The sequence below is a fragment of the Pyrus communis genome, chromosome 2 (assembly GCF_963583255.1).
Source record: "Pyrus communis chromosome 2, drPyrComm1.1, whole genome shotgun sequence".
NCBI lineage: Eukaryota > Viridiplantae > Streptophyta > Magnoliopsida > Rosales > Rosaceae > Pyrus > Pyrus communis.
Genome location: NC_084804.1, coordinates 17,197,792 through 17,258,739, shown reverse-complemented (window position 1 = coordinate 17,258,739; position 60,948 = coordinate 17,197,792). Strand labels below are relative to the sequence as shown.

The window sequence follows — 60,948 nt, the reverse complement described above, 5'->3', positions numbered from 1 at the left end:
AAAAAGAGGCCAAGGGAGCCTTAGCCAAGGGACACCGCACTTGAATAGCACCGAAGACCAAATACCATCGGTAAAAGGACATTCAAATAAGAGGTGGCAATGGAACTTCATAGCAATAGAGCAGAGTACGCAAATGACAGGAATCAACGTAGCAAAAGTCAAAATTCTATCCATAGTAGAAAGCTTGCAATCTATCCATAGTATACCCGTCATTATTTCCGGCCATTGCGTGTGGCTTCTTAATTAATTATATAGTGAATACGATTGTAAATAAAAAGAGATGTGAGATGCTAAAATAAGTATAAAAACCAACTCCCTTACCTGAAAGTTTAAACTAACCATAATAAAGTCAAAGCATTGTAAATGACATCTGACAATGATTTTCATCTCTGAAAACAAAAAACATAGTTCCTACGGTGGCTTTTGACTAAAACGAACAAAAAATAACAAAGCAAAAACAAAATATTTCTCATCACGTAGTTTATTATTTTCATCTTGTTCATGGTAAAATTTGTCGTCTTCTAACTCCAAACATGTGTATGTAATGATATTGGCTATAGCAGATGTGATACTTATACACTTTCGATTAAATTAGATTAAAATGAAATTATTCTTTGAAAAAATGTCATGACTCCACCTACCAAACCATTTCCAATTAGCTAGTTATGGAACTCATTTTCGAATGGCTTAATCTAAAAAATAGACCACTAATTAATGAAAAGTCAAACACCCCAATTTACAACTAATTCATTGACATAACCAAGCTTAATTAAGGTTAGGACCAACCCTAATTATATAAAACTCTTCAAATAAATATGCCAAAATTAATTTCGTCCAAAAGTTTGATTTGACAATTTATTCATCATGCACCATGAGTTCAATTTTATTTTATTGCTAAAGTGTTTCATTTATTTATTTTGATTTTTTTTTGTCGAATTTATTTAGTTTGAGAACCAATTCAAATAAATTGAATGAAACATAAATGGCACGGCCACGGCCGTCTACAGCCCTCCTGTACTTGTTCGTTAATCCGCAAAAAGCTGGTGGAAGTCCGTCTGCCCTCTTTCGTCGCATTTCTGGGATTTCCCGCGAAAACTGCCGGTTTTTAACGTCCTCAAATTACCTTCATCCTCTCTGCTCTCACTTTATACAAGAACCCAAAAAACAGCACAGGAAACAAAAAAAATTAAAAATTAAAAACCCCAAAAAATAAAGAGGCTTTGTCCACTTTTGGCGGGAATTCACTCTCTCGCCGACGGAATTCCCAAAACCCACCATTTTTGAGACATTTTTTCTTTGAATAACAACCATCTGTGTATGTAAGCTTTTTTTGTCAGATTAGAACTCTTTTCTGTAAATATTTATTTATTTGAATTTCTGGTGGTGTCTTCCTTGTGACTATCCATTTTCCACCTGATTATCCTTTCAAACCTCCAAAGGTATGCAACAAGAAAATTCCACAAAACTCTGTTCTTGCATAAGTTTGTCACCTTTCAGTGAAATGTTTTCTTGCCAGACTTTCTAGTAACATAAGGCGTTTATGTTTCAAAATGGATGTTGAGCTCAGACATTTATATTGTCATTGTCAGATTGTCTAGCAACCTAAGAAATTTATGTTTCAAACTGTATGTTAAGCTAAGACGTTTATATTGTCATTGTCAGATTGTCTAGCAACATAAGACGTTTATGTTTCCAATTGTATGTTAAGCTAAGACGTTTATATTGTCAAGCTGTGGATATGAAAGGTTGATTATATTGTTGTTACTGCTTAAACGTCTTACTTGGATTTACAATATGACAATATAAGACCGGCAACAGAAAATACCCAAGATCTTAGTCTTTCTACCGGCTAATTTAGTGAGAATCTGCAGGTTGCCTTCAAAACTAAAGTGTTCCATCCAAATGTAAACAGCAACGGCAGTATCTGCTTGGACATTCTCAAGGAGCAATGGAGACCAGCACTCACCATTTCCAAGGTAACACACACAATTAATTTGAGTTTTCTGTTGATTCATATTTGAGCTAACTTAGAATCTTAATTTTTTGAGACAAGTTGAAAACTTTCGTGTCAAGTGTCACATATAAGTTAGACGATAGTCGGGATCGTTCGTCTTAAATTATTGTTTTGATTGAAATCAAATTACTAATAATTACTTGATTAATGCAGGTTTTACTGCTGACCGATCCAAACCCTGATGACCCTCTTGTGCCTAAGATTGCTCATATGTGCAAGAGTGACAAAGTCAAATATGAGTCAACGGCTCGGAGTTGGACCCAGAAGTATGCCACTTGTTAATTAAAACCCTAATCTTGTTTAAGTGATTTACCTCCTCTTTTTACTGTCAATAATTACTGTTTGTGTTATGAATGTTGAGGTCCCAACTTGTAATCTGAGCTCCTTTGCTTGAAAAGAATATATATAGCTGCCAACTTCTTGTACTCTTCGTCACAATCAATAAATCCAACTAATGAAATTAATAATCAAGGTAATTTCTATTAGTAACTCTTGCTCGAACGTTAATGATGACACGTGTACATTTTAATGTTTGTGTGGAGTTGTGAGTTACAGTAATAATAATGTGTTGAAAATTGAAATCAGCACATAAGAAAATAATATCGATTGTTAAAAAAAAAAATAAAAAAATAACCAAAAAATAAGGATATGAAGATTGTGGGATCATGATTTTTCAGGATAGGAGTAAGGCGATTGGAAAACGTATGCTTTAGAAGTCCGATCACGGACTCAACAACTCTGATTGAATAGAGCTACTCAAATGGATGTGATGATGCCATCACATCCAGCTGTGCTCCAAAAGGGTTGGCGAAGTTCACTAACTTTGCTGAGATTGACCATTCTTGTTCCACAAGACACGAAAACCTAATCCAATTAGGATCAAATGATCGTAATGGTTTTCTTTTGATGAAAAGCATACAAAAACTTCATGCACTAACTATTTCACCAAATATACATCTTACAATCTATCACTCGGATATCAATTACCTTTGCTTATTTCTGCATTAAAAAAATTCTTAACTCCCCATGACGTAACTGTATGATTTCCAAGGTAAAAGAGCCCCTGAACAATTCAAAACAAAAATAAATAGTGACATAGTTCCAATAAAGGGAACCCATGGACCAATAATTCTCCAATCTGAGTTTTGCTCACGTCCCGAATGAATTCAAGGACATATTCAAAGAAATTCTGACTGCCAGTAGGAATGAATGATACCTTATAGCTTCACAGTTATAAGTCATCTTCTCATTACATTGGGTCTCTCATTTTCTATTTTTATTGGATTACTATAGTGGGATTTCAAAGAAATGAGCTTCATTTTTTAAGCTTCTCATTACCCGTAAGAGTCCCACTGCCGTTAGCATAAGATTAGATGACTGATTAGATTACTAGTTTGTTTAACTGAGGTTCCCCGCCTAAGTCCAAGACTATAACTTAACAGCAAACTGCCTTTACTTGGCTTCAAGTCCAACTGAACTAAAAGCACTTTATTATCACAATAAATATTTTGTAACCCCAATTTATCTTGTAACTAATCCCTACCCCTCCCTTCTTTTTTTTTCTTTGTTTTTTCTTTTTTTTTTCTTCTTTTTTTACTTATTCTTTCTAAGAAAGCTTTAGAATATTATTGTCGGACACTAGAGCGAAACCCATTCTTACCACAAGCTTTTACTAATATGGCCATGATCTGTCATTACGTGCGACTATCTCCACTATAGAAATAAACCTATTACCCGGATCTTACCATTTGCCTTCTTGTTGAGTTAGGAAACAAAAAAAGGATTGAACTAAAAATATTTTCTAGAGATATCCATTTTCTTGGAGAGATGGATAAGATATTCCGACACAACGACATCTTGGTACCACCAGGAATGGTAAAAAAATTCTAAGGAATCAAAAAATTGAAAAATTGGATTTATGTCCAATTGATCACACCCACCAAGAAAAAGTATTTTATTTTGGTTCGACCTATAGTCATATATGAAATGGCGGACGATATAAATTTAGCTACACTTTCCCTCCAGGATCCATTGCGGGAAAGGGATAATCTAGAACTTAGAGTTGTAAATTATATACTTTATGGAAATGGTAAACCAATTCGGGGAATTTCTAGCACAAGTATTCAATTAGTTCAAACCTGTTTACTATTGAACTGGGACAAGATAAAATTTAAAAAAAAATATATATATATATATATATATATATTCTATCGAGGAGGTCCGCTCTTCCTTTATTGAAGTAAGTGTAAATGGTCTTATTCAAGATTTCCTAAGAATCAACTTAATTTGGTTGCTCAACACATGTACTCTTTACCTACTTATGCGTTCATAGCACAAGACTTTACTACTCAAGCTGCATTATATACTCATCACCAATACATCGCAGGATTCATCATGACAGGGGCTTTTGGTCGTATCTTGCTCAAACCGAAAAAAGGTTATAGTTTACCGGATAAATTGATAAGTCGGACATTCCCGGCCCACCAAGTGAAACCATTGGTTTATTGGTCACGACCGACTGAAGCTAAAGTTCTTTTCTATATCATCAATTCAATATAGATCGCATAACATATATATTATAATAATATATATATTTATTATACTTATATATGCCCCTATTTCTACTGTTTTTAACGTGCAATTTAAAATACTTGAACGATTGATTCCAACCCAATACATTTCATGAATAAAATATGACCAATTAATCATAAGGCAGCAAAGACCAATGCACCAATTGTAGTATAATAGAGTTGTAATTCACTAGTTATTCAACTCGATGAATTTAGTAGATATTTTGAGGAGGCTCAAATGACTATAGATATAACCTATCCAATTTTTACAGTTCGATGGTTAGCTGTTCATAGACTAGATGTACCTATCGTTCCTTTTTTAGGGTCAATATCAACAATGGGGGCGAGACATGACCGTGACTTAAGATTCAAGTACCATTGAAAAGACTAAAGGAACGGGAGAGTTTATAATCTATCATGGACAAAATGTGTTAAGTTATGCTACCCATAGATCATTTTGTCTTATTCAACCATATTTCTCTATTGCAAACCCGCTTATTAATTATGGACTAGAAAAGTGTTGAGTCCCACATTGGCCATAGAAAAAGAAAAATAATAGTTTGAATATCTTAATTCCACTTCAACTAATATTAAGGCATTTTGTGATAAAACTTCATACCTAACGGATTATGCAAGTGAGACCAGTGGCGAAGCTACGTGAGGGAAAGGAGTGGCGGCCGCCCCTCCCCTCACCGGAAAAGACACCTAGGAGCTCTCGTTCAGCCCCTCCACTCTAGTCAGAAATGAGAATTCCCACTTCAGTGATCTGGTTTATGCTGCTGCGCAGGAGATCGTCTTCAGCAATTGTTGTCGTTCAAGAGAAGGACGACTAGTCGGTCTTCTTGTAGAAGAAAGTGAGAGGAGGTGGGTCGCCACCAGAGTAGAGTAGGATTGGGTGGTGGGTTGCCGGAGGAGATAAGGATTTGTGGCGGGTCACAATGAAATTTGGTTGTTTGTCCAGATTTGAAAAAAAAAATAGGGTTTTCAAATGGGTAAATTATCACTGGATTATTGTTTGTGTTTGTGCTTATGTTTGAAACGGAGTGGTGATGATGAGAGCAATGGCAACCATGGCACACAAACGTGCGGAGATGTTGGGGACAAAAGGAATAAACGAGATGTTTGGATGTGTGTCTTCCCTAAACACGAGGGTGTTTGGTTGCTAGTTTTAATAAGGAAAGTGGGACATGTGTTTTAACTTTACGAGCCACATTGTAGTCAATGAATTATCTTTCTGCGCCACTTGTTTGTTTATCCATTTCCTCCCTTTTTTTTCTCTTCTGGCCCCACCTTTTTTGTGGTTTATTAACTCATTTCTTTCCTTCTTTTTTTAATTTTTTGTTCTTGTATGTATTTTTATTTTCTCTTTTAAGACTCCCACAATATTTATCTTAAACTCTCACATTATCTATAAATATTGTATTACTTTTTAAAAATAATGTAAATGTTGTTTAATGCTTATTTTACGATAATTTAAATTCATCCAGGCTCCTGCCTAGATCTCGCCTAGGCCTGCTAGATCCTAGTCCGCTGTTTGACTAGCGCCTAACATTTTTTAGGATCTAACTCTAGCCAATTTAAGCTTCTTATATTGGTTTTGATATTATTGCTTATAATCGCTTTGGTGGACAGAATATTTTCTGCTATGAATATTGACTCGAAACTTCGCACTCTCCAATGCGAAAGCAACCGCTTCGATTAAACTTTGCACTCCTTTGAATTTCGTCCATCTCCTCGGCAAATCCTAGCTTCGCCACCAGTGGCAAAGCTACGTGAGGGCAAGGAGTGGCGGCCGCTCCTCCCCTAGCTAGAAAAGACACCTAGGAGTGCTCGTTCAGCCCCTCCATTCTGGTAATGAGAATTCCCACTCCGATGATCTGGTTTCTGATGTTGCTCAGGAGATCGTCTTCAGCAATCGCCACCGTTCAAGAGAATGACAACGAGTCAGTCTTCCTGTAGAAGAGAGTGAGAGGAGATGGGTTACCGCCAGAGTAGAGTAGGATTGGTGGTAGGTCGCCAGAGGAGATATGGATTGGTGACGGGTCACAGTGAAATTTGGTTGTTTGTCCAGATTTGAAAAAAAAAACAAAAAATTGGGTTTTCAAATGGGTAAATTGTAGCTGGATTATTGTTTGTGTTTGTGCTTATGTTTGAAACGGAGTGGTGATGATGAGAGCAATGGCAACCATGGCACACAAACGTGCAGAGATGTTGGGGACGAAAGGAATAAACAAGATGTTTCGGTGCGTGTCTTCCCTAAACACGAGGGTGTTTGGTTGCTAGTTTTAATAAGAAAAGTGGGACACGTGTTTTAACTTTACTGAGCCACATTGTAGTCGATGAATTGTCTTTCTACGCGACTTGTTTGTTTACCCATTTCCTCCCTTTTTTTTCTCTTCTGACCGCACTTTTTTTGTGGTTTATTAACTCATTTCTTTCCTTTTTTTTCTTTCTTTTTTTTATTTTTTATTCTTGTATGTATTTTTATTTTTTCTTTGAAGACTCCCACCGTATTTATCTTAAACTCTCACATTATCTATAAATATTGTATTACTTTTTAAAAACAATGTAAATATTGTTTAATGCTTATTTTACGATAATTTAAATCCATCTAGGCTCCTGCCTAGATCTCGCCTAGGCCTGCTAGGTCCCAGTCTGTTGTTTGACTAATACCTAACATTTTTTAGGATCTAATCCTAGCCAATTTAAGCTTCTTACATTGGTTTTGATATTATTGCTTATAACCACTTTGGTGGAGAGACTATTTTCTGTTATCAATATTGACTCAAAACTTCGCACTCTCCAATGTGAAAGCAACCGTTTCGATTGAACTTTGCACTCCTTTGAATTTCGCCCATCCCCTCAGCAAATCCTGGCTTCGCCACTGGGTGGGACAATATCGGCAGATTGTACACTTGATAATTATCAAGTTTGGGACAATACTTGCACAGTCCGTCAGATTGTGCACTTGGTAATTATCAAGTTAGGGACAATATGGGTGTTCTTGAAAATAGGTATTTAACCTGCCTCTCTAATAATTCTACAAAATAGAAATATAAAATATACTAAACTACAAATGCATTCACTCAAAAATATTCCCTACAAACTCTCTATGCCTTTCTCGCAAATCTGTGCCCCTTGTGGTTTGGTGTGGGGTGTTCCCTCTTTCTACGTACTTCCGTTGGAAGTTTTGTGCACTCAACCTTGTCACTAATGTAAGGACATGAATTTTTTTTCACATGTCCTTGTGTTATTAACACAGAACGCTCTTATGGCGGCAAATCTGTACTATACAAGTTGTTTCCCAGAAGTAGGTTTAATGTCTCAATATTTTATGTAACAAGTATAGAGCTTGGTTGGATGTGCTTTTAAAACGACTGAAAACGCTTTTGGTAAAAATATTTTTGGAAACAATCCTTATTAAAAATGCTAGTAAATCCTTGAAAAGCACTTAAAGTGATTCCTGGAAGAAGTACATAACTGGTACTTCTTGTAGAAAACACTTAAAAGTGCTTCTGGAATCCAAAAGCATTTTATCTAAAAACGTTTTCAGCCATTTTAAAAGTATATCCAAATGAGCTCATAGAATATATAAATAATGCTACAAGTAACGCATAATATTACTAATTGCGTATTTATTTCTTTTTATCCCATTATTCACTTTTTATAAATGGTGTATTGCCTTGATGCTTAGGATTTTCCTATTCCACTCAGTCTCAAAATCATTTCACTTCCATTAGCATACGTAAATTAGAATAATAATGTTGTTTGTACTGAAAAAAAAAAAAAAAAAAATTTCATAAAATATAGGGTGGTGCTATTTACACATCTATTTTTATCTTTCACGCACCCTTCTCAATTTACAGTCGCCTAATTATGTGAATTGAAGGAGATCAATGGACAAAAATTAACAAATGAGTGTGAGAGTAAAATGGGGTATATGAATATATAGCACTACTCAAAATATATTATCTAGGTTAGGCGTGCTTGAATCATTTATGCATGCATGCCTTTCTATTATTTTCTATGACTTTCAAACAAATTATAGTTCAATAATAAAATCAAATAATGTCATTGATATCATTGATGGCAAATAATATTTGGAGAGATATTGATGGCAAATAATATTTGGAGAGATATTGATTATGTATGTGCGTACGTGATCACCATATGTGTCGTTAATTTATTTCGTTTATATGACATTATTATCGAAAAGAAGGGTTTAGTAGGGCATGTCTTGATACTCTTTGACCTACCATCTATTCTCCTAACAAATAACGTGTACGCAATGGACTGCTCCAAAAAATGGTGATGGAGCAACATGGTCCATTAATTGGAAGAGCAGTTAGCTCCCTTTGCTAGACTTATAAAACGTCGGTGGAATCTGGAAAGTGGAAAACCCTACTTTAATTTATTAATTAGGAGATTCTTAGTTGTTGCTAATGCCAGAATAATTTGTATTCAGCTACTATATTTACATACTCACGTGTTATGTGGCAGTGCTCTCTTCTCATTCAAGTTTTTCTTGTCACAAAGAGAGATCGAGGAGCTTAGGCTAAACTCGAATTTTGGGTTATGAGTGTAAAGGTAAATGCTCTATTACCGAATCTAAGTAGAGAAACGATTTTCTCGACTTGAATATCATTTCACTGATGGTTGTGTTTTGTTGTCATCTTAATTTCAATCACAAATGATTTCTGTGCTGGGCAACAAAAAGAGTCGTAGGGGAGTTACATATGTAATTAATCGTTTATCCCATGCAAAAGTAAATAAGGAAACACATCAACATTTGGACCACGTAAATGTTTATTTTTTGAAAAATTGAAAAAACATGATTAACATTTGAGAAGAGAAATACTGAAAAGACTAAACACCAACCAACTTGCAGAATTAGTTGGTATTAGAGTGATTTTTTTTTTTTTATCAAACCATAGATTTGTTAGATTATGGAGCAGATAAGGTTTGAACTCACGTTGTGGCGCAAGAGCAACACTATTCTCAACCACCGTAGCAGAGGGCAACTTGTAGTACTAGAGTGATTGATATATATGATTTGACTAAAGAAAGTTTTAAGCAGACCGAACGCATAATTTCATCAAGCTAAGGTGGTAAAACGGTTGTATTTTAAAGTTAGTACATGTTTATTAATGGGAAAGTGATTTTCACACATTTTGTTCTCTTCATTTTTTTGTACACCCATCATTATTTCCGGCCATTGTGTGTGGCTTCTTAATTAATTATAGGGGTGTGATATCCACACACCTCATTTTACTTCTCACACACCTTTTTACTTTTCAGCCTTTGGATTGGATGAATTGAAGAAGATCAACGAATAAAAATTAAGAAGGGATGTGTGAGAAGTAACTTGAGATGTGTGGATAGCACACCTCTAATTATATAGTGAATACGACTGTAAATAAAAAGAGATGCGAGATGCTAAAATAAGTACAAAAACCAACTCCATTACCTGAAAGTTTAAACTAACCATAATAAAGTCAAAGCATTGTAAATGACATCTGACAATGATTTTCATCTGTGAAAACAAAAAACATAGTTCCTATGGTGGCTTTTGACTAAAACGAACAAAAAATAACAAAGTAAACACAAAATATTTATCACGTAGTTTATTATTTTCATCTTATTCATGGTAAAATTTGTCGTTTTCGAACTCCAAACATGTGTATGTAACGATATTAGCTATAGCAGATGTGATACTATCCACTTTCGATTAAATTAGATTAAAATAAAATTATTTTTTGAAAAAACGTCATGACTCCACCTACCAAATCATTTCCAATTAGCTAGTTATGGAACTCATTTTTTAATGGCTTAATCTAAAAAATAGACCACTAATTAATGAAAAGTGAAACTCCCCAATTTACAACTAATTCATTCACGTAACCAAGCTACATTAAGGTTAGGACCAACCCTAATTATAAAACTCTTCAAATAAATATGCCAAAATTAATTTCGTCCAAAAGTTTGATTTGACAATTTATTCATCGTGCAGCATGAGTTCACAATTTATTCATCGTGCAGCATGAGTTCAATTTTATTTTATTGCTAAAGTGTTTAATTTATTTATTTTGATTTATTTTGTCGAATTTATTTAGTTTGATTAACCAATTCAAATAAATTGAATGAAACATAAATGGTACGGCCACGGCCGTCTACAGCCCTCCTGTTGTTCGTTAATCCGCAAAAAGCTGGTGGGAGTCCGTCTGCCCTCTTTCGTCGCATTTCTGGGATTTCCCGAGAAAACTGCCGGTTTTTAACGTCCTCAAATTACCGTCTTCGTCTCTGCTCTCACTTTATACAAGAACCAAAAAAACAGCACAGGAAACAAAAAAATTAAAAAATTAAAAACCCCAAAAAATAAAGAGGCTTTGTCCACTTTTGGCGGGAATTCACTCTCTCGCCGACGGAATTCCCAAAACCCACCATTTTTCAGACATTTTTTCTTTGAATAACAACCATTTGTGTATGTAAGCTTTTTTTGTCAGATTAGAACTCGTTTCTGTAAATATTTATTTATTTGAATTTCTGGGTGTTGAATTTAGCTGCAGTCGGTGAGGCTGATGATGCTTACTTGGCAGCATTGGCTTTTAAACAACGTGTTTGGATTGAGCCACGAGTTGGTACAAGATTTAGGTACATGTTTCTTTCTTTCTTTTTTTCGTTCTTTTTATGTTTTTGTCGGATCACGTTTATCTTCTTCTTTATTCTGCTTACTTTTCTTCCTTTGTTGATGTCAGACGATGTTTTTTTCTTTTATTTTCAAATGGGATTTCTTGGAATTTTATAAATCTGCAATCTTTTGATGGGATATTTGGGTTTTCCTAATTTTATGAAGCTTTTGCTCCGGGGGTTGAAATGTTAAATTCAAGAAGTGGGAAGATTGAGAAACAGAAAGAGTTTGTAGAAATTGTGAGATTGTGAGAAGAGAGAGAGAGAGAGAGAGAGAGAGAATCAGAGGCATAAAAACATATAAAGAAAATGATACTTGAGGAGGCATTGAGGGACTTGATAAAGAAGAAGAATAAGAAGAAGAATGTTGTGTTGGTTGGGATTCCAATTGATAGCCAGAGCAGAGAGCTTCTCGGATGGGCTCTCGTTAAAGTCGCCCAGCCTGGAGATTGCGTGATTGCAGCTCATGTCTGTCGAAGTTCTGGTAAATGCCTGCAGATTTAGTTTCAGTTTGATATATTTTGAATAATGTTATGTGTAATTTGATTGATATTAGCTATTCGGATTGTCTGGCAACGTAAGACTATTTGGTGACGTAACGTTTAATATGTACAGATTATGTCTCGAAAGCCAAGACGATGTTGGATGGTTACGTAGAGGATTATGAGGGGCTATGTGACATGAAAAAGGTTCATACTCCTTAATCTTCACTACTCTATCACTGCTTCAATTGTTCCAAAACTTGAGACTGGCTGTGGATTTTTACGCTTAAAATTTCAGGTGGAGCTCATCAGTCAGGTCTTGACGGGAAGGTCAATCCGAAAAGCTCTAGTTAGAGAGGCGAAAAAACATTCTACCGTGGCCATAGTTGTAGGCATAAGCAATCCAAACACTCTTGGGTAGGGCACAAAAACTTTGATCTCAGAAAGAAACTTGCATTATTTTTAAGTTTTTTTTTTTTTCTCATTACTCTAAGCAGAGTTCATTTGCAGCAGTTGGGATTCTACGGCGAAATTCTGCGGTAAGAAATTGCGACCAACCACTGATGTTGTGGGCATCCACAACGGGAAAATTGTGTTCAGAAGGTGCACCAGCAACCAACTACCAGGTTGGTGTTTTAAGTCCTGGAAAATGCTGAGAATTATAAATTATTTATTTATTTAGTAACTAAAAATGCACTAACAATACTAAGTTCTTTTCTTCAGCTTTGGTAGGTCTCACAGAAGACCCAAGACCAAGTCTTTGCTTCGAGAGTCTCACTCCCAAAGGATACTCATCTGAATTTGGTGACTTTGAGGCGGATACGGAAACCCCGAAATCTTCTGATATGGCAGAGAGCTCCCTAGATGGTTCGAAGCACAGTAGTGAAGGCACGATGTATGAACAAAAGAGAGTGCCTTGGAGATCAACTTCACTTGGTGCAGCAGAACATGTGGTTAAGAACCTTGGCTGGCCCCTACTTCGAAGAGTGAGTTCTGCCAATCCTCAATTTCCCGCCACCAGGGACATGTCTGTGGTGCAATGGGTGATGAGCTTGCCTGACCGCTCTCCACAGCTGTCTCCTCAGTGTACAACTATCAAAGAAAATCCATTCGAACGAAGTATAGGTGACATTGTTGATGAGAGTATGAAGGATGGTTTTTCTGCTTTTGATGAGCTTCCTGAAAGGTTAAAGCATCTGCTTCAAACAAAATCATCTGGTTGCAGATGGTTCAGTCATGAGCTTCTAAAAGCTTCAACTTCTCAATTTTCTTCAGGTTTGATATATATCCTTTTCCTTCCTTCTCTCTGTTTGGATTCTTTTAAGTACTTCTGTTTCGAATAACTTCTTTATCTTTTAACAGAAAATCTTATCGGGAAAGGAGGATGCAACCTCGTCTACAAGGGAACTCTTTCAGATGGGAAGCCAGTGGCAGTGAAGATTATGAAATCATCCAAAGAAGCATGGAAGGATTTCACTGATGAAGTCGAGATCATGTCCTCGCTGAAGCACAAAAACATTTTGCCTCTGCTCGGGTTCTGCATCGAAGACAACGTTCTAATCTCTGTGTATGATTTCTTACCTAAGGGAAGCTTAGAGGCAAATTTACATGGTAAATATCAAGTACTTTTCCCATTTTTTTACTTTCTTGGTAAAGATTGTTCAAACCATGTTGATTTCAAAATTGTAAGTGATGCAGGCAAGAACAACTACAAATCTGTATTGTCATGGGAGGTGAGATTTAATGTTGCTGTTGGCATTGCTAAAGCCCTCAGTTATCTGAACAATGAATGTCCTCAACCGGTTATTCATAGAGATGTAAAGTCCTCAAACATTCTTCTCACCAAAGATTTTGAACCGCAGGTACTGCTTAATCAGAGTAACACAAATGGTGTTTTAAACACGATCACAGTCTTATGACATTAATTAAATGCTTCCATCTACGTGACAGTTATCTGATTTTGGCCTTGCAATCTGGGGACCAACAGCTACATCTTTTAAGACCGAATGTGATGTGGTGGGAACATTTGGTTATCTTGCTCCCGAATATTTCATGTATGGAAAAATCAGTGACAAGATTGATGTCTATGCCTTCGGCGTGGTCCTGCTAGAATTATTATCAGGAAGAAAACCAATTGGCTCCGAGACACCAGAAGAACAAGAAAGCTTGGTCATGTGGGTATGATCCACCTCCCTAATTTGAATTTTTGTTCTTATTTTGTTTACTTCTTTTGCGTGTTTTGGATAAATGACACTGAATTACATCTCAGGCAAAGCCGAAAATAGAGAAAGGTGATGTAAAAGAAATACTGGATCCAAATTTGGATGGAAAGTTTGATGAGGTTCAGGTGCTGAGAATGGTTCATGCAGCAAAACTTTGCATCACACGCTCAGCCCGCCTTCGTCCTAAGATGACTGAGGTATGAAAATGTCATATCCAGAGTAGGATTCTGTTAGTATTAGTGTAACAAAAGAATTCCAAATTTCATCATGCTCTTTCTTTCCACCCTCAGATACTGAAGCTTCTGAAAGGGGATTCAGATGTCGAAAATCAAGCAAACTCTCAATCTTTTGACATAAAGGAATCAGAAAACTGGGATGATAATGACGATGAAGTTTATCCAAATTCGAGGGCAGAGTTGCATTTGGGTCTTGCGCTGCTTGATGTGGATGATGAAACAACAACAACATCGTCAAGTAGCGTGGAGCGGAGCAACAACCTTTCATGGGAAGAATATTTGAAAGGGAGATGGAGCAGATCATCAAGCTTTGATTAGCTTCTTTTTCTACTCTCTTGTTTTGTAAGTTTGCAGCATACTTATGCAGCAAGGAAATTGGCATCTGTACAGTACAAGAAACAAAAAAAAAAAAAAAAAAAAAAAGGAGTGCACCCAATGGTTGGGGTGGATTGTAGATAAACATGTATAAATAAATTGTAGAAGTGATCGTGTGAAAGGATGAACATCTGTAGCTTGTTTCATTAGCTTGTCAGAAACTGATCAGTTTTTCCAGCATAATCACAGAATGAGAGATTGAGATTTTGTAGATTTTGGGATAATAAAATTTGTTGCTCATGTAGCAGTCAGCCTATGGGGCTCAGATGCAAAAGTTACAGAAAGATCTTTGGTTACTACTAGTTTTATATTTATGTGATGCTCGTGTAGTTTATGCTCTGGCAAACACATAAATGCATTAAAAATTGAGTGTAAATAATGTAGAACAAATGACTGAAATGATCGTAAAACAGTTGGAAAAGCATAAAATCTATAGCAAAGCCCAAGTACTTCAAATTTGGGCCATGACCTCCTTTTTGAAGTGAACGGTGTCACGAACAAGACGCAAAGCTTTGCCCTTACATATGGGCACTTCCAGATTTCGGCCGAATTTTATTGTTTACTAGCCCAAAACGGTATTTTAAGTTTCGAAGATATTTTGTTATTTTCCCATTTTTCATTCCCATAGAATTCCTAGCAAACCTTATCTTATTATCTTTAGATCAATAAGTTTGGGTTTTCTCAAATACCTAGTGATATCTAAATTGCTTGTAGATTCTAATTTATGGTATTTCATTCAATATTCGTGTTTAACTTATCACGCTAAACTAAAACGGAAGTTCTGTAACAAAATTTGCAGAATAAATCAGATAACTGAAAAGTGGAATAAGTTTTATACTGGAATCTGATAACAACAAAACAAACCTACGTACACAAACTTAAGGCACGAGTTTCTCGCACTAATGCCTAAAATATTGTTGTATATGGATAATAGTATAAACTATCAATGCTAGCACTAGCTTTTGGATTCCTTAGCAGCGCGGCAGCGCCTTATCAAAGAGCCACTGTCGATCGTCACACTCGGTAGTGTTTTGAGTCTTCAAGGGAGGAGGAACCCAATTCGAAGTTAGCTCTAGAAATTGCGACTAGATCTGCATAAAACTGCTTTCCGTTAGTCTGCTAGAGAGCTCTCGATTGGCACACGGTTTTTTTTAGTTGAAGAAGACATGGCAAGAGAAGATCAATGTCTGCATTGTTTTCCCTTGTCTTCCTCTTGCTCGTCTTTTGGTTCTTTCTTTCGCTTTCGGCCTTCTCCTTTCGTGTGTCCATCATCTGCAGAGTAGTACACGATGCGGACATCATTGTCAAACCTTTGAACCGAGGAACTAGATGGAAGAAGCAAGAAAATAATCGGGTCTTGATTTCTACTCTATGGTTGTTTTGGTTTTTGGCTTCGGAGTTATATATACTTTCCTATTTCTATTTGGATTAGGATTGATTAGTTTGTCCAATTTTTATTTGGATTATGATTTATGAGAAACAAATTTGTAGTTGTGCAACACAAACTGGCAGTGTTAAATACCATGAGAAAATTTTGAAAAAAAACATGAGAAAAACAAATTTCTTAATTAATTAAATAAATAAAACAAACCTAACTTAGTCAGTTGTATTAGGGTTTGTCCATTGAAGCAATTCATATGGAACGGTTTCATGCCGTATTAGTGAATTCCCATGAGATTTAGGAAAAGAGATGATAAGATTTTTTTCGTGATTCTAAAAAAGTGGGTCGTGTTATTCTCATATTTTTTTTTTATCTTTCAAACATTCTTTTTAATATTTGATCGTCGGATCGAATTTAATGATGATCAAATGACATAAATTAATAGATGTTGGGTAGGAGGTAAAAAAAAGTTTTTGACTAGCATCACCCAAAAAAATTAGGAGTTCTTAAAGCATAATCTTAAAGTTAAATTATGCCCTTCTGCTAGTAGTACCCATAATAATATAAAACAAAAAAAAAACAGTAAACTTTGCATTAAAAGTACAGTAAACATTGTTTGCCCTTCTAAGCCCTGTTTATTAAAAATTACATTTTATATAAAAACTTAAAGGAGCATCTAGATCATGAAAGCATTTTGTAGACTAGGTGCTTTTCGAAAAAGCACTTTCAATGACTTTTTTAGAATGCATTTACAATTTTAATGCAAGTTTCAATATATTTATAATAAACACATTTCCAACATAAGTATTTTTCATGGAAACGATTTAAACGAGTCCGAGCAATGCAGAAGATACATTTTCTTATTGTAAAAACGACCGAACATGCAATAAAATGATTGTTAATTGTGTTTTGGAACAAGAACTTGTCTCTGTTGGTTTCATATATAACACAAATTTGAAGAATGTGGAAGGATAATGTTGGTTTCACAGCTTCTTGGGTCCTTTCCCCGCTCTCCACATAAAACCTAGTAAGGTCAAACAAGCTTAATCTCCAAAACAATTGGAGATCAAATCATAATTTGCCTCCATTCAGCAGTATCATCAGTTCCAGCCTTGTCTTTACTTTTGATCAAGGAGTATGATTCCCTCCCTCCTATTCATTTCCTTCTCTTTTCACCTATTTAAACAGTTACGATTGAGCCACGTCAATCAGGATCGGCCCTGAGGGTAGTCCCTGTAGGTGCCCGCCTAGGGCCTCCACTTCGGAGAGGCCCCAAAATTTTTATACATCTTATAAATAACATATAAATAAAGAAAAAGTAAGAAATACCATAATTTGTTTGTTAGTTGAGTGGAAATGTTCGACTTCCATTTTCTTTGAGGTGTTGAGTTTGAAACATGGAGCTGTTTTTTTAGTCACTAGTTTTTTCTTGTTTTTCAAATTTACTCATAATTCATCTATTCAAATGCATATTTTTTTAGTCACTAGTTTTTTCTTGTTTTTCAAATTTACTCATAATTCATCTATTCAAATGCATATAGAGTTATAAAACACAAGTCCCCTTGCAATCTTTTTTTCTTTCAACTTCCCATCTCTTCATTTCTAGTAAATGTTTAAATCAACTGTCACATGATCTTGAAAATTGTACTTTAAGGTTATAAAAATTTTGAATTTATATTTTACTTTTCAATGGTTTATTATTCAATGAATTATTTTAATATTCGATTTGTTAGCGTGATGTTGATTTTAGCAAAAACATAAGACAAACAATTGACATTGAATTTATTATACTTTTAAATTTTTATTGTTCTTTACTGTCAATCTTAGGGTATTGACTGTAAACATTTAATACATTTGCGTCTAAAAATGTGAAATGTGTGATATTTAAGTAATGTTTGTATATTTATCTTCTTATAATGTTAATTTAATAATATTTGGTGTATAAATATAATTTATTTATTAAATTCTTTTCTTACATATCAATGTACAAAAAACCAAGATTCAAAGAACTTTAAAGCTCGACTTCAAAAGCTTACCTAGGAAGCTAGGACCCAAATTCTCGAACCAGCCCGTCAATACGTTCCAGTATTGCGGTGACTTGGAAATATCTCTTCTCCAGGACCACAGGTAAACAGAACGACTTACACAGCACGGTTGCTTTGCTCTAACATATTCACCGTATGATATCGCCAACGGACGGCCACGATCAACCTTCAGAAAACATATTCACAAATGGACCCCATATTTCACGGTAGCCTAGAACTAAGGCGATGATTGTCCCAATAAATATAATTTTTAATTTTTAATATTTACCCCATTACTGTGTCAATAAATACGTATATATTGAGAGCCAAGACGTTCCGACTGACTGTCGAAAGAGAGAGGTGGGCGGAATCTCTGAGCCACTGGTCAATCCCAATCCATGGTATGTTCATCTTTCTGGTATTTTCTTCGCGTTGAATGCTCCCATGTTTTCATCTCTGGGGTATTCTCTTCCTCTTTCCCACCGCCTCTCTGTTCCCTAGGGTTCCTCCACTATTTTCTATCTGCCACTGGACTTTAATCGCCTTGAATGGTTGTACAATTTCATCATTTTACCCTTTTGAATTGGCCCTACTGTTAATCGTCCGCGCTGGGAATCTTTCGATTTCAGCCAATTCTAATCGATTTTAGATTTTGGGTTGTTGAATTCCTTTCTGGGTCGTGATTGATTCGGTGGATTTCGCTCTGTTCGTGCAGAACAGGACTCAAGAACCTCAATTTTTCATCTGGGTTTCTCTGATTTCAGTCTGTTAAGAGTATCGCGCTCGAAATTTGGTCTGGGTCGAGGCCAAGTTTTGAAATTTTGGTGCTTTTTCACTCGATTGGAGCTTATTCCTCTTTGGTCTTCGTGTTATTCACCCTAATGGACGACCAGGAGGTGTTTCCGGGTGCAAACATGGGCGGTGAACTTGCGAGCAGTTGCTCAATGGACAGCTTCTTCGATGACCTGCTTAAGGACACTCATGCTTGCACTCACGCCCACACTTGCAACCCACCGGGCCCTGATTACTCCCACACACACACTTGCTTTCATGTGCACACTAAAATTCTGTCTTCAGCGAGTGAAGACAAGGCCGGAACTGATGATACTGCTGAATCTGGGGAAAAGAAATCAAAGAAGCAGCCTTTGGGTAATAAGGTAGCAGTTCGTAAGTACCGCGAGAAGGAGAAGGCGCGGGTTAAGTTGTTGGAGGATGAAGTTTTGAATTTGAGAGCTGAAAATCGGCGGTTGGTGATGAGGTTGCAGGGTCAGCCTGCATTGGAGGCTGAGATTGCTAGGCTCAAGTGTTTGCTTGTTGACATTCGAGGAAGGATTGAAGGAGAAATTGGATCTTTTCCATATCAGAAATCAGTGAATCCGAGCCTGCCCAACCCAAATATGCCCGGTGCCATTTTTATGAATCCGTGTAATGTCCAATGTGATGATCAGCTTTACTGCCTTCATCCAGGGATGGATGGGAAATGTGGAGATGGTGCAGTGATGAATGGGCAGGATTTTAACGGCTGTGGTTTTGAGAGTCTTCAGTGTTTTGCTAATCAGGATGGAGGAGCCAAGGAGCTTCCTGATTGTGGAGTTGGAAATGGGGTGTCGAATGTCAATTCTTCCGGCACAAGTAAGAGGAAAAGTAAGACATAAGATCCCTTAACCTTGTAACCTGTATGAACGTATGGTTATGACTATTTTGCATTTGTTAGTCGGCTAAACGGAGTTATTTTTCTGATTTTACCTTTCTATTTGTTTTCTGATATTTGTTGCCGGTTCTGCTGTTTTAGTTGTGTTCTCTGTAAGCATTTTGGTTGGGTTTTAACCATGAGAGATTTTGAAATGTTGATATATACAGAACTTGTCTCTTGAGTCTTTTGTGCATTGTATAGATGGTTCTTGGGGGCGCTACATCTAGTTACAAAGGATTAATTTCATTGAGCAATGATGGACGATCATTGTTTATATGACCAAGTCATCTATAATAATTCGGTAATTGCAAAATTTGGCATGCATGAGCCCTTTATTACCTAACATAATATGAGCCAAAGTAGTGGTATTTACATTATTAATTGTCTACCTCCGGTGCGAGTTGCTGAAGATTATTCTTTTTTTGTCCTTATCCATGAAATTAATGGACCTGAACACAGCTGTTGCAATTTTTAACTGATTATTATGTTCTGCCCAATTAGGAGGGACTCGAGCCGCAGCAGCAAACTGAAGTGCTCAGGAAGGAAGCATTGACATTGTCCTGAAGAGTACATATATCGTCATGCAATAAGTAGTTCTTCGAACTGCAGCATGAGCTTTCATTCAGGTCATTTTGTGTTTATGGTTATGTTTCCAAATTTTATATTACTTTTAACATGTTTGGTTCTTGGAACAAGTATGGTTTATCAATGTCAAGCTGAAGTTTTACTGGATTTGCTGCTAGTATTCTTCAAATTTTGATTTAAGTTTGCATGTCCTTTAGTGCTGTAAACTTAGATGATGTATAGCCAGCCAGTGAAACTTATGGCAAAGCAACTTAATGGTTTTCTATGAAACTCATATTCTCTTGACTCTTAGCCTTCTAATACTTTTAGGCTACTGATATATCAGTCAAACTACCTCTGGCTCATGTTGTTTTTCTGAGTTTCATTTAATCTGCTTTAAGTAGTTCTCGTTTAGTCATTCCTTCTCTTTCTAAGACGCATAAATTCTTGATTGCTGAATTACAGAACTTAGGGAAGGTGGCATGTGATTTCTTTGATGTTTCAGTACTATGAGCTGCGAGCAGGTGAGTGTTAATGTAAAGTTTCTCTGCATGATATAACTTAAAGAGCGGGTTTTGGTAAAAAGGAACAAAATATACATTTATGTCGGGAAAGAAGCTTCTTGTTCTAGCGCTAAGTTTTCTTTTCAAAGGATTCATGTCATCCACAATTGGTGACTGACTAGTGGACAAATTTCACAGTATATTCCCCTTTGAGTGATGCATCTGGCCATTGTGAAGGTCAATGGAAACCCTATTTCCACCATTGGCGTGAAAAATGACGAGGATGTCTGTAGGTTCATTGCCTGCCCTTCGAAGGTCAGTCAGATGATGTGAAGAATGTGCTTCTGCTAACCAACCCACCCATTGAACTGACAGGGACAGGAACGGCCTTCAGGCTTACCAACTCTTGTGCTGGGGGTGGTGGTGGTGGTGGTGGATCTATAACCTAATTTTTACTTCTTCCGCTTATACCAACCCTCTTTTGGAATTAAAATTAAGTTTCCTCTTTGTTCTACCTCCTATTCCCCTTCTTTGCTTCTTTCTTGATCCAATATAAACCCGACATTTTTGTTAAAACAGTAGACCCGCCTCCCGTTGATCTAAGCTTATCAAGACTGTTTATTTTCGGGTAATATTGTTATAGAATCTGCTATATTTTGGAATAGTTTATGTTTGTTTTCTGGTAATATTGTCATAGAATCTGCTGCTATATTATGGATTAGCTTTGTATGATTTCACATTTCTTACACAAGTGGGGTTAGATAGTCCAAGAAAACTCATGTCGGATGAGTGTCGAATTTTACTGTGAAGATATGCATCTTTGTCGGTAGGTGAAAGGATAATTGCTTTTGTTTTCAATACCATGTCCTTTGTTTGTCTTTTTGACGAGGGACCATGGATTATAAAGTAGGTGCTTCAATTTTATGTGGAGTCCAAGAATAACGTCGGATTCGGAAATTTACCAGCGATACTGCATCACTCGAATGCGTAGCCTTGAGATGAGGCCCAGTTTGGTATTGCTGATTTTCATCAAAAATGTTTTCACGTTAAAATTCAGCAGTAAAAAAGTATTTGTTAAAAATAAAATATACTAGTTTTTAAATGCAATGGTCTTCTAACAGCAGCTTTTAAGAACATCTTGTAAGTTGCTTTTGAAAGCTGTTCTAATAAAAAATGGAGTTGAGCTTTTATAATTTTTTTAATTCTTGTAATAAGCTTTTTAATTTTAAACAATGACATTATTTATCATTCTATACACATTTTACACTACTTTTCAAACCCACAACATTTTTAAAAATAAAGTTTATCAAATGCTTAATTGTTTTATTTTGTAATTAATTATTTTTAAAGCACATCAGAAACAATTTATCAAAAAAGCATAACAATCTCAAACTAGCCCTTTGTGTCCCCTAGAGGTAAGAATTTATGCCTTGCAATCATTAGCCAATATGCTTTCATCCTAGGCATGGTGGAAATGCGCAAATCCATCCTGAAGTGTACACGAGTGAATGGTCTTATCCAACCGAACTATGAGCTCCAAGAAGTAAAATACGTAACGTTTCTCGATTATGGATGCATAAAGAAAATGAAACTAGTTGAAGGTTTAACGTCATTAAAATCATAAGAGATTAACCAAGTAGGAGAAAATCAAAGTTTGGCAAACCGATTATCCAACAGCAGTTTCTGAGAAGCTACATGCTCTTCTACTCTCATAATCTATCTCTAGAAAGTCTAAACACTAGCCAAAGAGGTACGAAAAATATCTTCAAGTTCACGGTCGAGATTTTCCGATTACACACAGGAAGGTTGGGCTTGCACGTCATCATCGTCGTCGCCAAATATGCTGTCAGCAATCTGCCAAACCTGAAGAGTGTTGTCTTCAGAAACGCTTGAAATGACCCATGGCTCATTTTTGTTCCAAGAGAAATCAGATATCTTTGCTTTGTGACCGCCATGTACAAAGAGAAGTTCTGGTGGTCCGTCATCGCCGTCTCCCTCTGCCTGCTCATCCCCAATCCTAAAAACGCATCGACCATATAAGTTCATAACTTATTACGATAATGATTTGAATTTTTAGTCCCAAGATATAATCCCAATAATGCTCTTGCAATCAAATGAAACAGAAATGGACTTTGACCCAGAAGATAAACGGAAACAGAAGCATTTCTAACAGAACCAGTCCGAGAAATGGAGTACCTGTTGAGGTCCCAAACCATCAACCTTCTGTCGTCAGCGTACGATGCCAACACAGTTTCGTGATTAGGATCCCATTCAACCTGGAATACTTCCTCCCTACAAGAACAAATAGAGGATTAGGAATCTCAGTTTAACGACTGTGGCCTGCAAACGCTAATATATGAGAAACGATGAAGACTCCAACAATATGTTTTCTTGACATGAGAAAATTATGCCCAAATGCATAATACGAGTAGCCACTGTGCATTGATAATTCCAAAATTTATTCATTTGTTGACAAAGGGTTCATGCTTCAATTATATTAGCACAGTAAGTCTTAGTTTCAGGAATTTCTACCGCACAATATATTAAGAATCTAAGGAAGTGCAGACTGGCTGTCAAATTAAGTGCGTCACTTGTAACAAACAAATGAGAAATTGTAAAACGGTAGCTTTAGGAATCAGGCTACTACATCAAGCTCAAAATTATGGTTTCATGTACTTCAAAGCCAAAAGAATTCATAAAAACTTGCCAATCGTGTCATAAAGAATAGGTATCATTAGCATAATGTCGACATACGCTTGATGAGAAGAAATAATGGTAGTATATAATTGATTGATTTTACAAAGAGGACAACGGGGGATTTGAAAGCTTACCCGTGAGTACTCAGAACATGCAATGGCACTGTCAGCTTTCTCATATCGAACAGACCAACAGTAGTGTCTGAAGATGCTGTGGCCAAAATCCATTCATTATACGGATTGAAAGAAAGATAATTTACCTGAGATCATTAGAAAAATGAGAATGGAAATTTACAGAACATTAGTGACAGATGTGAAGCTACATAATTCATACTTTCTTTTAGCATATACAAAAATCAGTGACAGAAGTTATTACTCAGTCTGTGTAATTCAAAGGGGTAAGTATTTCGGGAACAAGAAATCTCACAAACATAAATTGAAAAGCCACAATCATATAAATGAAATTGTTTAAAGTTGTAGTCACCTCTTTCTCATGAGCTTTGACACAATGCTGGGTTTGGTTTGTGCGCAAGTCCCATATCATCAACTGACAATCATCCCCAACAGATCCAAACAAATTCTCATTCTTCGGATGCCACGATACATCTCCAACCACACTCTCATGACGCTGATGAAAACCATCCAGAATTCACACATTCAAAATACTAACAGCCCAATAGCCAAAACATGCATACGACATTTCAAGAACTATTAAGTTTTTAGTCCCAAAATTACCTCATATACGTGGATTGGATCAAGCACCTTCTCTTGAGCCGAAGCAGAAACATCCCACAAGCAAATTTTACAATCATATGAACCACTCAAAAGGTAACCCTCCTTCAAAGAGCTCCAAGACAGGCCATACCCTTCTTTGTCATGACCCCTTAACCTCAAATCAGGATCACAGGCTTCCTCTTGATGCTTCTTTCCTTCTTGTTTAGAACAATCAAACACATATACATCCGCACCGCTGGTCTTTGCACCCACAATAGTCGGCTTCTGCGGCATCCATCGTGCCCTATTCACTTCCCCAAACACCCGAATCTTCTGCGTTATTTCCACCTACAACCACACCAAGCACAAATGCAAACATTTTCAGCCAGAAATTTTAACATACAGTTGGCGCCCACAAAATATTTCTGACAAATTCCGACTACCCACGATTCATTTCTTCAAATTAATAAGAACCCACATCATATTCTGGAAATCTTAAGAAATACTTGGTACCCCAGAAATTATTTCTATGAATTGAGTTAAAAGGACCGATCTTTCAGTACCTTAGGCATCACAGGGTCATTTTCGGAAATGGCGCCAAAGTTGGGCTGGGATGTGGGGACGAGGGCGTCGGCGACCATGAGAAAGTTGGGGTAGTCATCGGAGGTGTGGGTCCCAAGAACGAGCTTGTGGACGGCGAGGGAAGGGTCGGTGTGGGGCTGCGGCGCCGAGGGAGCCCAGTGGACGGTGAGAGACGGCCATTCGAGAGGGTGAGAGATGATAAGGTCGTAGAGGAAAGGGCTGTTCTTCTTCCAGACGGCGTACTCTTCCTCTAAGACAGCTGAATCTTGGTCCTGGTCTTCCGCCATGGGTGCGGCCGTCACTTCGAGCTCTTCTGCTTTTCTGCTTCTTTCTGATTTTCCCGCCAAATGTTGGTCCGAGACTGAGTGAAGATAAGACTCGCGTGGATGGGAAATGTCAAGGGTTTATGATTGGGAAGTTTTAATGGGCTTTTATCTGGCCCAACGGGAGTAATAGAAGCCCATTTTTGTGGGGACCATACTTGAGCAACTGAGGTTAGCATAATCTTATGTTGATAATGACTCTTATCACATTTGTTTGTGTCGCCAAACATTGAGAGTGACCCTATATATCAATAGTTGAAATTTAAACGGATAATTTGACAGAGTATTTTTCTCTAAAACTTAATATTAAGACAAAGTAACGCCAAAAAAAAAAAAACGCACTTAACAAACGTAATGTTTTTGGATTATAAAAATACTTTGTATTTTATGAAAGTAATTTCGATCAATTAAAAACACTTTCAAACGAGTCATTGATCTTTAGCACAATTGGCTGGAGGTACTTTACGCCAAGATATGGGCGGTTGTTTGTCAATCACATACTATTCTTCCCAAGAAATTCAAAGACAGTGGCATTATTTGTCACTATTTTGAATTTAGGTAAAAGTTTGTGTCCAATTTTCGGCAGGCATAGACATTATCTTAAAATTATTGAAGCAATTAATGATTTTAACACTGAATCCAGCCCTTGAAAACGAAGTGCCATCTGCGATTGCTACCATAATTTAGCTCGTTTCAATTAAGTAATCATTGTGGGCAAGTGCGTTGTATGTTTTCTTAGGTGCCAAACAACTTTTCCAACTGCTCTCAATCATTCATCCTAAATACTTCAATACAGGAAATATGCAACATGCCCAAAATTATTGTGTAACGTGCGTAAACACGTTATAGGTCGCTCCTAAGTTATCAATTCACTTATAACACATGTTTTTATTATATCAGTACATCGATTTATAACTCGTGTTACCAACTCGACTTTTTACTTCTTTTTTTTAAAGATTACTGACCTGGCTGGTTTTTTTTTTTTTTTTTAGGTTTGGAGAAGATTATCCAAGAACAAATTTGTTAAAATGTCGGAAACATTTCTCTCTCTCTCTGGCACCTTGTCCAATTTTTCGTTGTTTTTGTTTGATTTAGACATTTAATAAAAAAAAAAAACCAAAGAAATTAAAAATAAAGGAGATCAATCTACAATTAAAATATCTAAAATCTTTTATAACATCCAAAAACAACTAGACATACAATCATAGACCAACACATACCCAATTTCACACTTTTGATTTCGCGACAAACCTAAAAAAAAATTAAGAAAAAAAATAGAATATGCAAAGCACACCTATAACATTGACATATCAAAAAACAAATTAAAACATTTTTTTAATTAAACTCCAGATTCCACATGTCACGTCGCAAAAGTGACAGCTCACATCACAACGCACGCATCGGGATTTTCATCGCTGAATGCCGTGGTGTAGCGCACTTCCGTGGAGCTCGCACGTGCGAGGTTCCTCATCTGCGGGTCCTGCGCGTTCCGCACGTACCCGGACGGCGCCTTCTTGTCGTACACTCCAGCGGCGTAAGGGTGCGCCACGACGTCGTAGGGGACGTATGGCCAGAACTCCACCTTCTTCCCCGTCCGATGCGCGACGCGCGCCAGCACCTTGCCGGGATCCACGTATCCGACGACCGTCAGCTTGTGGGCCTTGCGGTCCACGTCCACCTGCGTTACGCCCTTCATTCCTTCCACCGATCTCTTCACCTTCCGCTCGCATCCTTCGCAGTCCATCTTCACCTTGATCTCCACCGTCTGATCAAACACAAAACAATTCCATGTATAAGTAAACTACATACGTGACATTGTACACGTGGCGATTGGAGAATGGATTTTACTGGGTACTGTTCTTTGAAAAACAGAGACAGTAGGATGGAGCTCTAAAGAGTAAACGAAATGGATTTTATCCAACAAAAAAGTTGGGAATCTAGAAACAATGATTGACCTATGAACAAGAAAAGCAAAAAGCAGAACAGGTTACAAAAAATAATTACTTGTTTTCAGATCCAAGAAAAAAATGCTGAAAATACTTGCTAGATCTCAAAACCCACAAACATTATAAGTGGCAGTTTAGCATTTTTGACAAGATACACTGAGATCTAGTCTTGCGTCGCCTTGATTCGTATTTTCAGCTAAAAAAAAAAAAAAAAAAAAAAAAAAAAAAAACTCAGAAATAGATAAAGGTTGAGAAGGAGAATATAGAATTACCTGGAATTGTTTGCGTTTCTTGAGCCTGGAACTCCCACTTGAGCAATCAAATAGATCAGAAAAATGATCCAAAACACCCATTTTTAACTCTTTTGGATTCGAACAGAATTTGCACAACAGAAGTTTGTTGAAGATGTGAGGAAATAAGGACTCAAAAATATCTCCAAAGCTTTGGTTTTCGATTTTCAGAGAGGAAATATTTGGACTTGGTAAATAAGTTAGTAGAAAAGAGAAGAGGGGCTGCTCCAATTTTATAAGCAAAAGCCTCTTGGGATATTTTGCAATTTTAAAATAATCTGCATCGTCCATATGCTCCATCAGAAGATCTGGGTCGTCAGTTGCTGTCAGCAGTAGGCAGAAAGATTTATTAATCTGATTTCGCGACACGTGTCCTTAAGGCTCTGGTGTCGACAATCTAGTGGGGGGCGAATGCATCGACTACGGACGAGGGTGGACGAGGCTATCCATGCACCGCCCATGTGGGGCCCGGGGATTTGGGCGCGGAGCTGCGAGTGAGGCCCACACTCATGAAGTAAATGGCCAGAGTGGGACCCGCTGTGTTGAGTCCGGTTAAATGGGGTGGTGGGACCGGAGCGTCAATATGATGGGGTAGGATGGGATCCCACAGGCTACAGCATGGCTAACCGTGTGTTCAAACCTGTTGAGGACAGAGCGGGGGAACCGGGATCTTTCGTGCGTAGATTCGCGACAGTATATGGATGAGTTCGGACTCCGAGACGGTGGTCCAACCGTCCAACGACATATTTTGTTTTCCCATTTTCTTTTTTTAGTGTTGAGAAATGTAATTTCGAGACAAATTATATTTAAAAAATCGAGACTCGGAGAAAGAGAACTGAATCTTTGTTTTACATTGCACGAATACCATATGAATTATAAATATGTGCATTTGTCATATAAGACTTACTACAACTTTCGAACTTAAACTTAAATTTTAGGTTTTAAATTTATTTTAATCAGCTTTAATCTTTAACCAACTATGAGTTTTAACCGAAAACTTATTTTTAGGACAACTTTAGCCTAAATTTTTTTTTTTTAGGTGAATGGGCTAGCCCACATATATGTGTATTTTGTTTTTAGTTTTATGTTTATAAATTCATCAAATCTAACAATTATGAAATCTATCAATTCAAATTTAAATCCAAAAGTTAAAATAATTATAAAAAAAATCTTTCATTTGTTTCATATTCTTTTATAGTGTTCTACGAGTTTCATGATGTCAGTCTAGTGATTTTTCAATATTTATCAAAATCTAAATACTTTTAGGTTCAAATGTTCATAAAATTGTCATTCAGTACTACGATTTGATGGTATTCTTCTTCACTTGGAAGTGAGAGGTCTTATGTTCGAATCTCATGAATGGTGAATTCGATACCAAATTAGGCTACCAATTGTGTGGCTTAGCCAAACTCATCTTCCCTTAGTGTAAAAATATCAATATACAAAAAAAAAATGTTCATAAAATTAAATTAGGATATTCTACATAATTTTTTTTAACAAAAGGTTACTTTAAGAAAAAAATTATCTTAAATTAATTCTTTAAGAATCTCAGGCTAAATATTTAAGCCAAAAGAGTTGGAGCACAAAAATTGTTTCTCGTTTAAAACCTAAATTTCTGGGTTAAAAATTTTAGATTTTAACCCAAAGATTGGAGATGGGTCTAAGTGAAGAAAATGTTTTGTTTTCAAGTTTTCTTATTTCTAAACTAGCAAATGCCCACCTACTGTGTATGAACAATTTTTTTGTTTTGTTTTTTTTTTTTTTTTTTTTTTTTAATTAAGAAGTGTGATTAGTTTTTAAAATTTAAAAAAAAAAATCAGTTAGGAAAATTGGACAATGATGAGCAATTTCTTTTAAGTGAGCATGTTGTTTTCATTTGTTATTTTATTCTTAATTTTTAAATACCGCATTCTATGCCAACTTGGCTGTGAGGTTGCTATAAAACAACGAAATTTGTGTTTACGTAATTACTAAATTGTCCATATTTTTAATTTTGGTGAGAAAGTTAAAATAGTAATTTCATGGAATTCTAGTTGACAACGAGAATTTTATTAATAGGTAATTTAGATTAAAAAAAATAAAGTATATCCTAGTTATGCAAAGCAGTAAATTTGGTCCAACTTTAGTTGGTGTGTGGTTGTGAGTAATTGTAAGATCCTACATCGCCCAGGGAAGTGATCTTTATATGTATATTCTCATCTCTACCTAGCACGAGGCCTTTTGGGAGCTCACTGACTTTGGGTTCCATCAGAATTCTGAAGTTAAGCGAGTTCACGCGAGAGCAATCCCAGGATGAGTGATCCATTGGGAAGTTCTCGTGTGAGTTCCCAGAAACAAAACCGTGAGGGCGTGGTCGGGGCCCAAAGCGGACAATATCGTACTATAGTGGTGGAGCGAGCCCGGGATGTGGTGGACCCCAGGCCGGGATGTGACAATTTGGTATCAGAGTCAGGTTTATTGTAAGATCCCGCATCGCCCAGGGTAGTGATCCTTATATGTATATTTTCATCCCTACCTAGCACGAGGCATTTTGGGAGCTCACTGACTTTGGGTTCCGTCGGAACTCTGAAGTTAAGCGAGTTTGACTGAGAGCAATCTCAGGATGGGTGACCCACTGGGAAGTTCTCATGTGAATTCCCATAAACAAAACTGTAAGGGCGTGGTCGAGACCCAAAGCGGACAATATCGTGCTACGGTGGTAGAGCAAGCCCGGGATGTGTTGGACCCCGGGCCAGGATGTGACAGTAATCATTTATGTATACGGTAATGGATATTCCTCGTTTATTTTGATATTTGAAGGGCATAAAGAGTAATACTTGCAAACAGAAAGAGATCATCTCTAGATCTTTTCCATCAAGGTCACCGAATCAAGTGATTCGGGCCTTCGAAATTTCATTCAACGGCCAAAAATTATTACACCTTTTAAGGGATCAAAACAGGTAGGTCGTTGGATGAAATTTCAAAAGCCCGGATCACTTGATCCGGTGACCTTGGTGGAAGAGATAAGGAGATGATCTTTTTCCCTTGCAAACAACTCCAAATAACTTCAAATACTCGAGTTTTGCTTGATCAACTAGAGAAAGTTCTCATTGTGACGGGAACATGGTACACTACTTGTTTTTATATAAGTGGTGAAAAAATTGTATTTTTTAAGTTATTAACTTATTAGCACACATATTCTATCATTGGTATAGTAACATGTGGTGTATTACTCTGTGTTCCAGTCACACTGAAAAATCTCTCGATCAACTACTCGGTTAGGCGTTCGAAATTAATTAAATTTGAGTGTTTGGATATATATACACATATATGATATCGTTTAGTATAGGATTAAATTGAAATGGATAAGCCACTATTATCAAGGCATGTTAAAACATAGAAATAAAAAAAATTTGTGACCAATTTAAAGGTAGAAGATGAATTATTAAAGAAATTTCAACCCCTCCAAGTGGTGATTATAAGATGGATTTTTTTTTTTTTTCGGTTTAATCCGTTCAAAATTAAAAAAAATAAAAAATAAATCATCCTCATTTACACCTTCAATATAGATTGAATTTAAAGAATGATTCATTAAAATTAATGAGACGATGCTCGTAAGTAGTAGTTGATGATATAACGCTGGAGTAATGCTAGAGAGATTAAATTTGGAGACAAAGTTTTGAAAACTAAAGGACATGGAAGTTGATGATTGGTTTATTACTTCAACGTTGATAACCGTACTTATTCCTATTGGTGACACATCATTTAGTTTGCAAATCTAGTCTTCAAATTTAGTCTTCATAACATTAGTATGTTGTTCCTTTTGTTGAACACATGGTCCCATACTTGGCCACATTGAGGATGCTACTCTAATTTGGTCCTTCCCACTTCCATCTTCCTTTTGGACCGCATGCTTATACCACAACGTCCGAAGTGTAGACTTGTTAAACTTTAGCTCCTTTTGAGAGGGAGTTCATCTTGAAAAATGAAACTTTAAAGGGACAACAAATATAGAGACGGTAACAAGTACTGCACGATGTGCCATATCAATTGGCTTATGTATAGTATTCTAGTTGCTAGCTTTTGTCCTGTGAAGGTATATATCGGATCAGAATTTTTTCCTAAGCAAAGGGTGAGGATCTTCTTGATCAAGTCTATCGGGCTGTTGAAATTTTATCCAACGGTTACAATTATTATAACTTTTAGAGAGGCCCCCTGTTTGTGACCGTTGGATAAAATTTCAACGACCCGATGGGCTTGGTCAGGAGGATTCTCACCCTTTGCTTAGGAGAGGATCCTAATCCGTATATATCAAGCAAACAAGGAGGCCTTGTTCACATATTGTACTCAGTTTAACGATCAAATACTGTAATCGCTAGCTGTTGTTCTGTTAAGGTGTACATCAAGCGCACAAGGAGGTATTCACACCACACACTCATTTCAACAACTAAATACTCTAATCGCTGGTTTTTGTTATGTTAAGGTGTATATATCAACCGCACAAGGAGGCATTGTTCACACCACCCACTCATTTCAATGACCAAATACTCTAATCGCTAGCTTTTGTTCTGTGCAGGTATATATCATGCGCACAAGGAGGCCTTTTTCACATCACCCACTCATTTCCATGACCAAAATACTCTAATCACGAACTTTTGTTCTGTGAAGGTATATGTATGTAACGAGTCGTATATTCTCTTTTTTAACACGTAAACATGTTGTATACTATTTTTATCATTCTTCTCGTATACTTAATTATGCGAGTAAAAGGATAAAAAAGAGAAGTGTGTATTGCATGCAAGTTTCTCCCTATTTTAACCATTCAATAAAATAGCAAGTGGCTATTTACTACCGTGGTGGAAATGTGTTGTGTCTTTACATGACGGCGTGGATTCGAATTCCATTAGTAGCTAATCTAACATTTAATCTAACAAAATCTATTATTTAACAAAAATAAAAATAAAAAAAGACAAACCGTTCAATAAAGTAGTGATATATGTTAATATGTGTACGTCTTTTTGGCTGATAGTTTGGACTCCGTTGTTCTCAGTATTACATTGTGATTTGATTACTTCCTTGTTTATAATAAAGACGATGTTTCATGTTATCCGAAAAAACAGGGGGTAGGATTCTCTTTTATCTTCTTCACATTCTCTTTTATCATCTCCTCTCATATTCTTTTATTTTATTTTTCTCTTGTTATAAAAAATTAATATAAGATGCTAACATGATTTGACCGTGATCGTTCAAATAAAAAGGAATGAAAGATGAGAAAAAAAAAAAAAGAAGATAATTCTACTCCGAAAAAAAAGACGTCGTCTCACAGCTTTGAAAGCCTAATACTATTTTGTCGGATTAAATGTGAAAGCTCAGCTATACATTATCAAGAATCTAGCCAGTGCCAGTAATACCTAATTCATCATACGATTAGTTTTTAAAGTTTGGATTTATTTGTCTGTGGACTTAAAACATGCGGAAGTCGCATTCTGTCAGCTTATCAAATAATTAACTTAATTAATTAAGGGTTTTCATACTATAATCTTCCAGCTAGTGAAAATAATCATTAGGCTCTGCAGTCTGCATGTTCCTTCGCACAAGAGGACATGCATGTATCCAAACTAGCTAGCTGGATCTTACTGCAATTCACTTGAATATATTACAGTTACAAGTCTAAACCGTAAGTGTCTTTTTAGCAAGATCATTTATATAAAAAGAAAAGAAAAGCAAAAGAAAAAACATGTGTTCCCTCCATTAATAGCTTTTTTATTTTTTTGTCCATTCCCTTAATCTGTACTATTTTATTAAAAGTCAGTATGACAAAGCAAAAACATCAACGTTCAAAGAAATAGAGAGGGTTTTATATGGATCTTCTTTCTAAGGAGGAGTCTGCTGCAAACCTGCAACTCATTCACCGTCCTTGAATGAAATTGTTTAGACTATAAGTATATATATGACGTTTAACAATAAAAATAAAACTGCGTAAAATATAGAACATATAGACCTAGAAATAGATCGGTCTTCTGTGCCCAAATATTTGGAGGGCCCTCGAAGGACCTTCATAGATGTTTTTCTAAGACCTCCGGTGAGACCACCCCCGGTCCCTCGAAGGACCTTAATTAATTTAAAGTTTGAAAAGCAATGATCTTGTCTTGACCGTCCGTTTCTTGTTATGGTGACACAGACTTTTAAGAGTACTCATGCAATTTTTAAGGTTCACCAGCCTCACCTCACATGAGAGTTTCGTTTCATCTTTTGTCCTTTTATCTTTGTTTAAACCAATACATTAATTACAACAGACTCTAAGGAGATTTTCATTTAAAAGAAAAAAAAAGGTATTAGTTGTAGAGCAAACTTCAATTATCTAAACAGTCTATTTTTCAAGTTGCACCTCATAGATCATTCTTGCAAAATTTTAGCCAAATCGAAAATATTGAGGCATCTAATTGAGTGAAAATTTTGACGAACACTATGTTCTAAGAAACATTGAAATTTCATTGTAAAAAATTAAATGGAGAAATCGTTTCATCTTTTGTATAGATGATCTATAATTCGAGACTTACAAAATAGCCAGTTCGGATTGTTGCAGTTCGATGTGATGTGAGCCTCACAACTAATATCCCTATTTTTTGAAAAATAAATAAATAAGAATCCTATTACATCCCACATCGTCCAGGAGAGTGGATCCTGTAAGTCTTATATGTATATTCACATCTATACCTAGCACAAGGCCTTTTGGGAGCTCACTGGTTTATGATTCCGTAGGAACTTTGAAGTTAAGCGAGTTTGCGCGAGAGCAATCCCAGGATGAGTGATCCACTGGGAAGTGCTCGTGTGAGTTCCCAGAAACAAAACCTTGAGGGCGTGGTCGGAGCCCAAAGCGGACAATATCGTGCTACGGTGGAGTTGAGCTCGGGATGTGGTGGGGGCCCGGGCCGGGAAGTGTCAGTTTGGTATCAGAGCATAAGTTGGGCAGTATTGTGTTCATCACACGCGTGATGTGAACATTCTTGGTTTTTGTGCCTAATGTTCGAATCTCGCCATCTCGTCAAATACGGAAAATATGTTAGCTTTTATTTAGTTTTGTGGTTTTGACGACTTTTAAGAAAATCATGTTGGCGTTTGTTCTTAGAATTAAAACAAAGTTATTCCTTGTGGAAGAAATGTGTAGATTTGAGGTAAGTTGATGGCCTAAGTTAATGTATTGATAACCGTGTATCACCAGAGATTTTACCAACCAATTTCATCATCATTCTTCCATTGTTAATATTGATCTTTTTGAGATTGGAAATCCCAGCTAGTTTTGATTTCTTGGTAGTATTGTTAGAATATCACCTAATAGAATTATTGCGAAGTCTACTTTTGCTAAGATTCTAGAAATGTCTCATATGACAATTTCGTGCTAAAGTGGTAACACACAGCGGAAGAACATGTTTGGGAAATTACTTTTGGTCCTTGTTAGCACTAATATTTTCAAACGTACTTGTGTTCATGCTGGATCTTCAGGAGGAAGATCGACTCTCGATAAAGTCATTTTGAAAGTAGATCTTTAGCAAGGTTTTTTCTAGCCTTGGGATTTTTCAATCAACGCTAATTCCCAGATTTCGCTTTCGTAGTTATACTTATTAAATGGGAGAGAATGGGCTTGCGAGAGTAAGTTGTCATATCTTGGGAGTAGTAGAAACCCGAAAAACAGTAATCAAATCCTCCAAGGATCAATGAACTACTTCGCTTGAGCCGAATAAACTAGGATCGTGAAAGCTTAGGAACAAGCTTTGTTTTAGGACAGTAAACTCATGGTTGTTTTTACCTTATCACCTACCTAGGTAAACGAAACCTCTTCGACTAGCCACCTCTCGATCACTTCCATAGGTAGATAGTAGAATCAAATTACGGGTTAATGTCTCACTGTTAGAGTGATTTGAGTGTCGAGGAAACTGTGTGGACCTTTTAGTTTGTGTCGTAGAGTTGGTTAGTAATATTGTATGTTTCAAGGACGTATACTTTTAGCATCATATCCCAATCTTACTGGGATACCACCAAATTGTTAAGTGATGCACATCATCGACCCACTTCCTAGTATTACACAAATTTTCCTTGCTTCATATCAAATGTTTCTGACGTCATTGAGAAACTTAGTTACAAATTTACGAATTAGGAATTTATCCAATCAGGGATTAAACATTTTATTTAGGGAAGTTCAAACCCATTTGCGAGGGCAAAAGACTGAATCTTAGGTTTGTACCTAGATTTTAGCAAATTGATCGATATAAATCTTACTTCGAACTGATGGTTTAACCAACCAACCTTTGTACCTCCATGGTTTGACGAATTCATAGTGGTCTTATTGGCGATCTTCTTATCTACCTCGATAGTGAGACCAAATTATTTCAGCTTTGTTAGTCAACTATATACCAGATTCCTCGGTTGTAAACTTTGATTAAATTGATACCCAACTTGGGAGATGTGACCTCAATGGATGAGATTATTTTCTTTTCCTAGAAAGGTTGTAAAGGAAGAAGTTGACATTTCTCAGTGGAGAACGTGTCTAAAAACTCTTGTTCGTGATCTGATCAAATGTGGAGATAAGAAAGGAATTAAAAAATTGAGGCTCCACTTGAAGTGTTTGAAAATAATTCTTAGTTTAAGCGCACCCTATTTTTTGGTTAGAGTTGAAAAAATTTTGAGGTCATACAGTTTAAACTTTATGACAACCACAGTCTCTTCTCTGCTGCTTCCAGAGGATGATGGTATTATAGGAGAGAAGCTTCTGGACTTCTATGCTAGTTCAGGCATCTGGATGTATTTATGGTTCACCGTGTTATACGTTTCACTTGCAAACCTTGAGAAATTTTCAAGGGGATTATGAATAATGAATTTTGCCTAGTATCACATTACCACTTTGAGATTAACGATTAGTCTGAATGAAATACTCAGACCTTAATGGACGTGTTGCATGTTGCTCGTCCCACAATTAGTATGGTTGTATCATACCATTGTCTCTAATTTAGTTGCTCGTAACTACGGTTACAACTTTGGTTTGTTATGGTACCATTGGAGCCAATCCCTAGGTAGAAGTGTGCCGACGAGGACGTCGGGCCTCTAGGGGGTGGATTGTTACATCCCACATCACCCAGGGGAATGGATCCTGTAAGCCTTATATGATATTCCCATCTCTACCTAACACAAGACCTTTTGGGAGCTCACTGACTTCGAGTTCTGTAGGAACTCCGAAGTTAAGCGAGTTCGCGCAAGAGCAATCCCAGGATGGGTGACCCACTAGGAAGTTCTTGTGTGAGTTCTCAGAAACAAAACCGTGAGGGCGTGGTCGAGGCACAAAGCGGACAATATCGTGCTACGGTGGAGTCAAGCTCAGGATGTGGTGGGGGCCCGGGCCGGGATGTGACAAATCCCTTGTTGGAAGTGGGGCTCTCATCTCGTCTCTCTGAAAATTTTACAAAGAATCTGTAATTATAATCTTCACATAATGTTTTATACAGGTTGGATACATGTCAAAATTAAAAAAATATGTTTTGTAGAAGAGTGAATGAAATTCATGACAGTGATCAGGATTATACAACCATATATATTTCTTTGTAATGAGAAGAATAATATAGAAGCATTCACAAATTCTAAGTGAAGGTATATGATAAACAACATTTAAACAAATTAATTACTTTTTAATAGTGTTTCAAAAATTAAAAAAATGTCTCATATTCAAATGTCTGTTGAATATAAAACTTCAAAGGCATGGAATTGAAGAGTGTGGATGCAAATTTCTACCTTCTTGTTCTTAATAAAATTACACTTACAAAACAAATAGCACCTTAGGTCAAGGCCAAGAGCCTCATGCGCCCACGATGCATTTGGGAGGGGGGCTTTGGCTGAAGAACCTCCGATGCCAAAGTTAGAATTTTGAGGGAATAGTGTTTGGAGAATTTAGCAAGAGGATTCAACTTGGGTTTTTGGAGAAAATGGGGTGATATTTATAGGGGTGTGGCCGGCCACTTGGGTGGTTTTTTGGGTGCGATTCACAATTTATTAGCTAATTAATGCAATTTGAAAGGAATTATTTGTGGGTTACCTTGTGGAGAAGATTTGATAATGATAGATGAAATAGGTTTTGAATAATTACCTATTTTCAGCACTTTTGACCTTGAATGAGTCATGATTGTCCATTGCTCGCGTGTAGGAGTTCAGGTATTTACTCGAGGATAATTTTATCATTTTTACCCTAGAATTCACGTGTCGTCTCTATATTTTTCTCGATTATATTTTGTTCTACAAAGGACATCAAAACTAACAAATTAAACGTTATCTGGATGCCATTTTCTAGCAACAGTTCAAAAACACGAGTGGCGCCTGCATTTGCTTTTGCTTCATGCGGAAGGGACCTCTGCTCTGCTCCAATATCGGCAGCTGCCCACTGATCTGGTCCTCCATGCATCCCTCGCTATCTAATTTGTCGCTAGCTCAATGTGTCGGAACAACCTCAAGTTGCACCAGCTAACCACAACATGGAGAAACTCATGACTAGAGAGACTAATAAAAAGTTAAAACAAAAATTTGAAAGAATAATCAGAGTAGCTAGCAGTTTTTTAATTTTTTTTTTCATTAAGCGTAACATATTTAATTCACTTTGTAATATACAAGAAAAGTGAATCGCTTTCGTGTGAGATAGACGCACTATTTTGACCAACTGATTTAACACATATATGCGATTAAGATATATAACATTTAGTAAAAAGTACGAGTATTGTTAAAGATTATATATCATGCAAATGAGGGTTTCAGATCCTAAATTTCTATTGTATTCGTATTCATCACTCACACCACGATTAACCCAATGACTTATAATTAGATCTTTTTAGTTATTTTCTCTCTTTAATTCTTTGAATTTTATCTATTGAGCAAAAAAGACATAAAGACACAATTTCACTAACTTAAAACAGATTTTACGCATAATTGACCGGTTCTAATTGCAATTAAAAGGCCAGAGGCCTCACATTCCTTTTTCTCCAACAGCTTTAATGACATGGACAAGAGTCATGCCCACAGTTCCACTGTATATATAATCAAAGGCCAATTCAGACTCTAGAAAAATGCAAATTAAATTTTAAACGTGATGGCAAAATGCACCCTCCTTTTAGGCCTCTTACTTGTTCTTGGTTGTGCATTGAAAAGTAGTGGAAAATCCGTCAAGGCAAAGAACATTGATGAATCATCTGCCTCGCTCAACCGGAGCAGTTTTCCCAAGGGTTTCGTGTTCGGGACAGCTTCATCGGCTTACCAGGTATACCTCTAATTAAACTGTTTATCTTTTAAGATTCTCATTAGATATGCTTAACCTTAATTAATGTATATTTATGCGTGTGAATTTAAGTATGAAGGTGCTGCAAATGAAGGTGGTAGAGGACCAAGTATATGGGATACATACATGCACAATCATCCAGGTCTCTCTTCTGTTCTATTAATTCATGTCTGATCAATTTGTAACAAAACCATCACTTAATTCAAAATAAAACTGAAAAGGGACATTTTTTGCATGTTTTTATGAAAAAAATCAGAACGGATAACTGACCGTAGCACTGGAGATGTGGCCGTTGATGAATATCATCTCTATAAGGTACAAGAACATATATGCTTTCTTCTAAATATTATGCCATATATTCTGATTGGATTTTCTAATTAATTAATTAATTTTTTGTTACAGGAAGATGTTCAGATTATGAAAGACATTGGCCTTGATGCTTACAGATTCTCGATCTCATGGTCTAGACTGTTGCCAGGTAATTAGACCATTAATATAATTACTTTTTACAATCAGGAAATTAGGAGATTACATACTTTTATTATTGTAATTGTTGTCTAACTCTTTCTATGAATTATTCATTTGTATTGTTTAATTTGTATTCGATCAGATGGAAAGCTAAGTGGGGGTGTGAACTACGAAGGAATCAAATATTACAAGAACCTTATCAACGAGCTTTTAGCCAATGGTAATGCAGTGCGTCTCCTATGAAAAAACTAATTAGTGTATGTATTTAGTTTTGCTATATATTATTAATTGTTAAAAACTGCAGGTCTAAAGCCCTTTGTCACAATCTTTCATTGGGATTTTCCTCAAGGTTTGGAGGATGACTACGGTGGTTTCTTAAGTCCTAAAGTTGTGTAAGTGAAAATGGTCTATGAATTTTCCAGTGTGTAGGATTAAGTTCCATGTTCTGATTTCATTTTTTCTGATTTTCTTGTATAATATACTACAGGGATGATTTTCAGGACTACGCTGAGCTTTGCTTCAGAGAATTTGGTGACAAAGTTAAGCATTGGATCACGTTGAACGAACCATTAAGCGTAAGCAAGAATGGTTATACAACCGGGAAGTATGCACCAGGCCGATGTTCTGACTGGTTAAAATTAAATTGCCTTGGTGGAGATTCCGGGACTGAGCCATATTTGGTGACACACCACCAACTTCTAGCTCATGCAGCAGCCGTAAAGTTATATAGAGAAAAATATCAGGTCTTGTACTTACAATTTTTGAGTTACCACCGCTAATTATACTTAATTTTAATTTTTGTGTGGTTGTATTCAAATAACAATCAAATGTTGAACATGCATGCATAATGCACAGAAATCACAAAAGGGAGTGATAGGGATAACGTTGAACTCAGATTGGTATGTTCCAGTGACTGAAGAAAGGAACGACAAAGATGCAGCTAAAAGAGCTTTGGATTTTTCATATGGATGGTATGTGTGTGTGTGTGTGTGTGTGTGTGTATTACAGACAGGATATTAGATGGATATTGCAGATTAAGGAATCATTACTAATTTGATTAAACTAATCTCATATATGTGTTTAAGTTAAAAGTAATATTTCAAATCTTCGATTTGATATTTAGGTTTATGGATCCGTTGGTGAAGGGTCACTATCCACACAGCATGCAAGCTCTTGTTGGAAATCGATTGCCGAAGTTCACTAAAGAGCAATCCGCAATGCTAAAAGGTTCTTACGATTTTATTGGACTAAATTACTACTCAGGAACTTATGCAGCTAATGTTCCTCATCAAAATGATGCAAAACCAAACTACAAGACAGACGCTCTCGTTAATCAATCAGGTGAGCAGAAATAACTAACAAGTTTTCTTCTAAATTTGCTCTATATATACTTACAAGGTTTTGGAACATGATGTTGTGGCAGTCGAGTATAATGGCGTTCCTATCGGTCCACTGGTACGTTGCATTTTCCTTTCTATTGGATAAATGGAGATGGGTGATTCGAACTTCGTAACTGGTTCAACATTTGAAAGAGATGTATCATTAGACTAACCTCCTCGTACCGTGTTTTAAATGGTTTGGCAGGGAGCTTCAGACTGGCTCCATGTTTACCCGAGAGGAATTCGAGATTTATTGGTTTACACAAAGCGAAAGTATCAGAATCCACTTATTTACATCACAGAAAATGGTAATTACAGCATCAAATATCAACATGTTCACATTTCTATATTTTTTGGCCATCTCATTTGTTAAACATATTATATAACCTAATCTCTTTCATGTTGTAGGATATGACGACCCCAATGATCCGAACATACCTATTGAGGAATCCCTTGCTGATAAGAAAAGAATCAACTATCTCGATCGCCATATCTATTATATTCATAGAGCGATCGAGTAAGTAGCTAAGTGCATAGCCTAAGGAAAGCATGACTTCTTCTCACTCATTTGAACTATAATTTCACTAATCCGATTGTATTTGATTCGGATTTTTGAGCAGGGATGGTGTTAACGTGATGGGATACTTCATATGGTCATTGTTTGACAACATGGAATGGAATACCGGATACACTGTTAGGTTTGGTATCAACTATATCGACTTTAAAGACGGATTGAAAAGACATCCTAAAGACTCAGCGAATTGGTTAAAGAAGTTTCTTAAAACAGAAAACCATGAGGATTTGTAAACGTAATTAAATTTGGTATCCACCATATCCTGCCGTACTAGTACTATATATTTAATTTCATCTGCGTCCTATTCCTATATGTTCTGCAATGAAAGTGAACAAAGGCTTGAATTTTGCTAATAATAAATGATGGAGATACCAAGCCTGCTACTACCAACCAGTTTGTTACACCTCATTTTGGCCCAGGAAGGCTTGAATTTTGGGCTCCAAAAAGTAGAATTTGACCCGACTCCTGACTTGCAATTGACAATGCAGAGATCCAATACGATTTTATCTACTGTTTCAAAAATCTTCACCTAGCCTAGACGCTAGGTGACTGACCATCGTCCCGATTAATCTTGAGGCGTTTGAAAATTAAGAAAGGGCGCCTAGACCTGCTTAGGCGCTTGCCTAGACCGTCTAGGTCGCAGCTCTCACTACTCACTTAGACAGAAAATAGATAACTTTCATTTCGTATTTTATTTGTATCAATACATTATTCAAGAAACTTGTTGAATACTTAGATGAACAAACATTATATACTTGTTCCCCATGTTTTCATTATGTTCAAATGCTTTATAATCTATATGTTATTCTATTCTGCAGTTTATGTATTCCAGTGAAATTATGTATTTTTTAAGTACAAGCACACACACTTATTTATATGATATATAATAAATTTACTTAACTCTGCCTAATCCACCTAGGCACTAGGCCCTAGTCTACCGCCCAACTAGCACCTAGCGTTTTCTAAAACCTTGATTTTATATAATGTACAAGAAATGATTTTTATACGTCTCTTTTCTTTTAGTGTATCTTTTTTTTTTTTTTGTTTATTTGCATTTCTCGACAGTTAGATGGTGATCATACTAAATATATATATTTACATGAATTATATTTCATAGTTAGATGGCTCAAAAAAAAAAATTTGATAGCTAAATTATAATTATATTAAATATATGTAAGTATTGTAGTCAATTCATTTTTTTTATCTATTCAATTCAAACGAAAAAATTAAACAAGAGCCGATGTGGAAAAGAAATCACTTTTGTAATGTGAAATGAGCTTGGAGGTAATAAGTAGAATAGAACAAGATTACAAAGATAATAAGAAAACCTAGTCTTATCCTTTAGAATAAAATAATCAATTAAATAAATTCCTTGATGGATTAGCCTAAATGTTAAGCGAGAGTGTAGAAAAAATGGGTTAGGATTTGTTCACCGCTAAACAAGAACAGATGAGAATTTCTACGAAATTGTTAGCCGACCAACAACGTTCAAAATAAAAAAAATAAAAAAAAATAGTCAAATTAGTACAGAGGAGAATGTGTAGATAGATAATACGAGTGATTAGATAAAACCAAAAAAAAAACAAAAGATTAATCGATGAAATAGCGTTGATAGCGAAAGTGACACCGGTTAGTGATAGAGACTTGGGTGGTAACACAATTACAACGTACTTAAGACGTTAAATGGATCACACCTGAAGCCAAAAATGTATAGGTCGATCAATATGGACAAGAGAAGAAGTAACATGAAAAGGTCCAAAAGCATTTCGATATATAACAAGAGATATATGATTCATATGATTTGATCAACCCTATATTATTCATTTGGACAAAACCAACATGATATGAAAAAAAAAAAAAAAAAAAAAGGTTTTATGAATTTTTGAGATAAATGATAAACACAACCTCCTTTAGCTTCTCACATATCTGTTTTAATCTTTCATTTGGTTTATGCAATTTAATGACTAGAAATTAAAAAAAAAAAAAGTACGAGAGAAGCTAAAAGAGTGTGTGAAAATCACATCTCATGTTTTAACGTACATAGAGCAGTTGAGTTTTTGCATACATGAACATGGTTACATTGACTATAGTGGACATATTACATTTTATGCCCTCAAGCTCTAAAATCTTTATCTGTAGATTAGATTAGATTCTAGTAGAATATCATGTTAAAGAAAATTAAAAGACTCTTTATATTAGCATAGTGTTGTAAACGAATGTTCTAGTGTTAGAAAAAGTTTAATACAAAATGTTCAAAGATTTTCACTCTCAGCACTTTTTTATTTTTTTAACTTTGTGCCACGCCTAATAATTTTGATCATTAATTTTACTTGTATTGTTCAATTTAACGGCTATGTAACTAAAAGAGGTGTGTACATATGAGGTCAGAAAGGTTGTGTTCAAATGATTCTCTTTATGAAAATGCAAGTGCACAATAGTGTGACAATTCACCATATAATGGTACTATGTTATCGGTCATTCTAACTATTCAACAGTAATTCTCATGAACAAGGACGTCGGCAAAGAAACTATTTAGATTGATTGTTCGATACCATAACACCAAAAAGAAAATACATATTCTTTAGTTTTGTATAAGAGGGGGATAAAGGAGCTAGAGACTTCTTGTTCTTTAAGGTCAAAAGTTCATACAAATTGTTGGCGCAAATTCTCGTTGGGCTTTGGAATCGAGCTCAATTTGATTGAAAAACAAGAAGGAAACATTACACGTCAAAGATTGAAAAAGCAGAGCACCAGACGTGTTGATTTGCTCTAAAATTAATCAATAAAAGCAAAGAAGAAAGAAAAGTAGATAATCATGCTTGGATGCATGCATGCACGCTGACTAATGACAGATACCAAATGAAAACAAAACCATGCAGTCAAATTCTCGAAGATGCACGAGAGAGAGCAGCACCCCAAAAGTCACAATTCGATATAATACGTTTATTTTACTTTTCTCCCCCTTTTTTGCATTGTTTTGTGGTTGAGCAGGTAAAGAGGAGGGTTTTCATTTTTCAAGTTTGAAGAGAGAAAGCATGGGATTGATTGGAAGGGGGGGAGTATGTAGTTGCTTATGAAGAAACTTCACATGAGTTGCGTGTGTGTCGGACTCCAAGGTATAGAAAATGTGAAATCAAACATGACACTATCAGTCTATCACATTTATCAACTCTTTCTCCTTTATGAGGGGAGCAACATGGAAGGAACACTTGGGGAGGCCTTTACCAACAACACAACATGAGAATCTATCTCTATTTAAAACCTATTGATAAAATACAAGTAGACCAATTTACTTGTAAGTTCATGCAAGATCTCTTCTCCCATTAAAGTGTGATTCATTTTTAAAAGCTTTTTTTTTCAATGAAAATGCTAAGACGAGTTACAAGTTACTAATTTTTGATAGTTGATACGCTCCATAATCATTCGCGCATATGTAAGCGGTTGATTCATAAAAGTTATTTTCTCGTAAGATATAAAGTCGTTAAAGAGCACTAAATGAAAAAGATTACTTCTAGATCACACATGTAATTAAGTAAATTTGTTACACTTGTAAAGATTGTGTTTGGAATTTACGAATTTGTTTACGTACAGTTTAATTTCTCAGCATGCAAGGGTTGATCCACATAGGGGCCAAGGTGATCTAGAGACCACGTAGGCTGGGAAGTACATGTGTGTAGATCTTTCGATGACCATTCGAACCTTTTCGTGCTCAGTAAGTGTTTGATGTAATGCCTTCTAGACATATCTCTACAACACCCAGCAAGTTGCATCGATAACACTGGACAGATTCTCTCAATATAACTCGACAAATTGTTTCGGCATACGTTGATATATGTTGACATGTACGCATGGCTTAACTGACGATGAGAAGCCCAATAATTGTTCAACAAAATGCCTTACTGAACAAATTGAAATTCTTGGTGTGTGCCTCACTTGTTTCCATCTAACAAACTTAAACCTTTAACAACGAGACCCTCAATATTCAAATCCTGAATTCACCAGCATGCCCGCATTTTACCTATACTAAATATGATTGTTAAAAGATTGCAGCTCCTGTCATTCATAGCATCACTTTTGAAAGGACTGGCATGGCTCCTTATTACTTTGTATAATTTTATGGAAAATGCCATTAACAAACGCATCATGTAATATTAAATGTCCTTAACACAGTTGATCATCTCACTATGAACTAGGTGTTCGTTGGTTCCAATCTCACCATTATAATATTTCCAAGTCAAGTCTATAAACATCAATCACATGATCTCCATTGTCTTAATATTGATTAATAATTCTACGTACGCGCGTATCCATAGAAAAAATGGCTTGGGAAAGTTGAAAGCTATTAGGTCTTTTTTTTCTAATGGTACAAAAAACATGGCTGCCGCACAAAAGTGGACGGCAAATAAAGATGATACAATAGTTTGTGAATTATATGATGACCTTTAACCTACTCAGGTGAATCTTGACAAAAACCATTAGCCTTGGACCCACATATCAATGGTAATATGCCCATCAAATGATGTTCAGGCGGTCCACATACCACCCCAGGTCTCAGTGGGTCCGCATACCCATTGAAAGTCATAAATTGAGGCATGCAGAGACATGAGGTGGGAGCCTTCCCACCCATAAATCGAACGACCCATTTTTGTGAATAATTATTCAATGTATTTGTTGTGAGAAAACTTAAATATGATTCAGTTAAAATAAAAAATTAAAGTTTAAGTAGGATTGTTATTGTTACTTCATGTTTATTTGTTTCAATGACAGAAAATTCATTAGATTTGAATAAGAAACGTTTACATTAGAGGTCAAAGTATTAAACAATCATTATGCCTCAACACACTCTCATCTATGAAGGCTACCCTCCCTTGAAACAAAAAAAGCTCCTAGATGTGCTGCCTTATTACAAACACGGGAAGTAAAAAGAATTTCTATTAACTTCAATTGCTCTTACCAACAACACATCATGAGAATTTCTATTAGACTTGATTCGCAGGGAAAGTTACCAAAGCCACTAGTCCCCTTGAAAGATCCCCACAAAATCCCTAGCCACTCATCCAAAACCTCCGCTCGCAGTCGTCGTTTGCCATGCTCCATCACAGTTGACCTTGAGTGTCGCACCTAGCAGCTAGGATTAGGTGCCTCAACCTAAATTGGACGCCGCACCTCATCCACCGGCACCTCTTGCCTTCGTTTCGTATCTTCAAACTCTCCCCATTGTTGTTACTTTGTGTGGAGTGACATAACATTTTGGTTAGAATCAATTACTAATTTTTATTTTTAAATACATATCATCTTTTATCAAGATTGTTAGGTCATTTACAAATAAAATCAGTTACAAACTTCTAATCAAAATATTACTAGAACGACACTAGCACAAATATTTAGAGGGCACTAAACTGTGATTTATACATGGGTTATTGTCTGCTTAGTGTCCTGCTAGTTCTATTTTCAATTAAATATTTGTTACAAGTTCTATTTGTGCATGTTTCTCAACGTTTAGTATGTGACAATCATGTCACGATATAGTGTTACTAAATTACATGTTATAACATAAGTCGTTAAAATCAAATTGTACTATAACACAATATGAGGGTGTAAAGGTCAAACTGGAATATTTGTCAACAAAACTATCCCTACATAAGTTTTTCTTAGACATCTTGTAACATACATGCATGTTGATGTAATTAAATTCGCTGGAGTTATAATACTCGTAAAATCACATATATAGTGTACATTTTCAAAATTATCATAAAGATTAAATGGGATTTGGGAATTTATTTCACAAGAAATGGCTTGAAAGTTTGTCAACTTCTGAAGACTTGGGTGGGGGGTTGCTCCCTAATTTGGGGAAAGTGAGAGGGGGCATAGGACATGCAGATGCACCGCGTCGATATCACATTGCCGAAAGCTATAAAACAAATAGAAGCAGTTGGGAAGTTGCAGAAACGACTTTTGCATCCAACACTACACATCACTAGGAGAGAAATCTGCTTTTGGATTTTTGCACAACTTTTTTAATCACAGAAAGACTCAGAGATTCACTCAGATCATCAATAATATATATTAGATAATAAATAAATATATAGATGCCTAGTCAATGAAGTGTGAGATGGGTTCACATGGATTGCACCTATAGATTACAAGGGATCATATGCTTCATGGGTCCTGGAGGGTGATGAGCACATGGGTCCACTGTAAATTTCTGCAGGAAAAAAACAAGAAAAATAAATATAAATTGGAGTTTTTAATTTCCATGAATTTTCGTTGGTTCTTCTGAACCTTTCGATCTTGCTGACAAGTGACATGGTAATTTAACAAAAGGTGAAAGGAAATATCATTTCCTAGGTGTCAGCTCCAAATTTTGAGAATAAAATTAGTAGCAGAAAAGCTTGATATGGCAGTTGACAGAGTTTAGGGTTACAGATATTAATTTGAGTTGAACAAGTTTTCCTTTTTTTTCTCTCTCGTCACTTTCAGTTGGTGGAAAGATTATGAATTGCTTTGATGGTCGATCCCATTCACAATTAATAAAATACTACTAAAAGAAATTGGTGTTATACACGTATTATAATTTTACAAGTCCCATTCTATATGAAGAATTGTGATAATATTCGAGTTTTAAAGCATATTTTTTTGCACTTAAGGTGAATAATTTATTTATTTCAGTTGCGGTGTTTAAAATGAGGATTGAGATATAAGAAGTATGTATCGTAAAAAAGATATGTGTCTCTTAACTAATTTAATTCAAATTATTAAGACGATTACCCTTTCAAATCTTAATGATTCAATGAACCTCTTTATCGTGTGTGAAAAATTATAATGGATATTAGCTGAAACTATTCATTAATCGTATGTGCTCGTCTAGTAATAATCTTGTTTTCATTCCTGGATAGTATTGGATTAATGTGTTTAAGTTAATTAACGCAAGAATTTATCTCTAATCGAGTTGGTGTGCACGTAATATTCGTACCGATTATCTTCCTGTTTCAATAGAAACTTGTTAATTAGGGTTTATATATTAAAGAGACCCATTAATATATTAACTCTCAATAGGTAGTCGTGGACAATTAATTTTTTTCCTTGACTTCTAAGGTAATTGGTAGTTGTGTACTTTTCTTAGCAGCATTAAGCAAACAATACGTCCCAATTACCTGCCGTTTTTTACTACAAAACCCATGCAAAATCAGTTTGATACATCTCCTACTCCTACAATTAGAAGGTTTGACATGCGCATGGAATTGTGAGGATTGGAAAAGAAACTGCAACATAATAATAACAACCTTGTTTAGGGGTGCAACTCGGACGGTTTTGAATAGATCAAATGACTAACTTGATTTTACAAAAATTGAATTTAAATTTGAAAGTATTTCAAACGCATTATGATGGGTTCAATTGAGGCCAAAATATGAAATCAATAACAAACCAATTCCATATCAATACAAACCGTATAAACAGTGATAAACATTTGAAGATATCCTAATCCCATAAACTCAAACAATTGACCAAAAAAAAAAAAAAAATTAACCAACATTTTTGGCGTGGTATAATCCGAATGGATTTGTCTTACCATGCATCGACACAAATCCATCCTACTAAGAAAACGAGTTAGTTGCAAAAGGTTCTCCTACATTTAATCTCGATTAACACCTTAAACAAGAAGATAAGTATTGCCATTAAGTGATTAATACAAATTTCCCAAAAACCCTAATTATGTTTTACCAAATACTTGAGTTAGAATACTTGACAAATTAGCAAGATGACACCTACACTCTGAGTTGTAATGTTCCTCATTAGGTTTACACAGGAGCCCAAAAAAGATACACATATTTATCTTCACAAAACAAGAAAAAGAAAAGGATATTAATTTATTTATTTGACATTTCCAAGATCTTAAAAAAGAAGAGAAATAAAAGGATCCTATTCTGGCTAGTCTCCCCAGCCTTTCCAGATGATCAAACTGACAAATCTCCAATAATTTTCTCCCTCTCACCCACTTGGAATTCAATTCCTATTTTCTTTTTTAATTTAATTTAATTTAGTTTAGTTTAATTTAGTTTAATCTCTCTCTCTCTCTCTCTTTCTCTCTCTCTCTATTAAAAAGCAAACGCCTCTCTGACCCGATAGTTTAGTCACAAATTCTGCATGTGTACGTTGTTGCTTACCGCGTCCCATACATCTCTCTCCTCTCTCCACCATATAAATATAAAAAACAGAGACTTTGAAAAGACACAGCAAACTAGGCATCCTATCTTCTCCTCCTCCTCCTTTTCCAAGTTTCCTGCTACTTTAATTCAATTCAATCCCATTTTTCTATACTCCCCATTCATTTATTTACTATTTTAGGTTTGGTCTCTCCATATATAGATGCTCCCCACTTCTTGCCCACCACCCTTGTGATCATAGGCCCCAGTGAAAAACAAAAACTAGTTTTTGGATGCAAGAACAGGTTGAGGAGAAAGACTGAGAGGTTTGGAGAAAAGGGTTTGTTTCAAAACCTGATCTTTTGGGTTAGTTGGTTTCAAGTTTTGATCTTTTGGGTTGGTTGGTTTTGGTTGATTGAGATATGGCCATTGAGGCTCAGATGTATTCGAAAAATCTTGGGTTTCCATTGTTTGGCTCACAGGATTGGATGGTGGAAAATTGTGGGGGTGGTATTGGTGGGTACAGTCAGTTTAGTTTCAATGTCCAACAGAAACACCAACTTCAACAACAATTTCAGCAGCAACAGCAACAACTACAACTACAAAACCAGCAGCAGATAATGGATCAAAATCTCTGCTTTGAAAACAGTATTCCTGTTCCCACTTTGGAAAGCAACAGCAGCAACATTATGGCCTCCTCCTTTTCTCAAGCATTTGAAGCTCAGGCGGCCGAGCAGAGGCAAGAGATTGATCAGTACATCAGATTACAGGTTAGAATTTAGAATCCAACTTTCATCACAAACTGTGATTTCATAATTCTGGGTTTCATCCCAATTTCAGTAAAAATTGTGATTTTATGACTTGGGTTTAATCCATTTTTCTTGAAATTACTTGTTTTCATGATTTTGGATTATTTTTTCGAACGTATTTTTACTCAATTCCCATGTTTTGTTTTTTGGTAAAAACAGAGTGAGAGATTGAGAATGATGCTGCGAGAGCAGAGAAAGCAGCAACTCGCAATGCTGCTAAAGAAAATAGACTCCAAGACACAAGTACTTTTAAAGCAGAAAGACGAAGAAATCACACAAGCAAACAGAAGACAAATGGAGCTCGAAGATTTTCTCAGAAGATTGGAGGCAGAAAACCAGGCATGGCAAAGAGTGGCACAGGAAAACGAAGCCATGGTCATGACATTAAACAACACACTAGAACAGTACAGGGAGAGGGCCATGTTTTGCCTCGTGAATGGTGGAGAGGATGCAGAGTCCTGCTGTGACAATTACAGAGAAGAAGAAGGAGAGAGTGATGGAGGAGGAGGTGAAAAGATGAAGGCTTGCAGAAGATGTAATTCTGGGAGTTCGTGTGTGCTGTTTCTTCCCTGCAGGCACCTGTGTTCATGCAAAGATTGTGAGGCCGTTCTGGATTACTGCCCGGTTTGTAGAACGCCAAAGAAGGCCAGCATTGAGGCTTTGATTTTCTAGGCTGCTTTTCCGGGAAAATGTAGATAGAAAAAAAGAGGGAGAAAGTGACTGAGAAATGCCTTTAGCAGCATGATGTTATGATTTGGTAATGTGAACAGAACCAATTTCGATGCAAATTGTTTTTTTTTTTTTTTGATTAATTATTCGTTTATTTATTTATTGTCCTTTTGGGGTCTCTGGATTTAGATTTTAGTTTGTACTTTAGATAACCAAAAAAAACAAATTGAACAGAAAAATACAGGACATGGCATCTTTCCCTTTGATGGAGATGGTGTTGCTTTTTGCCTCTTTTTTTTCAATTAATTTTGCTTTTCATATTCTGCCATTGGAAGATTGATTTGATTATTCATATCAGATAATTGTGCCAATTGTTTCTTTTAATTAAACGTTTTAAATTTGGGTTTTGGAAACAAAGTCAATGAGAATTGAAAAACAGCTAAATATGAGCAGGAAACTTTGTGACATTAAAGGAATCGGCTGGCCGCCTGATTAAAATAATTATCACACGTAATCTTATAAAGTCGAATCAGGCTAAAATACATCAAATTAAACCGAATCAGACTAAAATACATCAAATTAAACCGAATCAGACTAAAATACATCAAATTGTATGTTTTCACGAACAGGAAATGATGTTTGTTTTGCTTTCTAGCTTTGGATGTGATGTAAAATTGATCACATTGGAACTATCTAATGGGAAAGCATGTTGTTTTATTGTGAGCGTACAAAAAGTCAAAAGAAAATTGTGGGGAGCTGGAAGTTGTTGGAGTGGGAATTTATTTAGGTCCACATTATCGCATAGCCCTAGTTGGATTAGCCAAGCATAAATATGGTCCATCTCAATTCTCATGCACGTTTTAGTAATGATATTTTCTTTCTTTTACGTTCTCCTCCTTATTGCCATTTTTTCAAGTTCAACCTTCTCCTTTCTTGTGTTCTAAGGTTCGAAAGGTTATACAACATGCCCGTAATCAACAATATTAGCTAAAAAAACACCTTCTATAATATTATCAGTATGACAATATAAGTATACCATTAATATTTAATAAAATAAAGAAATCTTCTTTTTTTACATACAGTGTTCTACGCTGATTTAAATTAAGGATGGAACCGCTAAAGTAATCCATCATTGCATTTTAAATAATTTTCACAATAATATAAACAAATATGTTGATAATCTATATGCTTGTCCATATTAAATATCGTGGCTAGGTCAGGCAACAAGACCTAGGATTTCTAGCCAACACACTCGAATCGGTCAATAGATGTGCCGTCGAATGAAAGAGAGAAGAAAGAAGCTGAGTCAAATTGGTAATTTCGAAACTGGAGGACTCATTAATTAATTACTTGGAAGCAAATGAAGGTTGGATTTTTTGGGATTTGACGAGAAATTGTTGGATACCCGGACCGGACCAATTGGGTTGTTCGGCCCTTGATTTTGTTCACATTCAGCCGGCCCACATCGAATCCCACTCCTTTCTCACATCCCCATGGCCCACCACCGTGAGACCTTCTCAGCGTTGGCAGGAGATTCCGGTGGGAGTGGTGTGGTCCACCTGGTTATCTGGTGTTTCCCATAGCAGCCGTACATCTTTTGATTTAATTTATTAAATATTGTAGATCATGCAGTGGGAAGGCGCAGAGTAGACTAGTAGTGCGATGGGGACCATCTGATCTGCTGACTGACTGATTCAACGCGCGTTGTTGTCCTTCTGGTTTCTTCCTTTGTGTGATCTTTCGCCGAAACTGAAAACGTACGTCTCTCTGTGATTCTCTGCGTGGATGTGGGCCCCCTTCACGATTTTGTGAGGACAATTTAATACAGACCCAGAGATTTCGATCCCCGCTTTTATTGCCCTGTTAATTGCTCTTTTTGTGTGAATTTGTATTTATTTTTGTTTTTTTTCCCTTTTTTTTTTCCTTTTACGACAAAATCGTATATGGTGAATTGGATATTTAATTAAGTTGCTCATTATGTAGTTTAGTTGAACTTTTCCTCCTCTTAGTATAAAAATATCGATCTATTAAAGAAAAAATTCACTTCTTAGAGTTAACCACCATAAGATGACTAAAAGTTCGTTTGGATGCGCTTTTAAAATGACTGAAAGCGTTTTTAGAGGAAATGTTTTTAAGTTCCAAAAGCACTTAAAGTGTTTTCTACCAGAAGCACCAGTTATGTGCTTCTTCCATGAAACACTTTAAGTGTTTTTTTTTTCTTCCAGGATTTACTTGCATTTTTACTAAAGATTAGTTCTAACAATATTTTCACCAAAAGTATTTTCAATCATTTTAAATAAACATCCAAACGAGCTATAAGTGATTAGAAACGAATTTCAAACACGTATTCACACAACACACCTTGGTTCGATTCCTATCGTTGACGAATCGCACGATGGTAGTTAGGTAGAGGTTAAAATGTCTATGTAAGTCTTTCGGCTTTTGAAAGATGGACTGCCGTGACGAATTACAAGCTGATCCTCTTTTGAAAAAAAAAAAAAAATCGCTTCTTAGAGTTTATGTGTGACGATGCAACTTCGAGTCTAAGATCTGAGACTTGTATATTTCGTTAGTTTTTTGTGATATTGTTATTATGTGAGGGCCTCGTATAAGACCAATAATTAACTGATACTATTTCATCGTTATATTAAAATTATTTCTGAATACGTTGTTGGACTTGTTTGATTTCACAAACAACTCTGACCAATATAATATTAACGCAACAGAATTAAGCTAACCATTTGATTGGAACATAACCGTCAAGCTTACCATTTCAAATTTTCTACATCTTGATTGTGAAACTATAATGCTTGACAAATAAATCGAGTTTATAATTTTTTTTTTTTTAACAAACGATATTATTTACACTAAGAGGAAGTGGGTGTGCTAAACTTCACAATGGGATAACAATAATATAGTTCAAATTTCTTTTTGGCAAGAATTGAATTTAAAACATTTCACTTACAAATAAAAAATATAATACTAAATGGCAAATTGATTTTTTATTATGCTTTGAATCAAATACAAACTAATTAATAAAGTAACTACTCATCAAAATAAAAAAAATGAATAGAGTTAGTGGATAATGTAATATATATGCTCTTGTCATACATGCAATATAATACATTCTACTATTAAAATGCTATTTCCATTGACGTTACCAAAAGTAATGTTACCGTTGGTCTCATCAATATTAATATTATTAATATAGTACCTTCACCTTTAAATTTTCTATATATTCCAAATAATACCATGTCTTTTTAGTTGAAATGGTAGAAGTTTTATTCAATCAAGAAGCAGAAGGGTATCACAAATTTAATTTGACGGTTCCTCAAACCAACATAAGCCTCAATAAAAAAACGAAGACGTTCTAGCTAGTCTATGTGCCATTGTATCGATAGACGTCAGACATGTGTGACTTGCGTATCATTAACAAACATATATTCATTAGAGCGTCTCCAATTGAGATCTTAAATTGAGTCTCTACAATTGTGTAGTCCTTAAATTTATGGACAAAAGACTTTAAGTGGATCAGAATGAAAGTCCTTAAAGTATCCCTAATATAAAAGGACTAGCCGGATATCTAAAAGAAATCCTCAAATATGAGGTCTGGATTAGTTTCATGTGATAGAGATGTGGTCTGCAATAATATAAAGTTCAGTTACGATCTATTTGTCGGAAGCATGATCTATTAGTCAAACTTTTCTGTTTAAATAATTCATCATATGATCCTGTTTGGGCCCAAAATATTATTGTTGGGCCGAGCAGCAGGATGTGCTCGGCCCAAGGTGATGATAAATACTATGGGCCGAATAATAAATCCCGGGCCAGCTGGCAGGGTCGGCCAAATCCTATCCTAAGTAGTCCGGATGAATAGAAAAGGTCGAGGAAGTCATAGTGCGACCAGGATTCTCGACCGGCAAGGAATGGAGTCCCGAAAAGAAGGAAAATTCAGAATCCCAGTAGGAGTAGGTTTGTTCGAGTTAGAGGCGAAATGGGACAAGGACTCCCAATCCAAATCAGAATTGGTTTCAAGGAATAGGGCACTATAAATACAAGAAATCATGCAACAGAAAAGGCCCTTCAAAATCAGCATACAATTGCCCTGCGCAAAACCTCTCAAACACCTTGAGATTTTTCCTTTTCTTTTCCTGCCGACACATCTTCAGTTTGGATAAACAGCACTGTGGAAGCACCCGGCGAGCACCTTCAGTTTGGATAAATAGCACTGCTGCCGCAGAATCAGCCGACCGAGAAGCACCTTTAGTTTGGATAAACAGCACTGCGTCGAGGTCGACCGGTTATCTATCTAAGTCTCGGCCGAGAAGGGTTTTCGAACCTTTGTTGGCAGAGGTCACCTTGCTAGTCCTCTTGGCATAGTTAGGTGTTACGAATTACATTGCTCGGCGTACTGGACGCCGAGTGGTTTTATGATTGGATACTCGCAAGTGAGTTTCAGGGTTCGACATTCCGACGGCCGAACTACGTTCACCATCAAGACATACATCACGTTTGAGTACCTGTGCCCATATAGTTTGGTCTCGATTCGACGTGCTTATACTCTTACGAATATAATCACAGTGACCGAATCGGGCTCTGACGATTTGTGAACTCCGCAGAATTAGCAGCCTTGTCTTTAGGCTGTAGAACCCAGAGACCGAGAGTGTTCCTTCCTCGGTCGCAATCGCAAGATAGAGAAGTCAACAACGCGCTCAAAGCTACATCAACAAATTTTACTCCTCGGCCAAGCTCGGCCGACGAGTTGGCACGCCCCGCATTCGACCGAAGGACGTAGTTAGCTTATTAGTTACTCGGCTTGCGCGCCACATAGGTTTTGTAATTTTTAGGGTCAACATTTTGGCACGCCCGGTGGGACCTTTGTGCTAAACCTTCGGAGTTCATGACCGTTGAAACACGGTCTACAAAGAAGAAAACAACCATGGGAAAGTCAACAACTGACTTGCCAGTGCAAGGCCTTGGGCAAGATTTACACCCTACAAAAAATCCGATCATTGTCGCGCCGCCCGAGGCCATAAGTGTAACACGCCGAGAGAATGAAATCTGTCTCGGCGGGCAACCTCACAACCCAGCAGTCCCGAATCAAACGGCTGGAATGTTTGTGGAAGGGATTGTGGAAGATTGTGATGACGATGGTGGGGAAGGTTCCGATCCACCAACTAGGACATTCCTTAGGAGACGACTGGATGAACAATATCGTCAGGTCGAGCAGTCGATTGGTCAAAAGATGAATGATTTGCTAGAAGCAATACGAAGTAACAACGATACACAGACTAGAATGCTTGAACTATTGGTTAGTAAAGCCTTCAAAGATGGCCAGGTCGGCCAACCTCGGCAGCTCTCAACGAATGTGCCCATACCAGCCGAGAGAGGGTCCGCTCGGCCGCAACCAGTCACCTTAGAAAGAAGAGGAGGACCAGGAAATAGATCCGAAGGACCAAGCCAGGGAGAAGAAGCCGCTTCCGTAAACATGACCGAAGTCCAGAGAATGATTGATTCGGCCCTGAAGAAAGGGCCGAAGTTTCCAAAATTCATCCATCCATACCCGGCTTATGTAGAAAGGTTTGAATACCCACGAGGATTTAAGATCCCTGATTTCAGCCTCTTCGCCGGGGAATCGTCTTTATCCTCATTAGAACATGTGGCTCGGTTCACAGCGCAGTGTGGAGACGTCAATAGCGACTTCTACAAACTACGGTTGTTTAATTTTTCACTGACTGGCTCAGTTTTCGCCTGGTACATTAATCTTCCACCCAATTCTGTGCAGAGTTGGGAAGAGTTAGTCGAAAAGTTCCATGAACAATTTTATCGGTCAGGGATGGAGATGTCTGTATCATCCTTGGCCAGGATGGCTCAAGCATCCGACGAATCTCCAATGGAGTACTTAACAAGGTTTAAGTCGGCCAGGAATTGGTGTCGAGTACCACTCCCCGAAGTGAAGTTCGTCAGGATCGCCCTCAACGGATTAGACGTGGAGTACAAAAAGAAGTTTCTGGGGGCAAATATTCGAGATATGTACGAACTTGCTCAACACGTTGAACAATATGATTAACTGCTCCGAGAAGAAAAGATATCAAAGTCACCATCCCGGGGGACGTTGTATAAGAATCCCACGGTTAGCTATGCATCGGCCGAAAGTGAAGACCCTCAGTATGCTAGTGTGGATGCGGCCGAAATAGTAATAGACAAACCCTATGTTTACAAGGCTTTGGCGCAAGTAAATTCCAAAGACACCAAAACCCGTTTGGCCGCTGAGGAAATGAGTAAGTCATCAAAAGTATACACTTTTGATATCACTAAAGCTGATGCAATTTTCGATCAATTATTGGCAGCAAAAATCATCAAGCTTCGGCCGGGACATACTATCCCTAAGGCCGATGAATTAAAAGGAAATATATACTGCAAGTATCATAATTCTAATAAGTATGCAACCAATAATTATGTTGTGTTCCGAGACACAATTCAAAGTTGGATCGAAAAAGGAAAGTTGAAATTTCCGGAAAAGCAGATGGCGGTCGACGTTAATCATTTCCCTTCAACAACGATTGGTATGGTGGATGCTCACCTTCCTAAAAACAAAAGGAAGGCTGAATACGTCCCGGTGCAACATGTCCGTCAACGGAATGGTCGCACAAGACTAAAGCTTGATATATTTTCAAATGCACCACCAACGGAACAATCGGGGCCACCCGTCGATGAGCCTATGACGAGGCTAAGTTCCGACGAAACTCATGGATCAAAGGTTTTGTGCGACCATTGTAAAACACCGGTTGAACCTGGGAATAAGACATCTTCAACACCACCCACGGCTAGGGGTGGTTCGGTATGGGATACCATACCGAAACTAGTATCCCGAATCCCAAACCAAATTTTCGGGAATCCCAAATTTCGGGAATCCCAAAATATTTTCGGGATTTTGGGACAAATCGGGAATCCCAAATTGAAATATGAAATTATGAATTGTTCTTCAAATATATAATTCAAGAACACATTCATGAACTAGGAATTTCATTTCATTCACACTACCATTTAATTGAACACTGGCATGCCTGCCTGTTTTTATTATAGTCAAAATTCAAATTAATTAAACCCTTTTTGCAATATGTTGAGAGACAAAAGAATCAAGCCTTCTAAAATCATCAGCCATGGCAGCAGCAATAATAAAATCCACATGAATATCAAACAAAACATGAAAAATATGCAAGGTGTAGGGCATTCCAGGTTGCAGAGCATGAATTAGAAACTACTAGCATCAATTATAAAAGAATAATATATATATAATAATTAATATTATATATTTTCGGTTCGGTATGGGATTCCCGAAATATCGAGAAGCCAATCCCGAATCCCATACCGAAATTTTGGGATCGGTTCGGGATAGCATCCCGAAAATTTCTGGAATTTCGGTTTGGGAAATTTTTGGTTTGGGATCGGTATTTTTTCGGTTCGGTTCGGGATTTTTGGGAATTTTTTCCACCCCTACCCACGGCCCCTACAACATCATCAAAGGGATTAGGTCCACAACGTCAAGTGTTTGATCGACTCGGCCCACAAGTACAGCCGAAAGACCAGACCTCGGTCAGGTGACGTCTTGACTTCGACGCACCTTTCTATAATGAGGATTATTACTCGCTCAATACCAACATTTCGGGTTCACCAGCCAATTGCAAAACTTTCAAACCACCGAGGACATCGGATCAACGTTGGTACAGTTACAATTTTTCGACTGACTTATATACGGCGCTGTCCAAATCCCAAAAACGTCGTCGTCAACGGATAGATTGCATGGCTCGGCGACGAGAAGCGCAGGCCAGCCCGGCCAACCAGTGGCAACCAAAGAAGGCCGTGGAAGACATTAGCGAACGGCCAACCCCGACTATCATGACCGAGTTAGCCGAAGGGAAGAAAGTAGCAGCTACCGGTTTCGAAACCACCATTGAGGAATCTGAGAAACGTATTAAGATCCTTCTACGGCCTGGGGAAACGAGAGCTCGTCTCGAGTACTTTAGACAAGAGGCCGAAAGGAAACTTTCTCCGTTGCCACCGCGCGAGCCGTTTATTAAAATACGGCGCAACTTACATCCTCCATTCCTCGGTGAATCCCTGGAATACATGCGAAAGTTTCATAAGAAACACTCCGCCAATGACTTGTACGAACTACCCAAGGCGTGTTAGGAAACCCTCAACTTAGCTTTAACTTGCCCTGATGCCGAGCAAATTATCCAGAAAACTTCCGATCCAGCAATTAAAGCTAGGTTCCAACATATACGGGAGGCTCGAGTCCTTGGTTTTGAGGTCGATCCCTATACAGACATCGACGCCGCCGAATTACCCTTTTCGCTTGAAGACCTCCAGCATTTGCGCTATCATTTCGAAGTTTTCTCGGCTGTATCGCTCTTCGGCCTCACGGCCGACGAGGAAAAACGGATAGCATGGTTGGATACATATCTAGACACAAGGAACGCCCGTATTGCCTATGAAGAACGAGCCCGTGTAACAAAGGACCAACGTAAGTCTTCGGCAGTCAACATCGTCGAGGAAAATAGCCCACCCACACTCGATTTGGTTCCCACGTCTCAGATACCAAGTCTTACCGATGAACTCAAAAGTTTGATAGAGGATGTTCCGTCGATTGCTACTGTGGTTAGTTCTGCAGAAGACGACGACCACGATCCAATGGGCCCCTCGGTCCTCGAACATATGGAGATCAGTATGGTCCACGTCCTACCAGCTGAATTCCAACCAAGTACCCAACAGTCGAATTTCTTGGACGGGGACGTAGTTGCCGAGGAAGCAACACAAGTAGACTTCGTCGCAAACGACGACGATAGAGAAACCCGAAGCGGGGACAACCTTAAGGCGGCTTTGGCCGAGCTATTTCCCCGCTCCCCCTCGGTTAATCTCCAACACCTGAAACCGTTGTATGTCACGGCTCACATCAAAGGATTTCCCATTTCTAAGGTGTTTGTCGACTGTGGTGCCACAGTCAACATTATGCCAATATCCGTCATGAAGGCTTTACGCCGTTCTGATAGTGAACTCATTCCGTCAGGGATCACTATGAACAGCTTCGTTGGTGATAAGTCTCAGACCAAAGGAGTGCTCCCGTTGGAAGTTAGCATTGCCGGTCGCCAACACATGACGGCATTCTTTATCATTGATTCCAAGATCGATTATAACGCATTACTTGGTCGCGACTGGATCCACCAAACTAGTTGCATTCCTTCATCACTCTACCAAGTCCTCATCTTTTGGGATGGCAAATCAGTGGTAGTCTACCCAACCGATAACCAACCATTTGAAACCAACATGATTCAGGCTCGCTATTACGATGATCACGTCGGCTACATCACCCTCCAAGGCCTTAACGAGGATGGGCGGCCGACGAGAATTTCGGTACAGAAAGTGATTGAGGTCGGCGCTGAGACTGTCCAACAGGATTCGGCGAGACTTGGTTTGGCAGATTTAGTCACCAATGCCGATGATTGAGCACACCACGCAAGAACGGCGTCAGGCCGCGGTTTCATCCACAATGGAACGTCTGCTGGCCCATTGGTACGCCATTACCAAGCAACCACATTCTGGCATCAATTTAATCGAATTTCTGGCCGAAGCAGATAACGGCCCCGTTCTATCTTTCGATAAAGTTCAGGCTGCGCCGGCCGAACTCGAAGACCATCGGCCTCAAGTCAAGGACCCGTTAGAAGAAGTTAACGTAGGCACGGCCGATGATCCTCGAACATTGTTTATTAGCGCGTTACTCCCACCGTCCATGAAGGTCGAACTCCGGAAGTTACTCCACAAATTTAAAGATTGCTTCACGTGGAGCTATCATGAAATGCCAGGCCTCGACCGAAACCTTATGGAACATGAGCTACGCATCAAGGAAGGATGTAAGCCTTTTCGCCAACCCCCTCGTCGATTTTCGACCGAAGTACAGCTCGGCATTAAAGAAGAATTAGTTCGGCTTCTAAAAGCCGGGTTTATTAGGACCGCTCGGTATGTCGAATGGTTGGCCAATATCATCCCCGTGTTGAAGAAAAACGGTGCCCTTCGCATCTGCATCGATTTCCGTAATCTGAATCTAGCTACCCCCAAGGACGAATATACAATGCCAATATGAATCTAGCTACTCTCAAGTTAGATTTCAGCTGCACCAATAATCAGGCCGAATATGAAGCCCTCATTATCGGCCTCCATGTTTTACACGATCTGCGGGCCCCCCGCGTTCTCGTCCTTGGTGATTCCAAACTTGTGATTAACCAACTGAACGGCATGTTTCGTTGCATGAGTTGTAC

The 60,948-nt window shown here is 37.1% G+C and overlaps 6 protein-coding genes across 12 annotated transcripts; 4 read left to right on the top strand and 2 right to left on the bottom strand.

Moving 5' to 3' along the window:
• Nucleotides 1-10,564: 10,564 nt before the first annotated feature.
• Nucleotides 10,565-14,722, top strand: LOC137725847 (protein kinase STUNTED-like). Of its 4 annotated transcripts, none has more exons than XM_068464654.1 (12): nucleotides 10,565-11,065; nucleotides 11,151-11,235; nucleotides 11,438-11,755; nucleotides 11,887-11,960; nucleotides 12,052-12,170; nucleotides 12,264-12,379; nucleotides 12,477-13,028; nucleotides 13,116-13,364; nucleotides 13,452-13,615; nucleotides 13,704-13,931; nucleotides 14,023-14,172; nucleotides 14,266-14,722. In XM_068464654.1, exons 3-12 carry the CDS (start codon nucleotides 11,581-11,583, stop codon nucleotides 14,527-14,529), a joined length of 2,091 nt encoding a protein of 696 aa, XP_068320755.1. In that variant the 5' UTR covers nucleotides 10,565-11,065; nucleotides 11,151-11,235; nucleotides 11,438-11,580; the 3' UTR covers nucleotides 14,530-14,722. The 4 variants fall into 4 exon arrangements, with proteins under 4 accessions (XP_068320755.1, XP_068320754.1, XP_068320756.1 ...); XM_068464653.1 differs by having other exon boundaries at nucleotides 11,145-11,235; XM_068464655.1 differs by having other exon boundaries at nucleotides 10,565-11,235; nucleotides 12,267-12,379.
• A 3,563-nt stretch (nucleotides 14,723-18,285) lies between these two features.
• On the top strand, nucleotides 18,286-21,437 carry LOC137725279 (basic leucine zipper 23-like). 4 transcript variants are annotated; one of them, XR_011067480.1, is made up of 4 exons: nucleotides 18,286-19,635; nucleotides 20,186-20,310; nucleotides 20,714-20,772; nucleotides 20,950-21,437. XR_011067480.1 is itself a non-coding variant. In XM_068463914.1 (3 exons), exons 2-3 carry the CDS (start codon nucleotides 18,873-18,875, stop codon nucleotides 20,212-20,214), a joined length of 792 nt encoding a protein of 263 aa, XP_068320015.1. In that variant the 5' UTR covers nucleotides 18,326-18,392; nucleotides 18,707-18,872; the 3' UTR covers nucleotides 20,215-20,554. The 4 variants fall into 4 exon arrangements, 2 of the variants coding, with proteins under 2 accessions (XP_068320014.1, XP_068320015.1); XR_011067479.1 differs by having other exon boundaries at nucleotides 20,714-21,437; XM_068463914.1 differs by lacking the exons at nucleotides 20,714-20,772; nucleotides 20,950-21,437 and having other exon boundaries at nucleotides 18,326-18,392; nucleotides 18,707-19,635; nucleotides 20,186-20,554.
• Nucleotides 21,438-22,363: 926 nt separating this feature from the next.
• Nucleotides 22,364-25,119, bottom strand: LOC137725278 (WD-40 repeat-containing protein MSI3-like). The gene is made up of 6 exons (XM_068463912.1): nucleotides 24,725-25,119; nucleotides 24,183-24,509; nucleotides 23,932-24,075; nucleotides 23,583-23,707; nucleotides 22,948-23,043; nucleotides 22,364-22,768 (listed from the first exon to the last, which is right to left on the bottom strand). The coding sequence occupies exons 1-6, from the start codon at nucleotides 25,028-25,030 to the stop codon at nucleotides 22,543-22,545; spliced, it is 1,224 nt and encodes a 407-aa protein (XP_068320013.1). The 5' UTR covers nucleotides 25,031-25,119; the 3' UTR covers nucleotides 22,364-22,542.
• A 1,094-nt stretch (nucleotides 25,120-26,213) lies between these two features.
• On the bottom strand, nucleotides 26,214-27,508 carry LOC137725712 (heavy metal-associated isoprenylated plant protein 26-like). The gene is made up of 2 exons (XM_068464480.1): nucleotides 27,285-27,508; nucleotides 26,214-26,831 (listed from the first exon to the last, which is right to left on the bottom strand). Exons 1-2 carry the CDS (start codon nucleotides 27,363-27,365, stop codon nucleotides 26,448-26,450), a joined length of 465 nt encoding a protein of 154 aa, XP_068320581.1. The 5' UTR covers nucleotides 27,366-27,508; the 3' UTR covers nucleotides 26,214-26,447.
• A 10,830-nt stretch (nucleotides 27,509-38,338) lies between these two features.
• On the top strand, nucleotides 38,339-41,402 carry LOC137726037 (beta-glucosidase 12-like). The gene is made up of 13 exons (XM_068464894.1): nucleotides 38,339-38,571; nucleotides 38,662-38,731; nucleotides 38,846-38,904; nucleotides 38,992-39,067; nucleotides 39,200-39,277; nucleotides 39,362-39,449; nucleotides 39,545-39,800; nucleotides 39,913-40,028; nucleotides 40,181-40,398; nucleotides 40,481-40,512; nucleotides 40,642-40,744; nucleotides 40,845-40,953; nucleotides 41,057-41,402. The coding sequence occupies exons 1-13, from the start codon at nucleotides 38,404-38,406 to the stop codon at nucleotides 41,241-41,243; spliced, it is 1,560 nt and encodes a 519-aa protein (XP_068320995.1). The 5' UTR covers nucleotides 38,339-38,403; the 3' UTR covers nucleotides 41,244-41,402.
• A 7,809-nt stretch (nucleotides 41,403-49,211) lies between these two features.
• LOC137726965 (probable BOI-related E3 ubiquitin-protein ligase 2) lies at nucleotides 49,212-50,887 on the top strand. Its single transcript, XM_068465911.1, has 2 exons — nucleotides 49,212-49,924; nucleotides 50,123-50,887. The coding sequence occupies exons 1-2, from the start codon at nucleotides 49,577-49,579 to the stop codon at nucleotides 50,633-50,635; spliced, it is 861 nt and encodes a 286-aa protein (XP_068322012.1). The 5' UTR covers nucleotides 49,212-49,576; the 3' UTR covers nucleotides 50,636-50,887.
• The last annotated feature ends 10,061 nt before the right edge of the window (nucleotides 50,888-60,948 follow it).

Coding starts and splice junctions, on each gene's coding strand:
- LOC137725847 (XM_068464654.1), top strand. CDS start 11,581: ATGATACTTGAGGAGGCATTGAGGGACTTGATAAAGAAGAAGAATAAG. Junction 12,380..12,476: donor CACCAGCAACCAACTACCAG/GTTGGTGTTTTA, acceptor TCTTTTCTTCAG/CTTTGGTAGGTCTCACAGAA. Junction 13,932..14,022: donor AAGAAAGCTTGGTCATGTGG/GTATGATCCACC, acceptor ATTACATCTCAG/GCAAAGCCGAAAATAGAGAA.
- LOC137725278 (XM_068463912.1), bottom strand. CDS start 25,030: ATGGCGGAAGACCAGGACCAAGATTCAGCTGTCTTAGAGGAAGAGTAC. Junction 23,708..23,931: donor TCAAAGCTCATGAGAAAGAG/GTGACTACAACT, acceptor TAATGATCTCAG/GTAAATTATCTTTCTTTCAA. Junction 23,044..23,582: donor CATGTTCTGAGTACTCACGG/GTAAGCTTTCAA, acceptor TTGTTCTTGTAG/GGAGGAAGTATTCCAGGTTG.
- LOC137726965 (XM_068465911.1), top strand. CDS start 49,577: ATGGCCATTGAGGCTCAGATGTATTCGAAAAATCTTGGGTTTCCATTG. Junction 49,925..50,122: donor ATCAGTACATCAGATTACAG/GTTAGAATTTAG, acceptor TGGTAAAAACAG/AGTGAGAGATTGAGAATGAT.
- LOC137725712 (XM_068464480.1), bottom strand. CDS start 27,365: ATGGGTGTTTTGGATCATTTTTCTGATCTATTTGATTGCTCAAGTGGG. Junction 26,832..27,284: donor AGAAACGCAAACAATTCCAG/GTAATTCTATAT, acceptor GTGTTTGATCAG/ACGGTGGAGATCAAGGTGAA.
- LOC137725279 (XM_068463913.1), top strand. CDS start 18,873: ATGGACGACCAGGAGGTGTTTCCGGGTGCAAACATGGGCGGTGAACTT. Junction 19,636..20,185: donor CGGCACAAGTAAGAGGAAAA/GTAAGACATAAG, acceptor CTGCCCAATTAG/GAGGGACTCGAGCCGCAGCA.
- LOC137726037 (XM_068464894.1), top strand. CDS start 38,404: ATGGCAAAATGCACCCTCCTTTTAGGCCTCTTACTTGTTCTTGGTTGT. Junction 39,068..39,199: donor ATGGTCTAGACTGTTGCCAG/GTAATTAGACCA, acceptor GTATTCGATCAG/ATGGAAAGCTAAGTGGGGGT. Junction 40,513..40,641: donor GCGTTCCTATCGGTCCACTG/GTACGTTGCATT, acceptor ATGGTTTGGCAG/GGAGCTTCAGACTGGCTCCA.